We start from the raw sequence: 71005 nt of genomic DNA, 5'->3' as shown, positions 1-71005 counted from the left end.
TGCTGCATTGCATGGGTTTTCTTCATAACAGGTGATTGCCGAGAGCAAGGGTTGCCCAATAGCATGCTTGTCCACTCCAGTAAGGGTGTGCCAGCTATTTGTGCAGTGACTAGATAGGGACAATATTATAAGTTTTCGAGGATCTATGTCACTGGTACTAGCCTAGCTAATCTATTGTCTAATCTACTGTCAGCTTGGAGAGGGTAAGTAGATAGCCAGAGCATTGCAGATCATGCTAGGGTCATATAGTCATGGAAGCTGGTTTCCTTTGATTAGGCAGTAATGAACTGCCTTATTCACTGTCCTGACTGGATAGGTTGGGGCATTACGGTATGTCCCTTGGAATGAGTTGTACTAAAACGAGCGATTAAATGGGAACCTTATGTAATTTCTATAACCTTAGTTCCTGTTTTACAACCGTTACCAAAAATGTTGAGAAAAATTTAAATGAAAGCAGTAAATGTAAACCCTATATTCAGTAGAAAATAGTACAAAGACAGCATATCAAATGTTGAAACTGAGACATTTTATTGTTTCTTGAAAAATATATGCCCACTTTGAATTTGATGCCAGCAACACGTTTCAAAAAAGTTGGGACAGAGGCAACAAAAGACTGGAAAAGTTGTGTAATGCAAAAAAATATCTGAGTTGTAGTAATTATTGGAAACTCAAACTGCCATGACATACATGTTCTTTACAAGTGTATGTAAATTAATATGAACTGAGGCGAAGTGGAAAACTGTCCTGTGGTCTGACAAGTGAAAATGTGAAATCATTTTTGGGAATCATGGACGCTGTGTCTTCTGGACAAAAGAGGAGAGGGACCATCTGGCTTCTTATCAGCACACAGTTAAAAAGCCAGCATCCGTGATGGTACGGGGGTGCATTAGTGCACATGGAATGGGTGACTTGCACATCTGTGAAGGCACCATTAATGCTGAACAATATACACAGGTTTTGGAGCAACAAATGCTGCCATCCAGACATTTCAGGGAAGGCCTTGCTTATTTCAGCAAGAAACTGCCAAACCACATTCTGCATTACCCCAGCATGACTCTGTAGTAAAAGAGTCCAGGTGCTAAACTGGCCTGCCTGTAGTCCAGACCTGTAATTAAATGAAAAATGCAACATAGGAGACCCCAAACTGTTGAGCAGCTGAAATTCTATATCAAGCAAGAATGTGAAAACATTTCACTTTCAGAACTACAGCAGTTGGTCTTCTCAGTTCCCAAACAATAAAAAGAAGCGTAATGGTTATTGTTAAAAGAAGAGATGATGCAACACAGTTGTAAGCATGCATTTTTCCAAAAACAATGTTTCTCCGTTTCAACATTCGATACATTGTCTTTGTACTACTTTCAATTAAATATGGGGATGAATGATTTGCACATCATTGCATTCTGTTTTTATTTGCATTTCACCCAGTGTCCTTCTTTTGGAAACGGGGTTGTACATACATGTTAATGAATACCATAATAAACTTGCTAATTACTTCTGCATCAATTTTATATATTTTTCTATCTGTGCTATTATGTTGATTTTCCCACAGATATCCTGGGGCACATTTTGGCTCTGTTATGTTCTGGAGTGGAAATTAATGAGCTGACCACAGCTGCATTGGGCTTATTTTACACAAGTCCCTTCTCATAACTGCTTCCATCTCAATGTCAGCCCTGGGTAAAAAGAGACCAATATGGATATCTATTATTTAGCTCCTTTGCAGAAGCATTATTAGGGTTGCAAATACATTCTATCTTCAAACTCACCTAAAATGGTGGTTGAACAATAATAACCAGGTGTAGGATTCTGTTTTGTTCTGTGTTGTTTTTGGTGTTGTCCCTGGATGTAGCCTGTTCTGTTAGTTTTTTTCCTTTGTTTTTAAACATAGCATGTCCTTTTTGTTCTGATTGTTTTCACCTGTTTGTTGTTTAGCACTCATTAGCACCCTATTTAGTTTGCCCAGTTCTGTCAATGTAAGTTATTTAGTATTTCTGTGTGTGTGTTTGCTGTTTTCTTGTTGTTGTTTTTACCTGCCTCAGATTCCTTATTAAACCCTTTTGTTGTCCTTCAACTTTGTGCCTGGTGTCCTGCTTAAACCAAAACATGATATCAGTGTCTGATTCTTGACACCATTGCCCCAATAAAAAAAAACTTTGAATGCTCTGCACCATGGTTTTACATAGGATATACAGCCGATCAGTAATAACATTATGACCACTGACAGGTGAAGTGAATAACACTGATAATCTGGTTATCATGGCAACTGTCAGTGGGTGGGATATGTTAGGCAGCAAGTGAACATTCTGTCCTCAAAGTTGATGTGTTAGAAGAAGGAAAAATGGGCAAGCGTAAGGATCTGAGCGACTTTGACAAGGGCCAAATTGTGATGGCTAGATGACTGGGTCAGAGCATCTCCAAAACTGTGACCCTTGTTGGGTGTTCCCAATCTGCATTGGTCAGTACCTATCAATAGTGGAACAGCGGTGAACCAGTGACAGGCTCAGGGCTGTTTTGGTGGCAAAAGGGGGACCTACACAATATTAGGCAGGTGATCATAATGTTGTGGCTGATCGGTGTACGTTCTTTGAGTCTAACATCAAATTACTTAATCTCTAAACCCTCTATTGAGTAATGCAAAAGTTTTCTTGAATGTTTCCAATCTAAATCAGTTGCATTTTCTACTGCATTGTTCAGTTTACTCCTTGGTTAGGACCCTCATTCTTCTTCAAGTTTATCCTCCTAGAAACAGTTTCCCAAAATCTCAATGACTGCCCCAATATCTGTATCGAAAACTGTTTAAAAAAACATGAGGTCAGCTACCTTCCCATTGGACCCAAGCCCTTAAGCAATTACATCAATTTCCAACCATTTTTATCAAATTCTTTAAATCAAAGTTTGAAAATGTGTTGACTAAGTTTCACTATTAAACTACTTTTCAGCCAACAATCTCAGTGAACCTTTGCAGTCTGGTGGGAGTAACAAATGACTTGATGATGGCAGCTGATGTGAGACAGTAACATCATAAAAATTCTGGACAGAAATTCTTACTTTGACACAATTAATCATAAGATAACCATCAACAGACTCAATAGATTGGATTGCCTGGAACAGCACTCCGGTGATTTGGCTCCAATCTTACTTAGACAAGAAATGTCCACGTGGCAATTATACATCCAAATATGCCTCAGTCACCAAGGGGGTCCCACAGAGCCAGTCCTGTTTTAAATACTGTTTACTGTATGTGATGCCAGGTATTTAATTTGAACGTTTGCACTAAACTTCAGTTTTTATGAGGATGATATACGTATGGAAAAATTGTGACACTGACATTTTAACACATTGTCACGACGCAATCAAGAAATTGATCAGGCCATCAGGTTCTTATCCAATATGGATGCTGAAAACCTTGTGCATGCCCTGTTATCGTCTTCACTTGACAAATGTAATGCACTTCTTGCAGGAGTATCTGTAAGACCCCTGTCCAAACCTAATCCAGAATACAGCGGCCAGCATTTTCTCACAAATCTCACAAAAAAACCTTTATCAACGCCTGTTTTTAATCAACCTCCATTGGCTGCTTGTTCAATACATTATACAATTCCAGATTCTGTAACATTATTTTTAAAGGTCTCGATAATATTTAGATGCTTTTCAAACCATCTTTTCAACAACCAATGACGCTCTAACTATCAATCCATTTATCCTAACCTTAACCTCATCCCTTACATTAATGACATTATAATACTGGACTGGGTAGGAGGATTTAGATTTTTTTTCTTAATGTGTTTCTTTATACTAAATTTGATCACTCATTGCAGTACTGTAGGAGGCGTCACGCACCAATACTCTCCCAAACAATCAGAAAAGAAAAAGAAGCCCCTCCCCACTTCTTCCTGTTATCTCTAGCTAACGGAAGTCGTTGATTGAGCAAAATGGCAACCCCCTATGTTGAAGATGAATCTGGTAAGGCTGATTCAAGTCAGACCTCCAATTAAATATTGGTGGAGTTTAAAAGTAAAGTATACTCACCGTTTAGCGTGATTAACCCGTACCTAACTAAGAACAGTAATCTTGCAACCAGCAAGTTGCGAAGACAAACTTGTTCCAGCCTGCTGGCAAACCCAGTTAGCTTAGCTGGCAAAAAACACATTAGTTAGCTAGCATTAGTAGCTACCTCTTTTTAGGTTTCTACGTTAGTATACTGGCTAGCGTTTATATTTAGCTATGTCCTAACAAACAATCTGGGTGGGATAGTAGCTTATGTTGGATAGCTAGCCAACGAAAATCGTTAATTAACGCTAGGTAACTATCTAGCAGTACGTTAGCAATAATAGTACAGTACTAGCAGCAGCAAGTGGCTCATTTGAAATACTTAGACAGACGGTAACGTACCTAGCAAGCTAGCTATCTAGTAATTAACGCACGCTACCTAGTTATAAAAGGCAGAATAGTTAGTTGGCAAACGTTGACTACTTAATGTTATACGAAACATGAAATTATTGGATTTTTCGTCTGGGTCCTGTGCTATAAACTAAACCTACACGGATCAGAGCAAACCCCAGAACTTATTACTGCGGTGAAGTTCGTTTTAGGTTGGACATCATTGGAAAGTATTTCGACTCTTTAAGTCTCAGTAGCTCTTTAACGAAATGTTTAATTCAATATTAGTCTGACAAAAAGGATGCTACCTCAGACTGAGCTGGTTCTGGGCACAAGAAGGAAACGATCTCCGTAGAGCTGGTAAAATCCAGCCTTCTTAACTTCAAGCTTCAATAGCTTCTAAAATACCTGTGCCAAGAATATAACTAGCATATATTCTGAGTCAAGGGAGGGTGGAGAACAATGTACATCTATCTTTGTTTCAAAATGTTAAATGTCTAAAGTTGATAAACTTTGTCATTTTAATAGCTCCTACAATAAGTATATCATGACTATAAAAAATATATATTCTGACTCAAGACAGTGGAGATTAATGCACACATTTTATTTAAAAATGTCTGAATTTGCCAGAGCATTGTCATTTCAATAGCTCCTACATTAGGTATGCCATGACAATAAAAATTATATATTCTCTATTGGGGGTGTGTGGAGCACATTGCACAACTTCCAAAATATAAGGAGGACACACACTTGAGTTTGAAAGCGCTCAGTACCAGCTCCCCGAATGCTTCCTTCTGTTGTCAGCTCTGGATATATAAGGACTGTGTGACATTGTAAACACTTTTAATCACAATGTGACTAATATTGGATTCATTGGACACCGTTAATGAGCTGTTGAGATTTGAGGAGTGAAATATCTGGTCAATATTCCATCTAAAACTAACTTCTATGCTGTTAACTAATTATCTTACCTTTGAATATACACTTTCTCCAAACAAACTGCTTTACCAAGCTTTTTATTCAGACTCCGCATTTTTCAGGCATGCATGATAGCTTAGGGTCATAGTACTAGCTACTGCCAATGCAAATGTGGCACGTGTATTTTAGACTAATCACATGGAGCAGTGTTTTAACAACCAGACATGTAAGTGGGGGGGGGAAGCAGCTGACATACAGTTTCTGTTTGAAGGTGATATAATTGATTAAAATGCTAAGTTTCATTGTTCAAGATAATTTTTTGGTTTTCTGTGAATTTCATGTGTGCTTGTCATTCTGTAGGGAAATACATTGCTGCTACACAGCGACCTGATGGAACATGGAGGAAGCCACGGAGAGTGAAGGATGGTTATACCCCTCAGGAAGAGGTCCCTGTGTACGTAATACTCCCAATAGGCCACCACACAAACGCAATGATAGAGCTAAGTTTTCTCACATAATTCTCCATTCTTTAGTGTGGCTAAAATGTTGGACCGGACCGTATGAGGCTACATTTCTTATTTTTTTGATGAAGCACCTTGACAAAGTTGACCTCTGTCAAGTTAGTGACTTTTGTATTAACTTTGAATTTGGCAGCCTCTACTACTCTAGAACATATTGTTCCCATTTAATTGTCTCCTTGTTTTCTTTCAGCTACGAGAATAAATTTGTGAAGTTCTTCAAGAGCAAGCCGGACCTGCCGCCGGGCATGAGCCCTGAGGACGCATCTCAGCCCAGGCAGAATCAGGGGAAACACGGCAATGTGGAGTGTGAGACGTCTGGGCTCTCCAAGACAGCCAAGCGAAACATGAAACGCAAGGAGAAGCGGAAGCAGCACGGCTCGGATAGCAGTATGGGATTACTAACGAATGCAGTCGAGCACGTGGTGATTGCGGAGGGAGGTGACAGTGAGACGCCGGCATGTAACCCAGCTGGAGCTGCTGACAGCACTTCGGCGGCAGCAACAGAAAAGGCCAAGAAGATCAAGAACCTGAAGAAGAAGCTGAGGCAGGTAGAGGAGCTGCAGCTGAAACTGGACTCTGGGGAGATCAAACAAGCTACAAAAGAGCAGCTGGAGAAGCTTGGTAGGGCCAAGGCCTTACAGGACGAGTTGCTGCTGCTAGAAGAGGATTCGTGAGAAGACAGGTTGTCGGGAGGGCAGCATTCAGCAGGCTAGTTTTGGAAGTTAGAGACTTGGAATATACATCCGGTTCTGAAAGAAATGGACATTTACAACTGTGTTTACAGTGTTGATGAGCTTCCGTCAAACATTCTCCTGGAACTTGGTGTTATCAGACAGCCAGTCTACATGAACTTTGGCTCCGGAATATAATGTGTACATAAATCCAGCACCTGTAGTTATGTTGTTGACATCTGATCATGCATTTCTCACACTTTTTCCAAAACCAGCTACCAAATTAGTATGAGCCAGTCTTTGTCCTCATTTCAAATGTACTTACAAAAAATGTAACTGTTGGGGGGCATATGAACTGAACAGTGGGGCATGTGGAATGTCCATTGTCAATGCCAAATGGAGTGTCAACATTTTTTAATTTTGTTTAGGAGATAATGTTAATATACGTTGACTTGAGTGTTTTACTTGTGCATTTTAATTAGCAGGACACACAAATCCCTAAGTCAATCCTTCCAGTTCTTCTCTCTAAACTCCCTTTTGCCTTTATTTCACTGACTCCGAATTGTCTGGGTTCTACTGCTCAATTGCTGATTGCTCACATATGCTCATATTAGTCCTGCAGAAAAAAAGGTCTTTAAAACGTATCATACTAATAGGATACACAAACTGTGTAATTTGTCAAATGCCCAGAGTTTGAAGACAAATTAAAAATGAACTGGTTTATTAATGATGGTTAATGTGTTCCAACCACAAGCTGAATTCTCAGATTTGTTGCTTCCTGTCCATTGTCGTAAGTTACATTTATTTTGACATTGGCCGGTACGATATCTGCTGTTAACAGCAATATTAGCATGTGGTCTCACAGCATTTGGAAGCATAAAACAGGTTTGTGTAAGCAAGATATTGGTGTGTAGCTGGTTGGGCGTGTGTTGTCTGTGTCTTCATTTAACTTTTTATGGGCTGGGGGTGCAACAAATAACAGAAAATATTCAAATGTGTTGTAGAGATGAGATTTGTATTTCTTTCAGAATTATTAAACCTGTAGACCTACTCACCAAACAGCCATAATGCCATTCCCAAAAATGCATGACAAGGTCAATGTAGCTGATATGCTTAACTAATTATGAACCACCAGACTAATTAAGGAAGATGTTAATTTGGTATGTTATATACCTTTTAATGATCACACAGAGCCTAGTTTGACTGGAAATTTCCAGTTAGCTAACGAGTTGCATGGAGAAAAACAAGTTTTTATGAGCCCAGTCACACGACCCAATAATTGAAATTGTTTAACAGGCAAATTGTTTAACCGCTTTGATGGCCTCTGTTAATAATCTCTGGATCCAGGCGTTGATCAGGTTTTATTGTCACAAGTATCTGACATTGTTTTGTTATAGAATTGGCTGTGGGAAGTGCATTCATTTTGCAGCAAAGCTCACACCAAAAATAAAATGAATGAAATAAAATGAGAAGGTCTCGACGGAAAGCCTTTCCCCAAAATCTTATTAAATGTTAACATCCTAAATGTCTACCTGGCCTAAAGGTATAAGGATTATTAGAAATTCCATTCCATGATACCAAAACACAGGTACCCAAACAACACTGTTAAGTACATGTGCACCTGAATTAATGAGTTACTACACATAAAACATCACTTTGTATTCCTTTTCTTTGAAACAACTTTGATTTTGAGAGTGGAAACGAGGGGTGTCTTGTGTGGCTCGATAGAGCGTGGGACTACCATTACCAGGGCTGTGGGTTCAATTCCCACGGGAGACCAGTATGAAAAATGAATGCACACGCTACTTAACACCGCCATCCTCCACCTAAGGAATGCAACGCAGTCCTTTGACCGTGTGTTTTGTAAGAACATAGTTTTTTCTGTGCAAATCAATCTCATTGGCTATTTTAGGTTTATAATATTGTCAAATTATGCTGAAAATTGAAATAAATGTTAAAATGAAAGGCGCAATTTGAACAATGTGTGCATGTTACAGTCTTTTTTATTTGTGGGGCAAGTCGTTTTGACCTTTAGGCAACTATGTTACCTGTACTTCCCCTATGGGCAGGTGCCTTTCATAAATGATTGTCAGTCGCTGTAGTTGTGGTACTAACATTTCCTTGTGCTGTGTGTATTGTGCATTTATTTTTGTCCTTTTTTACCTTTATCTGTCAAAAGAAGATCATAGATTACAATATTATGTAGTAGTCTAAATGCATTAAAAATACAGAAGTCTCCTATTCAGTGGATGCCGTTTGTTGACCCTTTGTGTACTGAAATGATTGATATTTCTGTGTTCATAATGAAGTTTCTTTATTTATGACTTAATACAGTTATGAAACATTGTATTGCTACTGAGTTGAAATAGACAAATAGCTCCCCATGTGTATATATAAAAGTATGCACTAAAAGTAGGCACTTGCATGATTAACAGATATCAGAAATAGGGAGCCTGATATAATCTTCATATAGGATTGATTGCTTCAAGTACCGAATAACAGAGTTTTCATCTAGATGTTTTAACTGCAAGACTACCATCTGCACCTGAAAGATAATAGAAAATAATAATTTTGTTGCTGATTTAAAAATGACTATGAGGTCAATGGGAATACTGTCAGTTTTTTTGTGTGGGTATTTCCATCTGATATGGATGAAAATACCCACAAGTTAAAGCTGACAGTTTGAACTTTTAAGTTAACCTGCACTATTCCCAATCTAAAGTGATGCAATACTGAGCAATAAAAGAAAGAGGTCACTGTTTATGATCTTTTAGGTGCGGATTAAGTCATTTATGGCAAACCTTGATAGAGGTGCATTTGGCAGCTGATTCATCTTTCTTCGAACCATAAAATCTGTTGCAAGGAGATGGATTTGCATGCAGATCCAAAGAGACGTTGGTCGAGGAAGTGAGGATGGATTATGATTGGCTGTTTTAGCCCTTCGTGTGAACGGGGAAAGGTGGAGTGTGTTACTTAAGCCACCACCTCCATGGTTTTGACTGCACCAGCCAGTCTTTAATCATTCAAGCAGGACACCTGCTTTTTTAGAGGACTTGAAACAAGTGGAACTTAGACATTTGGCAGATTCAAATTTGATCTCCATATTGTTTTCTATATTTAAGTGAAAACATATTTTGTTATTAAAGGGAGTAGTTGTTTCATAACATGAGCACTAGAATGGGCTAGTATTGCCCCATGGTTCTTGCTATTAATGTTTGTCTGCCCACCTCCTGAATACTGCTTAGATGGCTTAACCAGCGTCCCTTTGGGAAAAACACTGGGTGGTGTACCTTGGTTTACTTCTAAAGATCTTTGCATACTATAACTGCTTATGCTCATGGGATATTTTTATGGTGACTTTGAAAGGCTTAAATTCAGCATTGTGTTAATTGGGGTATATATATAAATGTATATATAAAAAACTGTAATTAACGGTTGTGTTTGAATGGAAATGTGGTTAGCTGTTTTTCTCATTGTTAAACCCGTGATTTACATTACTGGAGGATGAGGTTTTTTTAACTCACAGACTACATGGTATTTATAGAGAGAAATGTAGTAATTCAGAAACAACAAGAATCTTGATTGAGCAACTTCGATTATACATTTTGTAAATCCATCACATTTTCTTTCCCTGGCAATGAATCACCATGTTGTTTTATTGTTTCATGTTCAATTAGTAGGGCACAATGGGGTGTGGTTTAAGCCCTTAGCTGCGGTATATTTGCCATGTACCACATCCTCCCCAGGTGCCTTATAGAGTATAGAGTACTAACAATTAAACATGCTTTCATATCTAGTGTATACAGTCTGATATACTATATTTACATTCAGGATTCAAACAAATGGGTTTATAATCCTTAGTAACAAAAAATAAGTTCCTTTATGAGGTAAACAATATGCAGAATCATTTGTCTCTGAACCAACAGCTTTATGGGAGTCAGTTTGATTGGCCATCATCCAACAATGCTCAAATAAAAGTATTTTTTTGAGGCTTTGTATTTGAAGGTATTCTGGCAGACCTTCTCATGATTTGGAACCATCCTTCAGGATTCTTATTTAGCATTTTTTTTGTATCTTATAGGATTGGTTCATATAAAAATACAATGACAAGAGCCATCGTATTCACTCTGTTCTGTGTTGATCTAAACTCTCCTCAACATCTGTTGCTCTAATTCTGCCTCTGGATCACATTCAGTTTCGTTTACTCATTTAAAGTCTTTCAGATAATGATCAGATTTGCATTAGTAAATGCCATTATTATCTCCTGTCTAGGGCATTCCAAAATGTAAATGCGTTAGTTTTGTGTGTGTTTTGGTTTTGTGAAGTTAAATTGCTACTTTCAAATATTGTTTTACACAACAAATGAAATGACTAATACGTTGATTGTCACAGATTGAAAATCTGTGGCTCGATTTGTCAGCTGCATCATTTAATTTGGAGTGGATGGTCAGGAATTGGAGCATAATTATAACAATTCTCTCCCCCCAAATATTTGAACACTGCAAATTGAACACAACTGTCTCAGGCACATTTTAATGTCAGCCGTTCCAGCACCGGTTGTCCCTGTTCTGATCAATTAGGATGACACACCAAACTGAACCAAAGTCAACTTCGAACAAACAAAAATGTATTTGAGAGAAAAATACAAAGTCTGTAAGATTGTTGTTTCAAATATTAAATCTATTGAATCCACCATCTGTCTTGTAACACTGTCTCAACTGTCATTGACACTGACCAGGAAAAGACCTTTAAAGGTGATATTAACATAATATAGATTTTTTGTTGCTTTGATAAATTGAAGGTATTGGGAGACAATTTCAACAGTTGAAAGTGGATATATTTTTGGATAGTTACTATGTAACAGGAATTGGGTTGTCTATTTTAAGAGCGTCTGTCGATGTCTGGGGGATTCCAGACTGTTTTTTAGACTGCATTCCTCTGATGTTTTATTGTTTGGTTGCAAACAGGTCCCACCAGGCATACAGTGGTATAAAATCTGTATGTGGAGCCATAAACCACAGAGATTCACAGAACATTATAAGAGAGGGACAGAACAAATTAAAATTTTTTAGGATTCTGTGGGGATAAACTTTCTCTCAATTTAATTTACATTTTTAATTGGACAGTTCTTAACTTGATGTTTTTCACAATGTGTATAACCGAGAAATAAGACAGAAAAACTACACTTTCATACTTAAATATCTTAAAATGGATTATAAGATGGAGTACATGCTGTTTCTTGTCTTTCTGACAACCGTGCCATCTGCTGCCATAATGAACAGGAAGGATCTCATGGAAGCCTTGGTGAGAATTTACCATGCAATAGATTAACAATGAGATATGATGTAAATCATTATTTACTAGTCTGGTTTGAGTTTTAGCCAACTCCTCTCTGTGTTAATTTGTTTTCATGCCAGACATGAACATGGGGATGTACCTATTAAACCTTTTAATGAAAAGAGCATAGCAGTTAAGGTGTTGGCCCTGTATCCGAAATGTTGCTGGTTTGAATTCTCGAATCTCGATCCAACAAAAATCTGTCATTATGCTTTAATCAAGGCACTACACCGTCATTGGTTTTGTAAGTTGCTCTAGATAATAGCATCTTCCAAATGACAAAGATGTCAAATGCAAGGTTAAATAATATGTCAGCCACATCTCCTCAGGTCTACTTAAGGACCTATGGCTACCTGCACCGACCACTGGACAGCGGCATGAATCACGTTCATCAAGCTGAAGAAATCACAGAGGCACTGAAGTATGTAACAGCAAAAACGGTCACACTTTGTAGTATGTTCTCTCCTTTCTTTTGATTTTAGGCTGTATGTCAGCTTGGCTTTCTTACTCAACACACAATTCTACACATTATTTCTCACTAGCGTTTCTTTTACCCATTCAAACTTTAGAATATTTCAGAAGGCAACTAACTTAACCGTGTCAGGAACGCTCAATGAGGCAACAATGTCAATGATGAAACAACCTCGATGTGGTATTCAGGACTCCTTCAGTGACAAATCCCTCAAATATCGAGTCTTAGGTTGGTTATATTATTAATTATCTTGCAGCTTAATTTTTTCATTTAGATTACTTAACAACAACAATGTACCCCAATCATCAAAAAAGGGTAAAGAAAAAGCACATTTAACCAGTGTCCACTCCACAGGTTCTATTTGGCGTAAGAAGAGACTGACCTATCGCATATATAGCTACACCACAGATTTGGGCCTGGCAAAAACACGTGCAGCACTTCAGTCTGCGTTTAGGTACTGGAGTGAGGTGTCACCCCTGACATTCCAGGAGGTTCTGTTTCCAGGAAGAGCAGACATCAAGATCTCATTTCATAAGAAGGACAGATCTTGTCCAGTGCCATTTGACGGGCCAGGTGAGAGTCAGAGCGCTCCCATGAATGAAATGCCTTTTACAGTCACAATGAACAGTTAAAATGTAACACCAAACCAAAATTCTGCTTCAGTTCATAAGTTCAGAAAAGGATCAGGAAATGTTTTAATGGAGGATACGTACCTTCCTATCCATTCCTCATTCTGAAAAGAAACTGTTGTTATCCTTACAAAAAAAGGGTAGACAAAGTATTGACAGTGGGCAAAAATATTCGTACCTTTTATTCAGTGAATTTATCTGAGAAATTCTGTTAGCATAAAACAACAACATTTTCCTATGTTTTTGAGCATGCAATATAGTTCAGTTGTAATTTTCTTTCATAGTCTTTCTTATGCTTATAATAAATGGTGAAAATTGTTTAGGATGTGACTCAATGCTTCTGAATATGATAATATATTTTCATCCGTGTGAATCTTTTAAAATCTTTCATAAGGTGGAGTGTTAGCCCATGCCGACAACCCAGAGTCAGGCATTGTACATTTTGACGAAGACGAGCTGTGGACTGAGGGGAAGTCCTCTGGCCCTAATCTGAGGATTGTAGCAGCCCATGAGATTGGCCATGCCCTTGGCCTGGGTCACTCCCAGTACAGCAATGCTCTGATGGGACCTGTGTACTCTGGTTATCGTGCCGATTTCAAACTACATCCAGATGACATCCGTGGAATCCAAGCTTTGTATGGTGGGGGCTGTATTGTATTTTTTTCTTTATTCCATTAAAACACAGCACGTAATCAGGATACAGAGAATCTATTTAAATGTACATTTAAGTGCGCTACGCTACCTTGTGTATACATGGGGTGAATGAGTATGAGCTGAGAGATTTATCCTATACATTAATTGGCAGTTCATGTTAACATTTAGAGGTTTACATTTGCCTCTACAAGTATACAGATGTTTTCTGAGGGCTACAGCACAGGGAAAGGAGCTGCTCAGGTGGCAAAGCCATACAATAATTCCATAACGAGACTTTGATTTCCTGGCAATATTGTAAATGATAAAGATTCAGGAATGTGCTATGTGTTTTGAACCCTTACCTTTTCCTTTTCTACTTCAGGAAAGCCAACCAATCGTCCCACAGTGTCCAGACATCCTAATGACCCCACCCTAGAGGCAGGTCCCCCAGATCCTTGCAAGGGCACCATGGATGCAATCATGTTAGGTAGTTAGCATAAATGTCTGACCTCAATTCAAACAATGTATCAAACTGCAAAATAGCAAATTGCTTTATTTTGGATAGCAAATCCCTCTTTTTGCGGGGATAAACAGCATTTACAAGGTTTTAAAAAATAAACTGTAATTACAACCCAGGTCCTTTAAGCAAGACATATGTCTTCAGCGGAAAGTATGTGTGGACATTGTCTGACAGCGATGGCTACGACACACCCATCCTGATATCTGTGCTATGGAAGGATCTTCCTGGGAGCCTCAACGCAGCTGTTCACTCTCAGAAAACCAACAAGTCCTACTTCCTGAAAGGTAAACTTAGCTTGGTCCAAAGCCAGGTTCTGCTGACTTGCCAACTCTACTGTCATCCCACGTTTTTTGGCCCACCCTAGGATTTGGGAAAACATCATAGAAACGGGAATTTCTTCCATTATTGTGATTTTCATGTGTCACTGCAATGATGTTTACCCAGGAGACAAAGTGTGGAGATATACAAGATTCAAACTCGACATTGGTTATCCTAGAAGATTGGCAGGCATTCCTTCTAATGTTGATTCAGCCTTGTACTTCCAAAGGAACAGCGGGGTGATATTCTTCAAGGTATTCAAACAAACACCAAACATGGTTATATATAAGCATGTAACTTTCCCTTTAGACCATTTCCAAATGAGTGGGATGATTTGAGAAGTTTAGAAATTACAGAGTGAAAGCACTTTTGCAGTGTTCACCTTTAATTGGCTGTGTTCAGCAGGTGAGAGAAGTTCCTAATTAAGACCTAAATTAACTCCCTTTACCTGGTTCTTTAGATCTTAATTAGCAATTGCACTCATTAGGTGAACACGGCAACATTTCTTTTACTTTGTACTTTTACACCTCTCGATAATAGTTCCCATTTATTGTATCCCTTAGGGTTCTCAATACTGGCAGTGGGATGAAGCTGGGCCAGTGGATGGCAGGACATACCCCAAACCAATCTCACATCTTTTCTCTGGGGTACCATACAACCTGGAGGCTGCCCTCAGTTGGACAAATGGACATATATATGTTTTCAAAGGTAACCAGTACTGGCGCATCAAGAATAACAAAGTTGTTGATAAGGGCTACCCTCTCAAAACTAGTGAAAAATGGATGCAATGTGATGAATAGGCCTTTAGAGGTTAGTGGTGTCTCGCTTGTGCAGGGATATCCAGCGTCCCAGAAGATCTCTGTAATGACAAATCAATTGAAAGATTTATTTTCAGCGCCGTTTACTTCTGTCTAATGATATCACTTAACTTTCTGAAGTGAAACAGCTTTAAGATGTGTAATTATTAAGACAACAGAAAATTTATAAATGTTACTTACAACATCAATTGTTACATACTTACAACATCTTTTGTGCAGGTCATGATAACAGTACGTAAGTCTCTCAACTTACATTTCCTCCCGTTTTACACTGTGCATTAAACTGTATAGATGTACTGTCTTCACAAAAATGGGTATTTGCAAACTGACCGAAGTAAAGCTACTGTTATTTATTTGTTGAATTATTAATGTGTTGTTTGACGATTTACTTTCTGACACCTCAGAAGGATTGTCAATAATTAACATAACAATGCAAGGTGATTTATTCGGTTGTCATTGTCAGACAACAGACTAAATCTTCTTTAAAAACTGTGTATGGTGTCACAGTCTAAGTTCCTGACTCTGAACCACGTGTTCCCCCTGGTGACAGGGGTTTGAACCCCAATTTAGTCTGGGCCCTTCCTCTCTGTCTCCCTCTGCTTATCTTTCTCTCTAGTCTAACTTTCTTACTGTCATGAAAATAGAAAGAAAATTATATCTTTGCAAAAATCATACTACATGGTTGAACACTGAATGTGATAAAAAGCAGGACGTCTTGGTTCATTTGAGAACACACATCTTGATCTTTGACTTTCACAAAGTGAGTTGTTTTGTTGAGAACCGGCCATTATCATGAACACGACAAAAAACAGAGGAAGTGGGACTGAATAAAATTATTTAACTTAAAAAAATCTAAAACTCAATAGGTAAAGCTAAATTGATGGGCTGGAACTACTACATTTGTATTAGACCAGCTTAATCCCCCCAAAAATGTAATACAACAATTTGTCAGACCTGTCTGGTGGATCATAAATAAGATATATTAATATATCTAAAATATATAAATTTCCATACCAACACATAATAAATACACATTCAATTAAAAACTTCTAAAACACAAAACATAAAATACGATCTTTATTTTTAAAAAAATCTTATAAATTTGCTCTCCCTTTACAATTTCTCTTATAATGTTTCTGCTTTTTATCACACAAATCCTTCAACGAGTGTGTTTTAACCAGTACCCATGCACCTGGAGGTGAATGCCAGGCCAGCAAACCATGACTGAACTCACAGATGCCTGACCTACTACAAAGAGTCGCTAGAGCACAACAAGATGAAGGCCTTATCGGCATTCCCCCATCCACCATGGGTGGAATTGAGTGCAGTTCGCCTCACCCTGTGCTGGACCCTAGCATCGTCGGCATGCTGTGAGCAGGATTCAAACAGCTGGCTAGAACAGCGCAGCCGTGTTGTCATGATGACGACTGCGCTGTTCCGGCCACACGCCTGGGGACCGAAACTTCAAAACAAACGAACCTTCCTCGTTCAGCGGTACTTTTCCTTGTCCAAGGACTGACAAACTAAAAGCAAAACGTACAATTCTGGGGGAATCCTCCCCATATCCCTGCCGGGAAGAGTCAATTCGGTTGCAATTGAGGTTTTTAAGAATCCTTTTTATAAACATCTGGGTGCCATCATCTACAAAATGCATAGATTAGGTAAACCCCACTGGAGTGAGGGTTGGATTATATGTCTTTGAAAGTGTTTAAAATACATGAGTAATTGTACACCTGAGAGATACACACCACAAACTATTGGAGGACGTAAACACGACTAAGTCCATTGCGGTTTTCATTGTTGGCAAGGAATGCAGGCCAAGGGAAGCGACCTCCCAGTCTTTAACTCGGTTGTCTGTATGGTTTCCAGCAGAATGTGAGGATTGTGATCTCCAATTCGTTGGTGCAGTAATATGAGAAGTCGGTTTATAATAAAAATCTCATTATACATAGAAAAATGCCCACTTGGAAACAAATTAGAGTATGCTTTGACATCAGACCATTGTTTCCTGAAAAAAGATGAACCCCTTCCAAGCTTAGATAATGCTTTTGATCACAGGAGAGATTTGAGAATGTGTTTGTCCATCGTTTGCTGATTATTTTAAGGCAAAATGGGAGTAGCTGGGGACTGACATTTCTGTTGCAGACAGGCAGAATGGCTCTGGGTACATTCACAACCCATCAGTCAACCTCAGACACTGACTCAGACAATTTAAGCTGATCAAAATACAACAGTATAGATCTTTGGTGACACCTCTCTCATATTACAATAATTATACTGTATTCACTTCCCGCCAATTAGGTTGTGTTCAAAGCAACGCCTGACTCTACATTCCATATAATATGACGGTCAGGGTGACAAGGAAATGAAAGGTCTCTTCTGCATTGTTCCAAACTAATCATTACATTTTCCAGTAAATGAGGAAGAGGAGTAGAGATGGATTGCAGTTGATGTCCAAAAGTCAAACTAGCATGACAGGCCTTCTTTTTCCACTTCCACTAAAAACATCTATTTGCAGGGGATAGTGTGCAGGGATGGTGCCTTCATCCAAGCATTTGAGGGTTGAAGGGTTTAGGAATGGTTGGGGTGGTGGGAGTGAATGGGGTTTCGAGTGGGGATGAGATGGACTTTTGGGATGGGGGGGGGGATAATGGATAAGGGACTACACATTATTTTTGTGTTGTTTTTCATAATACTGATGTCAGTGGAATGCATCTACTAATTGCCAAATTGTCCATGTCATTGTCACCAATCAACTGCAGCAAAAGAACACTGACTACCACTGCCGATTTCTGTATGCTAGCTGTGCCACCAGCATATACAGACAGACGGAAGCAGTCAGCAGTCACTCCTTCTAAAACTGAATAGACATCTTGTACATGTTGTGCAGCAAAAACAACCAAAAATATCCCAACTGGAATTTAGAACATTGTTGGCAGTTACAATAAATCCTGGCGTTTTTAACACACTGTGCACGCTGAATGGAAAAGTGTCCTTCTATTCCCCACAGAGGTTCGTTGACCCCTTTACCACATATATTATGTTTCTCTATGTGTATTTTTCCACTCTCTCTTTTCGTATTTTTTTTCTTCAATGTGCTCATCCTGAAAAGCCCACTATCCATTCTGACGAGTCATTAGACCGCTCCTCAATAAGTACAGTCAGCCTGGAGCCGGGAGGTTTCGGTGGTCTTCCCTCAGACCCGGTAGACCAGTAAGGAGGAGGTCAAGGGCACCATGGAGCCTGTCTCAAACTCTGTAATAGTGTGGTTGAGGGTGCTGTTGCTAACGATGCTGCTGGTGGAGGAGCCGGTACCCGTCTGGCGATCCCGAAGACTCTGGATATAACTCTGGACGGCAAAGTGGAAAGGAAAAGATGATTATGACAATGATCCACCAGGTCCGACGTGGGCAGTTACAGTCGACTGTAGACTTAGTTGTAGCAGATGGTCAGGGGACATAATTATAAATGCATATTTATACACTGCAAACTGACCAGAATTAAGCTCCATAATAGATAATCTTTCAAATAAAACCAACTTCTTAATACTAAGCAAATTGTTTGCTAAATTCAATTAATATATTTTTTGTCTCCAAAAAATCGACACAACAAAATATTTCATATAAAAAATCTATGACACAAAATTAAGTTGTTTTCTATTTGCCAATGCATAAACATAGTTGTATATATTGAATTCATGCCCATTAGGAGGAAAGCAACTCACTGGGGCCAGCACATCTCCAGCATAGCGCTTTAAGATTAGAGGCTTGCGGTTTCGATTGATGCCCTGCAGGGTTGGTTTCTGGGCATCTCTCTGTCTGATACGCATCAGGTTCACCTGCCTTTGTCGTCCACACAACGATACTGGCGGCCATTTCACATAAATTAGCATGGGATACAAAAGTATATAATTGCATTACAGCATATGTACATGTTAAGTTGGAACTAAGCATTAAGTTAGTTTAGCGTCAAAATAAAGTAGTGATGGCAAGGAAGCATTCCATTTATTTCCATGAAAACTCTGTCACTCACCTTCTGTGTGGAACACTCCCTTGGCAGTAAGCATCCATTGCACCAGCATCCCTATCAAGCCCAATAGGGGACACACGCCTGTAATAACCCAGCTGTACCAGCAGAGGGGGTGAGGGGGCACCTGAGACAGGACGCTGTACACGTTGCCAAACAGCAGCATCGTTTCCACATAGTAGTCCACACATGCCGTCACCACGGCGGCTCCTACTGCAGCCGTGGAAAGGACAGTGAACAGTTTCTGCCACAGCAGTGTGAGAGCGGCGCAGACGGTGCTTGTAACCAGGAGTGCGCTGAGCGGTGCCCACAGCGGAGTGAGGATGTGAAACTGCCCGGCGACCAGCATTGCGGCCAGGCAGAGCAGGACCCCAAGCTGTAGGCCAGTAATGACCAGTCCCACTGTCTGTATCAGCATTGTAGCCAGGCCACAGAGCACAGCCACCCCCAACAGGATGCCTGCCTTGGCCTCTGCAGTCAGCTGGGCTTCCAGCACTGGCTCCTTATGGTACACCAGGCAGACTAAAGCAGACCCAAACATGGAGCCAGACAGGAACATGGCCATCTTAATGAAGCGGTATCCTAAAGATAAGATAAAGACCAGAGGAGGGATGTTAAGAGTAACAAGGTGACAACATGAACTATGTGGCATATTGAGGAGGGATTGGACGTTTTCTTTTTTTGGCAAGTCATCAGATTTCTCCCTTCAGTGCATGATTCATGGCACACCAGTTATCTGCAGTAATGTTTACCTCACATGAAACAGCGTCTGCTTAAGACAAACCAAGCGGTTCTATTATGGGACAGCAGCATTCACACATCTGCTGCGTTTAATGGATTTGGACCAGGCCAGGAGACTGCCTGCATCATCCCGCCTGGCTGCCGTCCAACTCGGCCTCGGAGGAATGCACCAGGTGGCCTGTCTGTCTCTCGCTCCTAGCCTGGAGCTTATCTACTACTCCCAGCTGGCAGAGCCCCAACACCAGGTAGGCTTGTGTTTTCTGTCAGGCTTACGGTATAGGTAGGGAAAACCTGTCAACCAACTCAATGTCAGCTGGTGAAATTGAGTTAGTATGGTGAGGTTGAATGATCTACGGGGAGTTAAACAATTATGTGTCTACAGTGTAGGATGTTTTGTGGAAAGGCTGTAATTGAAAAAAGCTGTACATTCTGTAATTATTTATACATTGACATGCCTATCATGTCAATGTATAAGTAATGAACGCTACTACTGTTTTTTATTTACAAGCCAAGAACTTACCGAAAAAGCAGTAGATGAGGCCGAACAAAAGGCATACTGAGCAGATGGTGGACGGGAGGACTTCAAACTTCCTCGCAAACTCCGACTCACATGTATCTTCTTCAGACACGCCAGAAAGTATATATTGATCCACTTCATTCTGACTCACCGCTGCCCCATCCGTGACCAAGAGTGAGCTGGGGTGTGCCATCCTGGCGCAACAGGTTGGGATAAAGACTGGGATTTTATGGGGCAATCAAGTCCATCCGTGTAACCGTTATGTTTTCCTAGTTTAGTCTGCTTTGTCAAGCCAGGATATTCTCACTATTCCACTGAGACCGGTCTTTGCTTTAATTCAATGAAGGTATGTGACGAATGCTCCTTGTTGTTGGAATGCAGGGACTGAGGAAACCGGAAACTTCTGTTAAAAGTGTTTGAATCGAACCATTTCCTGTCTAATACCTGCAACAAGAAAGGGGCATTAAATACAACTAGAGAAAATGATATGATCATGCTGGACATTTCTCTACATACGTAGTATATACATACACTCCACCTCTAAGCAAGATAATAGAGTGTATCAATGCATTTATGTCAAGCAAAATCTGTTTGTACTACACCACCCTATCCCCATGAACCAGAAAAGGAAGCTGAGAACCTCTCTGGGTCATGCATCTATGTCTTCTTGACCCTTTGTTATAATACAGGATGCCGGTCAGGAAACGAGTTTCGGCTTGATACCGACTGAGTCATTGAGCCTCTTTGTTTTTTAACATGTGGTAAAAAGCTCCAATCACAGAACAATGCTAAGCACACAGACATCCTGTTTGAAATTCTTTTTCAAATCTTCAAAAAGTAATTATATTTTCAATTATTTTTTCGAAGTGGCTTTAAAGAATATAGAGGAAAAATAGAACAAAACATTTAAATGAAAATACTGAAAAGAGCTTGACTCACAGCATCTAAACCCCATTTTAAATGTGCACGTGCACCTTGTTGATCACATAGATACTTAATTCTGCACCCAAGGATAAATTAATTTAGCTTTAGTCTGGCTACAGAATGCTCTACATTGAAGGAACTTATCAGCTTTTCAGCCAGATCCCCAGGTAATTGAATTAGGGGCCTATTAGCAGTGTTTATTCAAGATCATGCCCTGTTGTCCTGCTACCTGCTTGTAAGTCACAGAGAAAATACTTTCACAAATCAGGTTACTTCTGCAATGTAAAATATAAAATTTCTGGTTGACAAAAAACGCTTTTGTTAAGAATTAAAACCAAAAGCCAAATTCCAAAAAGACTCTTCTGGTATAGCAAATTCAACTTTAAAGAACTTAAAGATATATAAAGAACTATAAAGAATTGTTTGAATAATAGATGTGATCAAAGACATTAAAGATATATGCCTACTAGAGATTGTGATCACAAGTTCCCAAATACAGATTACGTTAACTGTTTTGAAGGTCTGAAAATCATCTTACCTGAGACATTTCCTTGTCAAAATCTTAGTCCGTGGTAAGAAGGAAAAAGATTGTTACTCATTTGACAAACATGGTGTTTGAGGTTTCTGTTGTGTCTGCTCTGTTCAGGACCTCCTACCTTACATCTTGGGCCGCTAGACTGAGAGCTTTAGACAGTGCAAGAAGTGACCATCTGTCCCATGCTAATTGGGCAAGATCCTAGGTGAGGCAATACCGTTGTTGTCCACATGATGTCTCTACAGTCATATGGAATTAATAACCGAGGGAAAAAAGGATGGTTAAATCCACTGCCAAACATGTTCAGTCATGAGTCATGTCAGGGATGGAATATGGAAGTAAAAAGTGAGTGTTGCATGAAAGGCTTGACATTCTGGATGCTATGAGTCAACAGCAGACCCATACTACACAATGATAAACTTAAATCATGTTGTCCCATGGATATCTCTCAGTGAAAATGGAAATAGACTACCAAGGAATGGATTGTCAGAACTGAGAAAAAAATAACTAAACACATGATTTCTTTTTTTCTGGGGGTGGTCTTCATGCTAACACTATCAACTGCTGATGTTTATTTTTTGACTTCACTCACATCATTTTCATTATTTTGCCGCTGGTGTAATGCCCTTGGCTGTTTGTCAGGAGACAGACTGGTGTAAATTCTTTGTTGTCCTGTGTAGTCTACCTCCAGCACAATGGAAAATGTCCTACACACCTATTTCCAACAGCAATCTATGTAAATAAAGTTGTCTTACCAAACTAATGCAAAGTAAATGCTTAATAAATATGCTGCTCATGAGACTGTGAACATGTTATATGGCACAATTTAAAAAATATATTTTAATCTTTATTTTAAGATCTATTTTGCATAGATCTGTGTTGACATATCAAATACACACCATCTATATTTCTATAAACATGTAGCACAAAGTAAAAAGTATTAGGAACACTGAAAAACTATAAACACCAAAAAACTATGAGCACATACATTATAAGACACAACCACATCTTTCATGAAAATATTCCTCTAACATCCTTTTGAATTGCCCTGAAGGCACTAATTCATTCAAATTAAAAAGATCCAGGAAATAATTCCAAATGGTGCAGAAAAAAAGAAAAGCTCATTATCCTAACTTGGTGGAGATTGAAGCGTTCTCTAGAATTAGCCATTCCTTTTTCTGTATGTCAGCAGAGAAGTAATGTATGGTAGTAGTTTGTGCAGGACAGCCTTATAAACAAAAAGTGAAACACATTAATTTATGAGACTTCAAAGAGGGTCAACTCATTTTCTGATAGATATGGAGAGCAGTGGTGTGCTGAAATTATCGCCTGTGATAAAATGTAACAAACATTGATAAAGTATGTTAAAAGTTTTTATAACAGAGGTAGAAGCATTCAAATAAATAATATTGCCATCATCAACAAACTGTATGGAAGTCAACTGAACAATTTGCCTTCTGCTAGCTTATGTAAGGCATTGCCTATTTCTGCATAGAAAGTCAAATTTATATCCTTAATTATTTTCTGAAGTTCATCTACATGTTTTTTTTAAAGGAAAGTTAATCATCTACATGCCCAGAAATTTGTAAACAGGGACATATTCAATATGAGCACCATCCAGAGTGACCAAGCCCAAAATAACAGGCACCTTTCTAGATTTAAACTGCTCTCACTGTGCTACTCCTGAACATTGACCTTTTTATTAGTGTGGCTTTGGCAGTACTTTGTTTTATGAATTCAGAAAAATCTGAGGTATTTTCCATTGTTCACCTTTAGTTGCGCACAGGTAACTTCATTCAGCTAAATATGTGAGACAGTCGGTAGCACCACAGCTCGTTCAGGTGTCCCTTAGCAAATGGAGTGAATGCTTATACAACCAATTGTGTTATTTTTTTATATTTGGAATTAATTCGAAAGATTTGAAGATTTAATTTTTCACTTTGACACACAGAAGGTGATTTTTTTGTGTTGATAATTGGCAGAAACTCCAGATTAAATCCATTTAGGTTTTCTTAACACATTATTTCAAGTATATCTTTACTGACACACAAAGATTTAAAAATGTCTTTCCATCAAGGGACATAAATTGTTAGCAGCAGCATGTTATTGTTGGTTCATGGGCAAATTGTGTAGACAATACACCCAGCATGTCTGTAGTCTCATTCACATTCTCCTACCCGTGTCCAACCTGATCCAAGCAACGTTTCTGTACTAAATAGCCAATTAAAGGAGGAGGGCTAGAAATTGGCCAGAGAAGCATGAAAACCAAATGTCTGACTCACCCATGTAGACATTTTGGACAACCCAAATACTGTCAGAATTATTTACCTTAAAAAAATAGACATGATAGATGCCCAGGCCTCCCGAGTTGAGAGGGTTGTGGGGGTGTCCTCTACGCCAGTGAAGACTGACAGTTTATTTATAAATCGGTTATTTATGAACCTATCTCACAGAATGTTCTGAGATTTTCAGGGATACTATTTAGAGCAGCCATTGGATTCAAGTTGTAATATGGTGAATGAGTATGCCTTAGCCTGTACTGAGCTTGTCACACACAGAATTACACTTGTGGACTTCCTTATACAGCTGGAGAACCGAGCTACAATGATGCTGCTTGACAGTTTCTGGGGCAGACCAAAGCTGTGGATTGAATAACCTTGATAGGGCATGGATGAAATAAGCATTGCAGCGCGTATGTGAATTTATTTTATTATTTGGACTTCCAACCTACGCATATTTATGCATTTAACATCCATGTGAATACACAGCATACATTTTCAACATTATAATAAAGCATAGCATAATTTCAAAAAGCTAATATTTGTTTATACTGCATTGTTATATTCTGTGAGGGTCGCAGAGTAGGCTGATATCTAGTTAATTAAGGGTTTAGGTAGGGTTATGCAATCCGAGTTCTCAATACATATAATAGGCTGAATGGTTAAAGTTGCTAGATCTGCAAATTGAGCAAAGAAGCACACAATTGCTTGACATATACCTTGTTTACAATTCCTTTCAAAAGTATTTAAACCCCTGACCAATTCTCAGATTTTACATAATTACAGATGGTACACTGACTGATTTTGTTTTGTTTGTATTTCTTCTTTTAGAACACTGACACTCAAAATCCATTTTGTACGACAATGGTTTTATGTTGGGAACTGCAAAAAAAATATATATATATTGCTTGCATTAGTATTCAGCCCCACACATTAGCATTTGTTAGACCTTTGTTATCATTAACAGTTTTAAGTCTTGATAAGGATGTATCAGCTTTGCACATTGTCAGATTTAGTTTGGCCCTGTATGTTTTAGTAGATTTGCTCCCAGTTGTTAAATATTTGCTATAGGTTTATGACTTTGAGTAGAACGCATTAGACAGCAATTATGGTGTTTGCTCTTGTGCAAATTATGTTTTGGAGGATAACAAATGATTCTATCGCATCTCCACTTACAGACTGTTTTTCATTTTCTTAAGTGGGGTCTATGTAATGTTAATGCAGACCTGGGAAATCGTAGTCATCTACCTCTTAAAACAATCCTATAGAATTGCTAATCATTTAACAAATTATTAATCGTGTTTTTTGATTCTTGTGTATTTTCTACTGACAGATGTCTTATCTCTCTTATGTTAAGGTCTTTGAGGCAAAGTGCAGCTGAACACACTATCCCCTTTGTCACGTCGAAAATAAATAGAGCATCAGTTGACGAACCACTGGCCCTTTATATGTATATAATATGGCTAAGGCATCTGTTTAAAATGGTCAATGTGCAGATGAAGACTGGTATGTGTAGCTCACAAGGCAGTCATAGAGAAATAGCAACCCACAAAGGATGTTTATCTTTTACAGTAGGGTTCCACTCTTAGGATGCTGCTGTAGTTTATAAACTAGTTCATGCTGTCTATTTTTTGTATTTTTTCTACTTTCTAACACAGACTTTGCTACTAGCGATTTTATTGATTAAAATGTACTCACTATTACATGGATGTGTGGTTGTGCCAACTAGCTATCTTATGATGGATGCTCAAACTTTAGCTTGCCCTTGATAAGAGGGTCTGTTAAATTATAAACATTTTATGTATCCCAAAAGTTTTGGTTCTGTTAACTACTGTACTGACCATATCGTTGCCTTCTGCAACATCACCAAACAAACCATAGAATGGAACACATTTACCTGAAGTGCAGATTTTGACAATACTTTTGAGACCAGGTTTGGTGTAACAGATGTTCTATGGGACCTCTCCTCGGTCCATAACCTACCAAATAGTCCACAATGGTAAGAAGACTTCACAATAGAAACTGGAAATGTCTGAATCCTGGAATCAGCGGGTCCCTCACACATTTTGTTACAGTGTTTCACTTTGCGACAACCTTTGCCTCCTGGCTGACAAAAGTAAGACATGCAAGTAAAGATCCAAAGGCTGACAGATGATGCAAAAAAGTCTAAATTTAAACTAAGACAAGACAAATATATTGCACATTAACACAACTTAAAGCTGCCATTTTTAGGATTTTTACTTCTATCGACATGAAAAGCGAGCTGTGGGGCATACTGTATCTTCCCTCGACAGGTAAGCTAGCTGTACATTCATCTAGGTAGCAAGCTAGCTACTGTCACTCAGCCAAGGCACAAGTGGTGTGGTTCCAGATGCAGAGAAACAGGCACATTTATTCAAGGGTTCGGACAGGAAATTGTGGTCAGTCAGGCAAATGGTTGAAACACAGCAATCCAATACAGTTGGGCAACGGTAACGAAAACACAAGGCTGGCGGGTAGTCGAGAGAGCATGCATATAGTCAAAATGTCAGGCAAAATTCAAGGCAGGCAGTCAGTCAGTCAGTCGGGCAGAATAATAAAAAAGAAAATAACAAACAGAAACCAAAATACAAGAACATAGAAAAGAAGAAAAGGAAAACCACAGAAGAGGCAGACACACAGCCACCTACATCTTTTATGACACCACTAGCTTTGGAGACATATACAACCCACTTTCAAAAAAAGTTGTGCCACTGTGTAAAATGAAAATGTATTAATTTATTTAACAGAAAATAGTACAAGGACAACATATTAAATGTTGAAACCGAGAAATTCTATTGTATCTTGAAAAATAAATGACCACTTTGAATTTTACAGGGGTAACCAAAGACTGAAAAAGTTGTGTAATGCTAAAAAGAAAACCTGGTGGAACATCTCACAACCAACAAGGTTAATTGGCAACAAGTCAGTAAAATGACTGGGTATACAAAGAACTTCTCAGAGATGATGACAGGGTCTAACGTGAACTTGTTTTCTCACTGTCCATATCGGGTCAGTTGGTCTGAAATCTACTGGCCCGAACAACATTTCTACTGGCCTGAACTAAATAAATAAAAAACACAATAAAACTGTTTGTACGGAAGTATTGTATGTAAATACCAAATCATCAGAAAATTGATTTATACCATAGTTTTGCATGTGATGTGAGACAAGAGCTGTTACGAGCAAATGCTGTTTACGTAAAAATGAATCAAAGTATAGCATTACTTTTTAATAAATACTTATCAGAATATTACGGTAAATAAGCCTATCCTTTTCATCTTTTCATGAAGATACTTGCATTTGATGTTACATATAAAAGCTTAATATTAAAATAATCTAGGTAGTAATATATTTATGGTTACATAAATATGCCGCAATAAACGTTAAATTCAACAGGTGGGGTAGTCAGACTACTTGGTTCACGGGCTTCTTGTGTGTCACAGTTAGTAAGCCGTTAGGCAGGCTTTGTTAACATGTCTGAATGGTTTCTATATCTGTATTCACAGACTATGTCATGGACCTAGTTAATGAATGGTTTCTCCCTCTTACTGCATCATAGGTGGTTGCAATTATCTTTTCAAATTGGCTACACATCACCTCAGTCATTCGGGGCAGGCAGGCGTTCATTGGTGTAGCCGCAGGGTTATTAGCAGCCCATTTGGCGCAATACACACACCATGCTACAGGGACAGTTTTTCAGTAGTTGTTAGTTTCCTTGAAAAACACCCTGCCTTATCGGCTTTTGTCTGGAACGCACGACAAGTGTGGCTGTACATGTCCCTTGCCGTTATTGTTATAACCTGTTCTTTCCATGAAAGCAAAAATTATTGCATTTGTTTTGCCTCCTACGATGCCCGCTCTGGAATTCACTATGAACTATGATTTGTCAAAACAGATGAGCCATCAAATACTTTTGGTCAAGACGAAACCGGAACTGTCCCACTCCAACGGGGAGAAGAAGCAATACAGACACATGTTAATGTGAGAGCAAGCGAAAACTGAGGAACTGACAAAAATTACAAGCAAATGCTTTAATAGGATACTATGAATTTAAATGGGGAAATTGAGCACTGGCCCTTGCTGGCCAGTGACTGTCTTTATCTACTGGCCTGATGTTAGATCTTACTGGCCCAGAGCCAGCAGGCCATTGTTAATGTTGCACCCTGGATGAGTCTTTGGGAAGTAAAGATGTGGAGGGGTTCACCACTCTGTGAAAAACTGCACGGGCAAATAGTGCAACAATTTAAGAATAACATTTCTCAATGTAAAACTGCAAAGGGTTTGGGGATCTCATCATTTACGATACATCTTATCATTAAAAGATTCAGAGAATATGGAGAAATCTCTGTACGCAATGGACAAAGCCAAAAAAACAATATTGGATAGCTGTGATCTTCGGGCCCTCCAACAGCACTGCATTAAAAACAGACATGATTCTGTAGTGAAAATCACTGCATGGGCCCATTAAACTTGTATGTACCTATTGTAAACCATTGTCTATGAACACACTTTGTTGCTGCATCCACAAATGCAAGTTAATACTCTACCATGCAAAAAATAAATAATACAGAAACAAGACCCAGAAAGGCTGTCGCCTTCTCTGGGCCTGACCTCATTTAAGATGACTGAGGCGAAGTGGAAAACTGTCCTGTGGTCCGACGAATCGAAATGTTAAATTATTTTTGGGAATCAGGGACACCTTGTCCTCCAGGCTAAAGAGTAGAGGCACCATCCGGCTTCTGATCAGTGCACAGTTCAAAAACCAGCATCCATGATGGTATGGGGGTGCATTAGTATACAGGGCATGGGTGACTTGCACATCTGTGAAGGCACCATTAATGCTGAACAATATGAACAGGTTTTGGAGCATCCAGATGTAGCCATCCAGACGACATCTCTATGACAAATATGACAAGCAGCTGATGAGCAGCTGAAATCCTATATCAAGCAAGCAACATTTCACTTTCAAACCTACAGCAATTGGTCTGCTCAGTTCCCCAATGCATACTGGGTATTGTTAAAAGAAGAGGTGATGCAACACAGTGGTAAACATGCCCCTGACCCAACCTTTCAAACGTGTTGCTGGCTTTAAATTTAAAAAAATTCCAAAAACAATAACATTTCTCAGTTGTCTTTGTACTATTTTCCATTAAATATAGGCATGAATGATTTGCACATCATTGCATTCTGTTTTTATCTGCGTCCCAACATTTTTGGAAACGGGGTTGTACTGAACATAGGAAACTATCTCTATCCTGCTCCACTAGCCTAGAACATGTACACAAACAGCGTTTGTTAGTTTGGTTATGGTAAAGTTATACCACATGCTGGAGATTTTTTTTAAATGGGAGTTCAAATCACAGGTTGTCTAACATTAGCTACATTACAACTGCCCTTTTTATAAAATGATCATCATTCTAACCAAAATGCTGAAGGAAAAAGGAAAGGTAGCAATTAATCATGTCACCGGAGCCAACAGAAAAGTGTTTTTTGAGGAGACAATAGAGAATAGACAATAGAGAAATTAGTGTGAGTGAATTCCAGCAGCAGATCATATAGACTCAATCCAGAGAGAGCACACAACAGGCAACCAACTGTTAAAAAGCTCTAGCCTAGCACCAACCTTTTATAACATTTAGCTAAAGATGACGAGTATGACAGCAAATTTTCCTACAAAACTACTTCTATATCTCTAGCTGTTTTCCTAAACTGTTCCGATAAGTACTGTATTTTCTTTAGACTAGTGTACCAGTGAGCATTTCTTGAAGTCATAAATAAGGGAAAATATGTTAATTATAATGAGGGATACCTAAAGAAAATAGCAACTATTTTTTTTGTTTTTTGGGGGAAAACGTTTACCCCATAATTGAAAGAAAACAGCATGGAATATGAATTCCCTTTTTCGTAGGCTAATAATGCTGCCACTCTTTCACAAAAAAAAAAAATATATATTTTCCAACTATCTTTTCCATCCAGTAAAAAATTAAATATACATTGTATATACTGCATATCAAAAATACAGGCGACAAGTGTGGAGGGGTCGGTCTTTATCCTGTGTGATAGATACAAGCAGGGGGAGCTAAAACCCTGTCACTCTGCATCGGGGGAAAGTGACTCTGCTGGGCCCAACCTGCAGTTTGGGGGATTTCTACTGTCTGGCAGACATTCCGAACCAGGAGAATGTTGATTATGTATTTGTTTTGGAATCTGGCAGCCTCCCAGGTGTGAGCCGGGTGTCCCATTCAAGGCCAAGGAAGTCGGATCAAAACAAAAGTGATGTCATGAACACATTTATTTATTTGAATGTGTTAACACTTTGAAGGGACCCTTCTACCTTTCCTGTTTTTGCCCTGGCACTCAATCATCTGGTTAAGAGACATTCATTTTCATGGAACCCTGAATTTGGAGAGCCCTACTTCTGAAACACCTCTCCAGTGTCTAAAAGTGAATCTTCTGGAAAAAAGGGAGGGTGCCACTTCTCCGTTTGCCAACAGTGGTTGGTGCGCCTTCTGTTGACCAATAGAAATTCTGCATTTTAGGATGCACTTTGCAATGCACAAGTAAATGTTTTGAACCACAGTCATTCCACTATTACTGGAAATATGTTATGGACATGTTACAACACATTACAAAACAAATTCAACATAATGCTCCTTTAAGCTTTCTAGAAATGCATTGCCTTTGTTTAGGTATAAAACCTCACCAGATTGCACCATCAGACACAGCCACCCAAAAGCAAGGAAATGAACAGGCTTTAATGATTAATTATTGCAGCCCTTTCCATGTTCACTGTAATGCTGAAATTATGGATAAAGAACAATATATTATTCCTTAATAACATAATAGTCATTATAGGCTGATTTCATGATGAGGTGAGGAATGCTTCTTTCCCAAAGACCAAAGGGAAAAACAGGTACATGTCTATGATAGAGTTGCACTGTGACGCTTCAAGAGAATACTAGTTATCCAAAGGTTGGAGGAGTGAGAGTAACTCTCCATATTGCCCCTTGATTCTAAATGCAACAGGCATCTCCTCTCCAGTGATACGCAATTCTCCTGCAGGGCAGCGATTGTGTCTCTGTAGTCTGAGAGCCCTCATTTGACACTGACCCTGCTGGTCAGGCCTAGCATGGTAAATGGGAATTTCCATGGTCAGTGTGTCATCACATCAGAGGATTGGTTTTGTGGTTTGTTCAGTTGTTAATTGCATGCGGCTTGTAATTCCAGAGCTGTGGGTTTGATTTCCATAGAGGGTGAGAATGAAATATGTGCACTTATTATTACAAGTCGTTCTGGTTAAGAGCGTCTGCTTGTAGATGTATTTTGGCATTTTCTACCACTGTGTCGTGTGCTGTATGTTCACATGCCATCAAAACCACTACATTTTAAATTGGAATTTTATAGATAACAGTAGTGATTCTACTTATTGATCATGCACAGATATAAAAAAAAAAAACAAGTGGCAGATCCAGCCCAAAATGGGGGTTTTAAAAAAGAAATGCATCTTTAATGACTTGAATGTAAAACTAATTTAAATGGGAATGTGCTGTTGTCACATGAGGGCTAATTCCTGCCAATGCACATTGGGGAGCGAGAGGTTCACATTCTTCTCTTTTAAGTTGCCCTGTTCATCGTAGCCTACTACTTAATAGATGCATCTCTAATCCTTTCATCTTCAAAGATGCGGAGCACATCCTGAAACAACATCCTCCGGTACATATTGATATGGTCATTCCAGCAATGGCAGTGACAAAATGTGACTATTGCTCAATAAATCTGTGTGACAATGAAATATGAACTAGATGGATCAGTGTGACATTGGCTCTGTGATTAATAGAAGCAGGCAATCTCGTAGCCGCATGCTTTGGAGGTATTGCAAGGTTCACCAATGCCGCACACGGTTTTTCTTTACTGGGTGACAGTCACTGAAAGCAGAAGCCAGCACGGTCAACCTTCGACTGCCCCATATAGCATATGGGGCATAGCCACCACACCAAATATGCAGTGTACTGCTAATAAACTCTTGAGCTTCAATGTCCAGGTTACAGAGTTGTCATATCAATCTTGACTAACTACACAGCAAATTAGCCAATGCTGGTTACTCAGTGTAAAACTAAGTATAACAGTGTTAATTCAGATGTTTACTTAACTGTTAGTTCTCTGTTGAGCATGATGACATCACCTCTGACATCGGACCAAGTAATTAAATGCCCTACTTTAAGTTTGCAGTTTGCAGTTGTGTATCTGCAAAATCCTACCTCACTCTCCTTTTTAGAGGTGTGCCTGTGGGGAGTGGGTATTCTCTATTGGAGGGCCTGGGGGCGGGGGGGGGGGGGGTGTATTCTCTATTGTTGTGTGGCCTTGGGTGGTTATTCTCTATTGTTCTTCATGAAAATTAGCGGGTAAAAATAATTACTGGATGATATCTTTAATCTAAAAAAATATATTGTTTGAACCATCAAATTTAACTCCAGCTATTCCTGTTGCATGGCAATATGTTATTATTGTTGATTGCATATTGTTGATAGCCTCCTATTCACGATCCAATGAGTTTTCTTTCTGTATAAACTGCTATGGAATCGAAAACGTTAACTGTCCTTGTCTGTTGAGCCAGCCTTTGGCCAATTTGGTCTATATCTATAGACTTAGGGAACTAACAACTGTTTGTTTCTGCAGGAAATACACATTCATGCTTCAATTGTTTCTGATCCAATTATATTTGTGTCACTTTTTTTTAAGTCAGAGCTACATTTCATTTCTTTTTGACACTTCCAGTTCTGCAAAAGGCAAACAGTCCTGAATATTTTTCCAAACAGAGCAATATGAAATATTACAGACCCATATTACAGGCCGTTAATATTAGGATTTGACATATAATTCTATATGGCTCATTAGCACATAGTTTTTGTAAAATAAAAATAATAATCTTGAATTATACAATGTGTTCAGGCTATTCCAACTTCAAATTGCATACATTGGCAAAAAAACACGAACAGGATTATCTGTAACTAAGAATCTATCACTGAAAATCTCATGGCACATATTTGAAAGGTAGGGTAGAGGTGTTCCCCTGCTATGATTAATGGGTTGGAAAACAAAAAAAATGTAATACAAATAATACATATATACAGTCGATATAAAATGTCTACACACCCCGGTTAAAATGGCAGGTTTGTGTGAAGTAAAAGAATGAGACAAAGATAAATAATGTCAGAACTTTTTCAGATTTTAATGTGACCTATAATGTGAACAATTCAATTGAAAAACAAACTGAAATCTTCACGGGGGGAAAATGAAAAATAAAAACCTTACAATAAACTGGTTGCATAAGTGTGTGCACCCTCTTATAGCTGGGGATGTGGCTGTGTTCAGAATTAACCAATCACATTCAAAATCATGTAAAATATAAGTCATTACACACCTGCCATAATTTAAAGTGATTAATCACAAATAAAGTTCAGCTGTTCTAGTAGGATTTTCTTGACATTTTCCTGACATCACCAAAAACTGGACATCCCTCCTTAATTGATGAAAAGACGAGAAGAAAACTGGTCAGGGAGGCTTCCAAGAGGCCTACAGCAACATTAAAGGAACTGCAGGAATTTCTGGCAAGTCCTGGCTGTGTGCTGCATGTGACAACAATCTCCTGTATCCTTCATATGAATGGGCAATGGGGTTGGGTGGCAAGACGGAAGCCTCTTCTTATAAAAAAAAACATCCAAGCCCGGTGGAAGTTTGCAAAAACAAACATCAAGTCTCCCAAAAGCACGTGGAAAAATGTGTTATTGTCCGATGAAACCAAGGTTGAACTTTTTGGCCATAAATCCTATAGGTATGTTTGATGCAGAAACAACACTGCACATCACCCAAAGATCACCACACCCACAGTGAAGCATGGTGGTGACAGCATCATGCTTTGGTGCTGTTTTTCTTCAGCTGGAACCGGGGCCTTAGTCAGGGTGAAGGGAATTATGAACAGTTCCAAATACCAGGCAATTTTGGCACAAAACCTTCAGGTGTCCGTTAGAAAGCTGAAGATGAAGAGGAAGTTCACCTTTCAGCACGACAACGACCCAAAGCACACATTCAAATCCACAAAAGCATGGCTTCACCAGAAGAAGAAAAACGTTTTGGAATGGCCCAGCCAGAACCCAGACATGAATCCAATTGAACATCTGCGGGGTGATTTGAAGAGGGCTCTGTACAGTAGATGTCCTCGCAATCTGACAGATTTGGAGCACTTTGGCAAAGAAGAGTGGGCAAACATTGCCATGTCTCCTACCCAAAGCTCTAGAGCTGTATATAATGCATATGTAATTAAGCAAGTGAGCACACCACATACTGTATACTTATGGAAATATCCTTTTCTAGTTCATTTAATATTTTCTTTGCTGAAAATTTCATTTGATTTCCTTTAGAATTGATGTCGCCTTGAGAAAAATAATTAAGACTACACTTGGTACTCTTACGCTTTGAATCTGCACACAGACATGATTATGTCTGATCAACTGATTGCCCATATGTGAAGTAAATGCCGAGGTTTTTTCCTAATGTCTAATAAATGTCTGAAATACTTACCTCTAAAATCTGCTAATACTTTGCCATAATCCTATACATTCTGCTTATCTTCCTTCTCTTTTCTCTCCTAATTTTCCTTCTTATCATTACGCCTTATTCTCAGGCTTTTCTCAAAAACATGCATTCTATACGTTACAAACAAAAAAATTCAACCACAATTGTTGAGAAATCAGAAAAATATACTCTAGTAAAAATAGGGTAATGGAAGACATCCGGTGAACTCTAACTTTAGCTGTAACAAATGTAGACATCTAACTGTCAGCTTGTTTCTCATTGTAAACTCAGCACATTCTATTTCAGGCAATGAATACATTTTCAGACAGGGGAGAAGATTAATAAACATGAAGAAATTAAATAGAAAGGCTCTTTGAGTAGACTCTTCAGTGCTATATTATAGACCTCCTGAAATCAACACAGATATGAATCACCTCTCCATAGAGAATAACCATTGTATGAGCTAGATGAATTACCTCCATCCCTATGATAATGACTCACAGAGTCTTACTAGGCCAAATTAAAAGCATCATACACAGAAACACATTGCTGTTAGAGAGGCTCTCTATTACTATATTAGAAATCTTACAACACGTGCGCACACAAATGCGCAGTCTGGTCACATGGTCTTGACCTGAGGTTGTACATGGCTTGGATAAGGTCTGCCTGGCAATTGTATGATTCCTCTCCACTGTACATAAACTGGTAGAATCAATGGAGTGTCAACCAAATTTGTCATATTGTAATGTGAAATCTACATGTAAACACATTTGGATTTATAAAAAACATTACTGGTACTGTTTAACCACATTCACCTGGCAATTCTGTTTTTTAAAAGGATATATCTGTGTTTTCAGCCCTGTAGTGTCTACAAGGGGAATAGCTGAAAGAATGTTTAAAATAGCTTTAGATGACAGATCGAGATTATACAATGTGTGTTTTAATTACCATTTTTGTTGACCATCTTGTCCATAATATAACTTTGGCTAAACTAAAAAATGCTTTGCATAGACATATGCTAGTGTATTGCCACCAGACAGAGAGAAACATACGTACCTTGCAGTAGTAAGCCTTAGACGCTACCTAGATAATGGCTAATTAGCTTGGCTGGGAACACACTCAGACTCACAACTATTTTCTGTACCATTCTGGGGAAATTCTCAATGGTGCTGAACCTGGGGCCAGGGTGTGATGCTGATGCACCACAATATGTCTATAATATATATACCAATCAGCCATAAAATGTATGATCACCTGCCTAATATTGTGTAGGTCCCCCTTTTGCTGCCAAAACAGACCTGACCCATTGAGGCATGGACTCAACTAGACCTCTGAATGTGTGCTGTGGTTTCTGGCACCAAGACGTTAGCAGAACATCCTTTAAGTCCAGTAAGTTGTGAGGCGGGGCCTTCATGGATTGGTCTTGTTTGTCCAGCTCACCCCACAGATGCTCGATTGGATTGAGATCTGGGGAATTTGGAGGCCAAGTCAATACCGTGAACTTGTTGTTTTCCTCAAATAATTCCTGAACCATTTTTTGCTTTGTGGCAGGGTGCATTATCCTGCTGAAAAAGGCCTATACTATCAGGGAATACCGTTGCCATGAAAGGGTGCACATGGTCTGCAACAATGCTTAGGTAGGTGGTACGTGTCAAAGTAACATCCACATGGCAGGACCCAAGGTTTCTCAGCAGAACATTGCCCAAAGCATCACACTGCCTCTGCCGGCTTGCCTCCTTCAATAGTGCATCCTGGTGCGATGTGTTCACCAGGTAAGCGACACACGTTTCCTTTTACATGGGATGTAAAAGGAAACATGATTCACCAGACCAGGCCACCTTCTTCCATTGCTCCGTGGTCACGTGCCCATTGTAGGCGCTTTCTGCAGTGGACAGGGGTCAGCATGGACACCCTGACTGGTCTGCGGCTACACAGCCCCATATGCAACAAACTGCAATGTAGTATGTGTTCTGACACCTATCAGTACCAGCATGAACTTTTTCAGCAATTTGAGCTTCAGTAGCTTATCTGTTGGATCAGACCACACGGGCCAGCCTTCACACCCCACATGCATCAATTTGCCGGTTGTCACCGGTTCACCGCGTTTCCTTCCTTGGACCAGTTCTCATAGGTACTGACCACTGCAGATCAGGAACGCCCCACAAGGGCGATATTTCAGAGATATTCCACCTTGACTGTTTTGGGGATTCAGTTTAGCAACCTTTTGGTCAAGATGCTCTAACCACTGTTCTACCCTGGGCCATTCTTTCGAATCGATGCCATTTGCATGTTAAAATTAAACTTAATTCTTTAACTTTTTTTCAGCACTTTATCGAATAACACACGTTTAACTATACAAAATGTGTTATGGTCAATCTCAGGCAATTAAAAAATATATATATATTAATGGAAGTCTGGCATTTTTGCCAGACTGCGTTAGCGGAGCCAGCCAAGAAGAACGAATGTCTCTTAATGAGTAACTGACTGACTGATTGATTACCCCTTGTTAAATAGCGTTGTGGTTAGAGACATGGATAACAAACCCAGAGGTCCCACGTTCAAGCCTCATCAGAGTCAACATAAATTATGCTGTAAGATTTATTTAGGATAGACAAAAACTTTCCTGGCTACAACCTTCAGTGGCTATTTTATACAACGTCTAAAATAAAACTGTTTACGGTTATATTGTGACTTTTTCTGGTGCATTTTCAAAGTACGCATCCGTTTATGCTATGCGGGTCAGGATAGACAAAAACTTTGCCAGCTACAACCTTCAGTAGCTACGTTATAGTAGGCCTAAAATAAAACTGTTTACGGTTATATTGCGACTATTTCGGGTAGAGTTTCAAAATATGCATCCATGCATGCTTTTTGGGGTAATATAGTCTAGATCACAATCCTTTGGCCAGTAAAAGAGTAGGGGTTTCCACGATTGTATCAATGTCATTCATAAAAAAAAAAAGAAACGAACATTGTTGCGCCATGAAATGAAATAGCCTTTAGCAATTCTGATGACTATTCCGATGAGTAAGTTAATAGATACTAGTTAACCTATTACTGGCTAATAAGCTATTAAAATAGCCTGTGGCAAAAAGCCATACAGTTCATAGATGCTATTTGTGGTGGAGGTAAACATTATAAGAAATATTCAACCTTGGCCTGATGTTAATTTGTGAGAGAATGATCTAATGTCAAAGTGGTTAAAGACACAGCCTCTCATCTGGAAGACCCAGGTTCGAAACCAGCGAGGGCAACTGTGCAACATCAATTGCGGGTTGGTTGAACCAGCCTTGTCTGGTTCCTTCCCTGGTTCTCACGCCTGTTACCTAAGCTCTTACTGCTTAATGGACAATAAAAAAAAAAAAACTACATTTCTAAGAGACCCCAAACTTTTGAACGGTAGTGTATATATTAGACACATTTAAAATGGCAATTTAATTCAAACTTTTCAGTCCTGTTACTCTAATTCAGTCCTGTCACCCCTCATATGCGTAACAGAACTGAAAGTAACTGTTTTTAGCTTAGCATTCGTAAATACATGAAATGTAACCACATGGCATCAATAATGATATCATGAGAACACTTAGCACCTTCAAGTGGCTTACCAAAACTATCTTTAAACAAAAAAACATCTACGAAATAATAAAGGTAACAGGACGGAATGTTGAGATTGACATTCTCAGTCATGCTCCCAAGATGATAATAAAATACAGAAGAAAGAGTGTGAGAACTAACTTTTGGTCTTTCCATTGCCTTGGGGAGCGTCAAATGATGCTACTTCCTGTTGCTCATGTGACTTGTGAAATGTCCCACATTTTTATAACGGGGAATGTGTCAGGGTAAGAGGACTGAGGGAAAACCTGGGCACACGACAATCGTTTTATTTTAGCTAACATATTATGATTTCTAAAGGATTCTAATCATTATATTTCATGGTGAAGTGTAGCGTTAGAGAGTGGGGACGGGCTAAAATCCTATTTTTTCAGTGTTCTAGATAGTTTTTATTAATGTTTGACAGGATGTATCTTCAAATTGCAATAAGGACAAAGAGAAGGACACTTTGCTTGATAATATAATGTATTAAACCGATATTTTTCATGCATATTTATGCATGTAATGGCCTGGGGACGCAAAAGGCACAGATTCGGCAGAATGGCCCCCTAGAACATGAATACATCTATGAAACCAAATGTGCTCTCTAAAAGGAGAGGTCGATGACAACTGATCTGTTTTACATTCAGATGCAAACGAAGTCAACAGATTCTTCTCTTTATATTTATGGTGGATAGAGCATGAGTAAATGTATATGAACTAAGTGCAATCTGAATCCGGCTTGATCACTTCCAGACAATAGAAAAGGCACTTGCCAGAACTAAATCCTCTTAAATTGAGCTTAAGAAGGCTTATATAAATGTCCTTCTAAAATATAGTACTTGTGTCACCATTGCCAATCCACTATCTTAGGGACTGATTGAGCAGTTATCCAAACAAGATTGTAATGAATTATAATCATAATCAAAAAAAGATATGGCTCTGATAAAAACAACCTATAAGTGTATCTTTATGTCACTGACTGATGATTTTTCACTTCCTGTTTTCTTTTTGCAACCAAAAGTTGCAGGCATTCATGTCTGACGTCAATGTGTTGTTGTGTGGTGAACAGGGGGATGTAGACCCAACATGACCTGGGTTTCAGTAATTGCTGCCAAAGTGTTTAGCTGTGTGTTATTGTCGCTGTTCCCTGGGGTGGTTCTGAAATACATTGACTGTTTTCATTACCTACAGGATCTCAAACTGACTGACAGACTGACAGAGAGCTCAACTCTTGATGTACAGGAAAATGGAACATTTACATTTTTACTGGACTTTTTATGTACATTCAGATTGTGTAAACAGGTGCTTGTTGGTTTATGTTGCTATTCTATACAGACAAAATTGTATCTATATAGAACACAGTCATGGTAGTGGGTCCTTGGTTTAATTAAATTAACATATAGTCAGTCACACAAACCATGCCCCCTAAAAAAAATAAAGACCATTCCTAATTGAGAATTACAAAATGCAAAACAAAGGTATATTACAAAGCCTTGGCATAATAAACACTTTCACATTTTACTATGGGACTTATTAACCTGCTTCAAACATACACTTAGCAAAATGGAAACTGCCTAGAGCATGAAGAGAACAAAAGCATCAGTGGCTTCAAGAGGCCAAACCAACTACCAACAGACACAAAATCTTAATGAAGGTTTAGTGGTAATATGTTTAAAGTGACATACAACCTGAAATTCAGGTATTTTCTTCTTGTAAGTAATACACAAAACGTACTCTGTTGTGTTGTTTTTGTTTCTCACTGGTACATATATATTGGTTAACTAGTCTAATAATCTGCTACTCTTTGTATGAACGTTTCCAATTAAAATGCAAAGACGATACATAGGATAGTATATTTTAGATAGTTTGGATCAAAGAGACTTTTAAGCAGGTACTTCTATTTATATTTTAGATAATATAGGGTGAGCATTGTGAAAATGGGGCCGTTAGTACAATGGGACATTAAAACCAATAGAAATCTTTGCAGGTGTCCCATTTTCACAATACTCAGAAACTGTCCCCTTTATACACTAGTCAACCTACTATAGGTTTGTGCTGTGCTATAGGGATGTACACGATATAGTATTGGGTTGATAAATTCCTGCAATAAATACATAGTAAATAACAACAAGTATATACAATAAAGTATATCTACAAGAGAAAGTGTGCTTGTACTGACACGGCACAAATAGTGTACTGTACATCACCTTAAGTGAACAAACGCACATGTACTATATCAGGCATGGCCAACTGGCAGCCTGTGGGACAAATGTGGCCCCCACCCCCTGTTAGTGCGGCCCTCAGATGAATTTAGAAAACAGTAAAAGGATATACACACAAAATAAAATATAAAAAAAATATGTTTGACCTTAGATTTGTTGGAAAGTGTGTGTTGGAACCAAAATCTATGCTGGAAACAAAAAATGAAATAGACTTGAAATAATTTTTGGTATGTTCACACATAAATTTCAGGGTCTGAGAAATCTGTTGTGGTGTATTTCTTAGTGTAGCTGATGTTTGAGCCATAAAACACTTGATGATACTTATTACAGAAGTCTCTGTACAAGCCAAAATATCAATGTATTGAAAACAGCCAAAAAACCTATAACGTTCAAAGGCTTAACATGTTTAATAACATGGCAGCAAACGTGTTGAATCTCGGAAGAGATGAGCAGAGCGGGAAAACGGCACGTTGATCGATATTAAAAAATTGCCCAGATTTACGTTAACTAGCATCAGACCTAGTGTACTTTTTATGCATTTGTTAATAACTACATACAATACACGGACCTGTGTGTGTGTGTGTGTGTGTGTGTTCCAAGTTAATCTTGATGACCAGTACATAAATTCTGTGGCCCCCACCACCATCCACGTTGCACGTCCCTGCACTATATTAACAAATTTCCCACCAATATTTGCTCTCCATTTTCTTTCCTTTCACCTGTCAGGCAATGCTAAACATAGTGTCGGTGTCCACACACTCATCTTTAAAGTTGACCCTCTTGCCACCAGTGTTACAATAGCTGCTGACATCCTCCTGCTCTGTCTGGGTAGGGCTCTCATGTGAGGAGTCCTTTATGACACTATAACACACCGGCACATTGTACTTAGTGAGCTTCTCCGGGTCTTTGCACTTGCAAAGCCTTCTGAACGCGGCTCGGAACTTCTGAGACATTAGGTTGTAGATGATGGGGTTGATTGCGCTGTTGGTGTAGATGCTCATGCGGCAGAAGAGCAGGAACCACGTGTTGAGGTAAGGTGGGTCCATGAAAGAGTTGACTACCACCAATGTCCGGTATGGCATCCAGAGCAGAGCGAAAAGAATCACCACCACTGCTAGCATCTTCGTAACCTAAATTTACAGGGCAAACAAAAAGCATTCCAAAAAAAAGTACTCAAGTGCTTCAGGATGTTGCGAAGGTTAATACAGTGTCAAAGCTATTGGCTGAAGCGTATCTAGTTTTTATTTTTTTGTGTGTGATGAATGTAAAATGTAGGCGTACATAACAAACCACGAATAGAAAACCTATTTTTCTAGTGAGTCGTGGAACAGTCTAATGACAGTAAACAAAGGCCATAATAACAGGATGGCATGAACCTTGAAACTATCACTATGTGATGTGCTGTATAAACCCCTTTCTGTAATTAGTCTGTACTGAGTAGTCCGCCCACATGACCAGCTAGGATCATGGTAATACCAAGTGGGCCATTCAACTATTACTAGGAACATTTTTAGCACTATATTACATTTAGTAGTATCCTTTCTAATTAAAGCATTGGCTACAATCCTCCAAACATAGTCTGATGCCATCTGATTTGCTTAAAGCTACTAGTAGTGCAGGTTAGTGCAGGTTAATTTGCTTGTAAAAGAACAACAGCATTAGGATAACAAATGAACATTAATAGAATAACAATTAACAAGAATCAGAAGAACAGTACTTATAAGATTAACAGTACTTGAAAGGTCACTTCCTTGACGTAATGAAGAAAATCCAGTGGAGTCTTTGCTTAGCATCTGGCACCAAAGTGCTTACTTCAACTATGAGAAGAATTTTACAAGAAATAACAATCTCTGAACCAACCACATAATTGAAGCTGAGTGGGATAATTTGGACAGGCAAAAGAACATAAAGCAACCAAAATTCAAAAGAAAAGATGGCGAATCCTTCAACCAAATTCACCAAACTGTCTCGAAAACAGTCTATCAAAGCGAATTGTTTCATTTTTGCATTCAAATGGAGGCCACACAAAATATCGATAAGTCGTTTTCGTTACATTTCGTTGTATTATAGTTTTTTTGTGTTTAACGTTAGTTGTCTGTTAACTAATTAACAGTTAATGGTCAGATAAATTGCTTTCAACTATTTTGTTAGATGGCCAAAGACTTATGCGCAGTGCTGTACAGAGTGTGACCAGGTTGGATGATCAGGTAGTGAAGGGGAAATACAAAGAAAATCTATTGAGCCTACCTGTTTTCTTGACGTCACTGCGCCCTTGTCCGATTTGCCTGACACCTTGACCGTGTTGGAAGAGTGCCCCCGGTGTATTGAACCTTCCTTTCTGTCGTAGAGACTAGTAGGCAAGGGGCTCATAAATAAAATCCTCGCGATGAGACCGTACAGCACAGTAGCCACAATCAGAGGGATGACGTAAAACAAAGTAAAGTCTAGAAAGTAAATTGGCATGTAGAGGTTTCTCGAGACACGGTAGCCACAGCTGACCACCACTCCGTCTGCGTGGCGAGTTTTGTTCGTGTCCACTAAAAAGAACCACATTATGCAGTACAGCGAGGTGAAAATCCACACACATGCAATGATCCTCTTCGCCCTAGACACCGTGCAAATAAATTGCGCTTTGATGGAGTGACATATAGCGATGTAGCGCTCAATGGTGAAGGCAGTGATGGAGCAGGAGGAGACATTGATACCCAGGTATTGTAGATATGTGATACAAAGGCACCCAGCGTAACCGTAAATCCAGGAGTCGACTACTTCGGAAATATTGGGTAAACCTGCCGCTAAGAGAACGATAAGGTCCGCAACAGCCAGACTGACGAGATAACAGTTAGTAGGGGTCATCATGTGCTTGGTGCGCAGGACAACCAGCACCACCATTACATTTCCTGCTATACCAACTCCACATATTAGAAGTGCTAGAACAATTGTGATAACTTGAACTTCAATGGGGTTCTGAGGCATTTTGGTCAGAACTTCACTCTGTGTAAAATTGAAGGCTTCATGAAAGGTATCAGTGGTATTCTCCATGTTTTACCTGTTTCCTCTTTCATTTGTTTTTTTTCATTTGCATTGAGGTGGAACAGTAGATGAGGATCCTGGAAAATTAATATACAAATAATTCAAAGATTGCACAGAATTTATAAAAACCCTCTAGTGACCAAACTCATTATTTGCCCTGAACGCATTTTCAGTCAATGACATTATCTTTTATCATGTGACATAAAATTTAAAAAAAAGCAATATAGGCAGCTTACCAAGGTTAGGAATGCACAGACCTTCGTATCTCACCAAGTCCAGACGATATCCAGAAAGACAGCAAAATGACTAGTTTGTGCCCACTCACTGGTGCTGTACCTCGCCCCACTCTCTGAACACACTCTCTCTTTCCTATCTCTCGCTTTCTCTCTCTCCCACCCTGTGCATCCCCACTCCAGTACTGTACAGCCCATGCGGTACATGTCATTTGTTTTTACCATGTAAGGTAAATACATTTCCCATGTCTACCGTAGTGGATACAAATCACAGCACACTCAGCGTCCCTGTTTCCATGTCCGTCCTCCGTCAATATCCATATGGTACCCCAAACAGGACTGGTGTCCCCACTACTGCTTTGGTCCAGCTGATTAGGCTTGGAACATTATCAGCACCTATGATTGTGACCGGGTGACGTAATGATAAACCCTGCAACTAAAATATAGACTGCTACTCAGGTCTCATTATGAATTACACTGACAACGAGGAGTTGATTAACCAACCAGCCTAGGAGGTAGGTACTCAATGATTACAGAAATGCTGTAAATAGAGTATGTCACATGATTTCATCACGATAATAAGCAGCTGTTTTTTAGGTCTACTTTTTGGCAATTGGCTGAACCTATCCTGTGAGTTGTCCCCCCTCAGTGACTTCCTCTCTCTCTCTCGTTCTGTCTCTTGTACTCCTCCCCCTCATCTTCCACCACAATGCACACCTGAAACGGTGCCGGCTCTTTTCTACTGCTTTGGGCTGTCTGATTAGCTTTGGTCCTGTTGGAAGGCTGTTTTAACAGCTGCTTTGATACTGTTGGATGCAGTTGATTCTGAGAACTGTGTTAATGAAGCCCCTCAGCTTTCAGCCAACCCCATCATCTGTTAAATCTCATCTGCTGTTTTTCAAACCGAGACAGCACATCTAACGAGCCACTTGGAGCGCACTGGCTACCCAGGCTCTAGTCTGTCAAGGGGGTGGACATGGGCGCCCATGCTAATTCTGAGCCAAGTTGTTTTGCTTCAGTCAAAGACTATTGAATCCCTGTATTGATGCATTATATAATGCACATACAGTGCTCTGACAGCTCGCCTTTAGCCTTGTGTCTCTCATAATATGGGGGCAGGAAGTAAACTAGCAGTTAAACCATCTGCCCAGTAATACAAAGGTTGCAAAAGGGTTAGAAAGGTTTTTCTGTCCCTGAACGTATCAGTTACCATTACCATAACCAGGTTATTGCCAAGGGAATGTATTCTCATTGAGCTTACCTGGCAAAATATGTGGGAAATATATTTCACAAAGATGGTCCTACTTTTTCCATGATGATTCATTAGGGAAATTCTATTACACTAGCTTAGAATTTAATTGAGAGATAAAGTTAAAAGCAAGATATTACACAAGTTAGGAACTTCTTTATTTTGGCACAAACGAGGGAAACATGAAGAACCAAAAGGGACAAAAAAAAACAAAGCATAAAAACATTGCTGTACAGGTATTTTAATAATACACTTGTCTAAAATAGCTTTCTGATGCCTCATGCCTCTGGGGAGGTGAAAGCAGTGTACGTTTGAAAATGCTGAATCCTTTTCAGTGACACATTTAAATATAACTTGTATGGAATCCAGCATGTCATGAGGTAAAGTACCCAATGAGGTTTTATTGATGTTTCACATGAAAATGTGTTTTACACAAAATTATGTTTTGCACAATCTGATACTATTGACCGGAAAGAATAAACAGTTAAGCCAAAAAAATTTGTTATAACAATTATTTCTGAATGTGGTTATATTTTTGAATCTGTAATAGTAACATTTGGAAGGTGCACATGTGAAATTCCGCTAGACTTACTGGCCAAATCTTTTTTTTCTGAACATTAATCTGAGTCTAATTAATTAAAGTGTAAAAAAAAAATCTGCTAAAGATTAACAATTAGTTTGTTTTATACTTGTGTTTTTCCTAGCCGGTTCTGACCACTCAAACTTAGTGTTTTATACTTTTCTACAAGTAATTTGTCCTTGTTTGATATAGATGTCAAAATCAGGGGTAATGGACATTTCAGAGAAAAGAGAATCCATTCTCCCAAAATGGAAAACATTTATGTGGTTCACTCAATGTATGTGGTTCACTTCAAATCCGAAATCCCTCAATTCAACTTTCATTCTAAAACGGTTAGGGTAAGGGTTAGGGTTAGGGTAAGGGTTAGGGTTAGGGTTATAGTTTAGGGTAGGGACTAGCAATAACCTTGGTTAAATGTCAACTTAGAGCATTCAGGATGGTTAAATGCAAGATCCACCCTCTCCATTGCCTTCAGGGCAGATCTGCCCCAAAGACACATCTGGGTAAACTCGAATGTGCACTTAGTGACACCTGGTGGTAGAGCTATGTAGACCAATTGATGGTATAGTTCTATCCTGTGGTAAGAAATAAAACAAGAAACAATATTGTTCATCAAATGGTGTAATTTGTGTTTTACTTATAATCCTTTCTATCAGACATTGTACTAACACAATACAAAAGCTTCAGAGAAAGATCTGGTGATTGTTTGATAGAATTTGGTGCATGTCTTTATTTAGTGGTATGGTCCCATGACAGATTTGTTCTAGAGGAAGCGGGGTGGCCCACAAAGTGATGCTTCACCCACAGGAACACACTCATATGACTTTGACTCACGAACAGGATGCACTGTCCTCCCCTCAAATGGACATTAGATAAGAGAGGGGGGGATGTTGCCACTGAATTAATGAGCTGTATTTCACAGACAAACTGTTATGTTTAAAATAATCCATGCTGGTTTCACTTTGAATTTTGTGTTTTTATTTTCTATGCATTTGGTATATTATAGAATCAGAAGAATCTGGCAACACTGGCAAATCAAACTGAGGAATTCTGTCAAATGACAGCTGAAGGGATTTAGGAGCATTTTACAAATTATCAATCGAATAATCAATTTTAATGGCAACAGTCAGACAGAAGAGCAGTGAAAAAGCATTAAAACCATGAGCTATACAGTAAAACCTTACACTACAAAAGCCTTTTCTATCACTCAGTCTACTTTATAACTTCTTAGTTTCTCTGAATAGGGGCTTCATTAACCACTTTGATAAAAAATATGTCGTCTTGATTTCTATGCTGCTTGGCCTGTATCTTCTTCAATAAGAAGCAAGTTCTCTTCTCCTCCTGCTTTGGGAAGAATGACGCAGAAACCTTTCTGCGTATCCGTCTGGCATACACCTCAAAAACCACGGTGATGTAGCCGACCAGACAAAGTAATCCCAGTAAGACCCTCACTCCCAGGTCTGGTGCAGTGGGCTTTACAGCACAGCCCGATGACGCGGGGCTGAAAACCCAGTCATACTGCTTGTGGAAGTGTGCCTTTTCTGCGTCCCTACAGAGAGCTGGGATAACACACAGGGCCGGGAAGTGCAGGTGGGCCTTTCGGAGAAAAGAGAATCCAGTCTCTCATTTGTTCATTCTGTTATCTTTTCTTGGTAATTGATTGCAAGTCAATCACATTGTGTTCTGTGTTGTGATTTTGACATACCTTATATTTCACCGCTATGTAGACAGATGTAACTGGAATATCCAACAGCCAAGGCCCGCTTACCATTACTAGATGGTACACAATGTGATCCAAAGCAATTATGAAGACAACAACTATGAAGTAGAGAGTAACCACTGCTATTGGAGCAAGACAATTGGTAAATTCTTGTTTTGTTATTTTGAAACTTGTGGAATTAACCATATCTTTCAGGTTGGTTGGGATAATTTGGAATCCATCAATAGAGGCCTTCTGTATCAACTGTCTTGATATGTAAACATTGTCAAACTTAACTGAAATTACATATGATTTCAGGTAGCAGGCTGATTCAACTATCACACAGATTACAAAGATGGCCGCCAGAATCCTTTTTGACAGAAGTTGGTACTCTTCCAGATGTTTTTTGGCATGTGAAAAATCGCTCTCCATCTCTTTGCTTAGGGTAACAAACTTCCTTTCCACCTCTGATACATCAATGCGTGTAAAATGATCAAATCTCTTTAAATTGGTAACAATATTCAATTCACCCTGTTTTACTTTAATAGCCTCTCTTACAAGATCTGTCTTTGCTTTCTGAAAAAGCTCAGAGGAGTTTAAAAAGGAATGAGCAAAACCTTCAGAGGTACACTTCAAAACGTTCATCAACACTCCAATGTTAATGGTTATGTTAGGGATGACGTTCAACGCTAACACCATCATGGAGGTGGAGATGATTAGCTTACGTCCCTGTTTGGTGCCAAGTGTGGGTAGGATCATAGTTATTACACAACGGACAGGATGGCAGAGGAACGAGAGGAAGAGGATGGCGACACCATAGATGCAGGCAGCGGTAATGGAAGTACCAGCGTCATATCTTAGGATCCCTGACATCCAGTGGTAGAGGAGACCGCCTGTCACCATGGCAATGATGAAACACATGTAAAGCAACATTAGGACCTCTTTGGCTGGCATGGTTGGCTTTGTGTAAATACCCCAAAGACACCGTAGAGAGGTCTTCGCGGCATGCATAGATTTTAGTCTGAAAACCAATGATTTTGTTAATTGTCGTGTACTGTTTAACATCAACGTTATGTCGGCAACATTGGCAATATTAGCTCTATGGGTTTTTGAACAGCATGGTACATATAGAGTGTATTATTATCATTACTATACAAGAGTGAAATAGCTCTAATATTATGTAACTGTTATTATGTGATTAACACTAATGAGCCAGCTTTTCCTATTTTGATGAGAAGGAATGCATTGTAGAATTCACAATAATAAAACAATATAAATTTGTATTAATAACCTGTTTATGGAAAACACAGCTGGCTGTAATCCAATAACCTATTGTGTCTTTCACTTAGAACAATGAGAAATTCACACATACCTGAATGAATAGGCATATCCCATAACCTCACCAATGAATTTCATTCTCCTTGGTAACCGTGCAAGGCAAGTTAATGTACTAAGTTGTATAATGGGGATAAGTCAGAAGTCCTTCTTAGTCACTGTCACGTGTTACTGTATAAGAGGACTTATGTGCACTTAATGCTCACAACCACATGCTGACTCGCTCACACACAAGCACACACAAAAGCATGACAAATCAACACTTGAACCAAGTTATCCAGGAAAGCATGTGCTGAAAACTAAGAAAGTACCTAAAAATGCAATACTTTGTCACTAATAATTTTGGGAGGCATTGGTGATTTGAAAGGTTTTCCTTCCATTTTCAACACGTTGTAGTATTTATTCATGTATTCTGTTTTCTAACGTTTGGTTCGGTTGTAGTTAGTCTCGTTTTTTGGGGCCTCTCCCATTGACCCTCTCACTTAGAGTAACTATCTAATCTTAGGGTTCTGTTGTAGTCTAGTTTACTGGGGCCTCTCCCATTGACCCTCTATCTACCCCTGGGTTCAGTTAACCACATGCCAGACTTTGAGACTTTACAACACAAAGACAGGCACTATTTTTTACAGCCCTTTGACCTCTCTTGTTTTCAGACATATTCACACGCTATGGTCCAAAAAAACATAAAGGCAAACTTAAGATATGTGGATAATTTGTTTGCTTTTCTCATTTAGCCTATTTATTATCTATCTTAGTGCTGTCATGCGACTGTTGAATGAGACTTGTGAAGGACAGTCTAATTTCAACATATTATGCTGTGTCACCTTGGTCAATGATTGAAACTTAAACGAACTACACAGATATAGGATCTTAATTTGACCCAGTTTCCAATAAGAGGAAAATTATTCTGCAGCAAAAGGAAATATGAAACCTCAAATACAAAGTAAGTTTTAAATGCCTGCATTGAAAGAAAGCTCTACTGCAACAGGATAACCAAAAATGGTTGGTGTCTGCTTACTGAGGTTGTCTAAATCCAAGAATTTACAAAGAAAAAGAAAAATGTGTGTGTAAATAACAGTTTTATTTAGTAACAGTAGTATTAAGAAAATATTGCATTGATAAAGTTAATCTAGAATATTGCATTGATAAAGTTAAACATATCACACTAAATACTCTCTATGGTAGAAAATCATGATTTAGATGTCCATGCACCACAATCTTACAACATAGGTCAGTAAACAGCAGTTGTGCAACAAGACGGTCACAGTTTACACAACTAAAAATCAATGGAAGATCGAGTTCAAGTGTAATTTAACAGTAGGTGGCAGACTTGGGGAATAAGTGTTGATTGTGACGAAATCTACTCTAATCTACAGAATGAAAACACCCTAATCAATAAGCCATTACGTCATAAACTCTCTCCTTAAAGACACTGTGCATCATTTGTTACTTCATTTTTATATCGTCAATGCATTGTTTAATAAATCATTGAGTGCATCATTGAGTGCACATTTTAAGAAACAACCTCAACATGTACTTTTTACATAATTTATTTCCCTGAGCCTCATTTGGCTCTAAAAATGCTTAGTCTGATCTTGTGGGTGTCAGGAAAGAAAGGTCAAGATATTTTCAAACACAGCCTTGATTGGCTGATAGGATGGTTAATAGCCTTCATATGCTAATAACACCAGACTGTGATGACAAGGAGGCAAACATTCCATCCCAAAAAGAGTATTTCAACCTCATAGTGTGACATTGTCATCTGACAAACAGGAACACAAATGTTTTTCACTGCAAATCCTCTTTAACCGAGGCGTTAGACACAGACTAGCAAAGTTGCACAATGACCAGTAGAGGCCAGTAAAATGCAGTAACCTTCAACCAGCACTGTTCAAGATGAGACAGACATCTCCCGTGTCTGGACAAACAATGTCCGACATGACTTGCATAACGGCAGAAGAGAATGTAACAACAGACCGACCAACCACTGACTTTTCTGTCACCCCCTGCCCTGCCTAAACAAACAAACTTCCAATGGAAATTTCGCAAAGAGATGTAAAACATATCAGGACACAACAATGGACACATCTGGGTAGACGAGGTTCGTGATATGGGACGAACAAGGACATGAGCTGATGAAACTGGGTATGAACTACATGAGAGAGCAAATCAAAAAATCTAGAAGTATACTTGGCAACATTGTATAGCCATCACACCATAGACTAAATTACTTGGTTATTTCTTCTCAGCTCCTCAAGTCTATACATAATGTATGTACATACAGATGTAGGATCTCAATGTGAGCCACTTCCCTAAAACACCTTTTCTTGCAGCCACAGGAAAAGTGAGTTACATATACCAAAATGACACTTCATTAGTGAAAGGATTCATTTTCTGTAGGGGTAAAGTCAACTCTAAAACTGCGGGAAAATCAAGTGAAATCCCGATTAAAATGAAGATCCCACACCTGTACGTACTCTAATGCAGTCATAGTTTCACTGCATATTCACATTCATGGCATGCAGTGTATCACAAACCAGTGAGGTTAAAAGGTGAGACAGAGGGGAACTGTACATGGGGAACTGTACTGGACATGTTTTCTTGACGTGCCCAATCTGGATAGGTCTCCAAACTGAACATGGCACGGCCCCAAGTGTTTATGGCTAGAGAAACTGATAAAATGCCCAGAATGTTCATTACAAAGCCGGTTTTCACCTGTCAATAGAGAAACAAAACATATTTAAACAATCCGCCTCCACAAATAGAATAAGTGAAGTTAAAGAGCAGTCCGACAAAATGGTCATTCGGTCTGTTCACATAAGGATCTTACCATGTCCTTCACCAGGAGATGACCAGATGCAAAGGCAATGGAGTTAGGAGGGGTCGAGACTGGCAACATGAAGGCGAATGAACATCCTATTGTTGCCGGTATCATAAAGTAAAGAGGATTTACATTCACAAACATAGCCTGTCGACAAAAGACAGACAAGTACAGTTATTGCTTTGACAGAAAAACCTTTGTGCAGGCAAACACATGAGTAACAGAAAATACTAAAGAATGACTAAATCCACCACTCAGTCAGTCAGTGACTGAGCGACTGGCAATGATATGACAAATCCATAGCACATATGCTGTACTTAAATGTGATTAACCTGTTGTGGTAGGAGTGCAAAAGCCTTCTGCAATTGTAATTTCCACTTTGAAAAGTCTGAATGTTTGTCATAACAAATAAATGATCAATAACATTTCTCTCTCCATTAACTATAATCCACATAAGAATCCACACAATGCTGAGGCATTATTTGTAGTCTGTGTTAAACTGTCTCAACTGACAATATGGCATTTTCCGGAAGATCAGTAACTAGGTGCACATGTCATGGTGATACTACTGCGCAGATTGAACAATACCACAGGTCATTGAGACAGCCAGCCAAAGACAACTGGTTACTGATAACTTTAGTTAATGTCCAGCAGACATACAAATAAACCCAACAGCCACTACAACACACAGATCTGCTAACCCCATGACAAACACTCAGTAAGTCAATTGCTCTGGAAGATTAGTGTGAAAGGATCTATTTCCACATCGTAGATTCCACTGGTGATATCGTAGTCCACGAATTAGTAAACCAGTGTTGTCCAAGGCTTTGTTTTATCCTTCAAAATCATTGTCAGCCAGGCCGGTCTTTGCCAAACACACAGGGTGCTCAATCCTAAATAATGGAATCCCCTGCAATAAACCCAGAACGTTCGGTGCATGTCTTGGACAGCAGCTCACCAGTTCAGCGATGACAGGCAGGAATATGATAATGGTGGCGGTGTTGCTGGCGAACTCCGTGAAACACGCCACGAAAGCTGTGATGAACATGACGGCTACAGCAGGGGGCACCTGGGCAATAGGCTGAAGGTAGGATCCCAGCCAAGCCGCCAGTCCAGACTCCTATAGTACACCACCGAGGCAGAGCATCAACACGCAGCTGCTGCCTCAGAACTGACACAAGTAGGTCAAAACGTATAGAAATTGCCACACAACAGACACTGAAATGTAGTTTTAAACAAGTTCAAGTTCAGTACAGATGAATGGTTTTGCCCCATGGAAATCACACCAGGCATCATTGTCCTCTAGGTGTATTTGATGTTCAGTACAGATGAATGGTTTTGCCCCATGGAAATCACATCAGGCATCATTGTCCTCTAGGTGTATTTGATGCGTGTGTTTACCTCACACCCCTTGGCCATGGCAAAGCCTCCACCGAGTAACAGGATGATGTTCCACGGGACACATTCTTGTGCTTTCCTCCATGACAGGAGAGGAACATATGAAGTGTTTGATGCTGTGGAAAACATGCCAAGATATTAAATCAACCTTGCTCACTAGAGAAATCCAGGTCAACCACCAATGCATCTAAATAACATGCAAGTGTTGTTTTTATTAGAGATAATAAAGCCAGGTCTGGAGGCAGCGTTTGGAAAGAAGAGTTAACCTGGAAATACCAGTATGTATACCAGCAAAAGGGGCTGGTAACTTAAATGTATTGTTTGTAATATAGAACATTAAAGAGCTCAATGCTAAACATATAGAACCTATCATCTGGGAGAAAATATATGAGGATAGAAAAAAAAAGCTAGTTATACAAAAAAAGCTATTTTTGTAGAATAAAATGTTGTGACCTGAACATGGAGCGCACGGAATGCACACAGAGCCCAAAGAGGGGTGACGCATTTTTCAGAGATTAATAATAATCACACAAACAGAGGGGTTACAGTCTCACCTCACGACAGGACACTGCTCAGACTCAGTAATCTATGTCATTAACATTCCTCCGGTTACTTACCGGCTATTACAAAACAGCCAATATGGCTTCTGCACCTCAGAGTTTGACTGACGAAAACACTCTGAAACAACTCTGCCTCAGTAGTTGTCAGTGTTACTCTAACATGTCTGGTAAGCCGTGACTGAATAATGGTGAGATTGAGAAACTGTTTGAATTTTTTTTGTCACTCACTTATGTAAGTTGTCTTAGATAAGAGGACATACAGATATACAGTACTAAATTTAAACATAAATGCCAAAGTCCTTTTGTGTTTGTTATAAAAAGTATTTGTGACAAAAATATTTTTGTCACTTAACGTTTACAGGTGTTCAACCGAAAATCAAATATTAAATGAAAACAACCTGGGTGAAATAATATTGCAAAATGTGTATACTTATTTCATTTATTACGCAATGAAGCATCCCCCCCAAAAAATGACACTACCACCACATTTCAGATTTTCAACCAAAATCTGATGCTTAACATTTGATATGGGTTAAATACTGTGGAATGCATAGTTGGGTTTTTGCCAGACATAACAGGACTCATGTTGTCAAAAAGGTCAACTGAATTTGAAAAAAAACTTACCTGAAAGCAGACCTTTCAAAACTCTAGGAAGAATGTTTTGTGGAAAAATAAGTTAAAAGTGGAGCATTTTGGACAAGATGGGTCCTGTTATGTGTTGCGAAAACCCAACACTGTATTCCACAGTAATGACCACATATCAAAGGAAATATGAAAAAAATTGAGATAACTAAGAAGGGGAAATACACTTTTAAACAGCACTTTACTATATACAGCTGCTTCACTCTAAGCTTTTAATTTGAAAACATGAGGTGCTTCCTATATATCAAAGGAAATATGAAAAAAATAGAGATATCTAAGAAGGGGAAATACACTTTTAAACAGCACTTTACTATATACAGCTGCTTCACTCTAAGCTTTTGATTTAAAAACATGAGGTGCTTCCTACATATAAGTACATATGTATATATGTATAATGCAATATCTTTTAAAAAACTGACCTCTAGAATCAAACCACCAGCTAAGGGAGGGTTTTTGTGAGGGGAAGATGAAGAGGATTGACACAATGATCACTCCCGTGGTGGCGTCCGATACATACCTACAGGAAATGGAGTCATAGAACAGGAAGTAATGAGGCTGCAGATCTCCTCATGCCTCCAGCAGATTTAACAGACATCTCCTAGGTAACAGGCAGTGGATCATTTGGTTGTAGCAAGCTTAGTGTTCTTACCCTTTGTTGAAAAATTTGGACCATCCAGTTACAAATTTGGGATCTCTTGTGAACAAGAGAACTGCAAACAAAATGAAAAAGAATCCAATGGCTCCTTCAGCAAAACTACAATGAAAAATTGAAAATTGTTGTCATTACAGAGTTTGACATAAAAAAAGATCACCCTATTTTTCACTCGCCAATTTTGTGATATCGATATTCTGATTAAAGAATTTAGTAACTCCCAGCAGATTTGGGAAAGTTTATATTGAGATATGTGTCTTACAAAGTACATCTAATGAACTAGGAAGTGTGGACTGGAATCCTAACACCCTGAAGTAACACACTCTCTGCATTCTACCTCGACTGAGGCGTTGCTAGAGAGTGACAAGCCAAGGCATTCATATTCAATTACTAACCCTCCAAACGTGGAAAGTGCTGGCCAATTGCACTGCCTCACACAGGGCCCCTGGGCCAATCTGTGAGCATTATTTAAACCCCTGTCAGCTAACTGTGAAGAACTGACTTCATTCAGGGGCCCCCAGAATTCGATATTTTAACGGATACACGGTAGCGGCCTTGGACAGAGCCTCTAGAAGACTAACGTACAGTCCAGACATTTCACACTGATGGTAAATTAACATTCTAAAGCATGTTAACAATGCAGCCTTCCTGATCCGGAACTATCTACCCCAGGTGAGGTTGATGGTTTAAGATTAGAGCATGTTGTCTGTGACTTTAGGATGGGATTAATTCAAATCTGCCATAGCAATATTTCAACAGTGTCTTTAATTACCATATAAATTAATTGAACATGCGCTTTAAATTCTGAAAATAAAAAGCATCCTGTGGTTGTTTTTAAACAGTAACAAAGACCAGAATGTGAGTTAGTTGGGTCATTAAGAAAAGAAAACTTCATCAATACAGCAATGCAGATATGAGTGATTTAAGCTCTTAGTCTACAGATATGTTAGAGTCCTTACTTTATGGGGCCTAGTTTTCTGTAGTCATCCTCAATAACAGCCTGAGCTTTTCTCTCTGCTTGTGCTCTTTCGTCCTGTTTCCTCACACACAACCTGAACACAGCAAACTTTGTGAAAATCCGACTGGAAACGTGGTCATTTGTGCTCCCATGTAATTACTTAAACAACGTGTTGTACTTAAACATTATTTCAACACCATACCGTGTATTCAGGCCGCCATAGAGGAAAGAAATCCACAGCCATGACAAAATGAGGAACAGCACCATTAGAGGAAATGAGAATGCAAACCAAGAGCCAAAATTTATCAGGTCGCACTCTGGAAAGTAACTGAAACAAAAAGAAGCAACTGTCAAAAAAGGTACAATTAATATGAAGAAATTACTGTGTTATGGCCTAAAACATTGCATGTGTTTGAAACAAAGCAATGCCCATTGGCCAGTTAGATCTTCTAAGTTTGGCAGGTTGGAGTCACGTGACCAATGAATTAATGAAATATCTATTGATTATTTAGGATTAAAACTTGTGAATTCCTCATAAAATTTGTTAAACTATCATTCCCCATCAGAACCCAAGATATACTTTGACAGACCAAGATTAAGCCAATTCTAAAGGAACTGACCCCTGTTCAAAAGTCTGCATACCCTTAGTTCTTAATACTGTGTATTGCCCCCTTTAGCATCAATGACAGTGAGCAGTCTTTAGTAATAGTTGTCTATGAGGCTCCGAATTCTTGCAGGTGGTATGGTTGCCCATTCGTCTTGGCAAAATGCCTACAGGTCATGCAAGGTCTTTGGTCGTCTTGCATAAACCGCATGTTTGAGATCTCCACAGAGTGGCTCGATGATATAAGGTCAGGAGACTGATGGTCACTCCAGAACCTTCAACTTTTTCTGCTGTAACAACTGGATGGTCAATTTGGACTTGTGCTTAGGGTCATTGTCGTGCTAGAAAGTCCAAGAGCATCCCATGCGCAGCTTTTGTGCAGAAGAATGCAAATTGTCTGCCAGTATTTTCTGATAACATGCTGCATTCACCTTTAGAGCTCACACACCCCCAAAACATCAGTGAGCCACCAACATGCTTCACAGTGGAGATGGTATTATGTTCACTATAGGCCTTGTTGACCCCTCATAAAATTTTGGTCTCGTCACTCCAAGTTACAGTGACCCAGAAGCTTTGAGGCGTGTCAAGGTGTTGTCTGGGCATATTATAACCTGACTTTTTTGTGGAATTGCTGCAGTAAAGGCTTCTTTCTGGGAACTCGACCATGCAGCTAATTATTGCAGCTATAAGTATTGTCGTATTGTGCTCCTTGAAACAACACCGTCTTTTTCCAGAGCAGCCTGTATTTCTCCTGAGGTTACCTGTGGGTTTTTCTTTGTATCCCAAACAATTCTTCTATCAGTTTTGGCTGAAATCTTTCTTGGTCTACCTGACCTTGGCTGGGTTTTAAGAGACACAGAATTTTCCACTTCTTAATAAGTGATTGAATTGTACTGACTGGCATTTACAAGGCTTTGGGTATCTTTTTTTAATCCTTTTCCATCTTTATAAAGTTCCATTACCCTGTTACGCAGGTCTTTTGACAGTTCTTTTCTGCTCTCCATGGCTCTGTCTCTAACCTGCTCAGTGCATCCACGTGAGAGCTATCAAACTCATTGACTTTTTACACACAGACACTAATTGCAATTTAAAAAGCCACAGGTGTGGGAAATTCACCTTTACTTGCCATTTTCACCTGTGTGTGTCATCCTGTGTGTTTGTTTTTGTTTGTCAACCTGCCTCTTGAGGATTAACCACAAGTTCTCAATGGGATTTAGGTCTGGGGAGTTTCCAGGCCGTGGACCTAAAATGTCCATGTTTTGTTCCCTGAGCCACTTACAGTAGTTATCACTTTTGCCTTATGGCAAGGTGCTCCATTATGAAAAGGCATTGTTCATCACCAAACTGTTCTTGTATGATTGTGAGAAGTTGCTCTCGGAGGATGATTCTTTATTCACGGCTGTGTTCTTAGGCAAAATTGTGAGTGAGCCCACTCCCTTGGCCGAGAAGCAACCCCACACATGAATGGTCTCAGGATGCTTTACTGTTGGCATGACACAGGACTGATGGTAGCGCTCCCCTTGTCTTCTCCGGACAAGCTATTTTCCGGATGCCCCAAACAATCGGAAAAGGGGATTCATCACAGAAAATGACTTTACCCCGGTCCTCAGCAGTCCAATCCCTGTACCTTTTGCAGAATATCAGTCTGTCCCTGATGTTTTTCCCGGGAGAGAAGTGGCTTCTTTGCTGCCCTTCTTGACACCAGGCCATCCGCCAAAAGTCTTCGCCCCCCTGTGTGTGCAGATGCACTCACACCTGCCTGGTGCCATTCCTGAGCTCTGCACTGGTGGTGCCCCGATCCCACAGCTGAATCAACTTTAGGAGACGGTCCTGGCACTTGCTGGACTTTCTTGGGCGTCCTGAAACCTTCTTCTTGGGCGTCCTGAAGCCTTCTTTTTTGGGATTAAGTTCATTTTCATGGCAAAGTGGGACTTTGCAATTAATTGCAATTCATCTGATCACTCTTCAGAACATTCTGGAGTATATACAAATTGCCATCATAAAAACTGAGGCAGCAGACTTTGTGAAAATTAATATTTGTGTCATTCTCAAAAGTTTTGGCCACGACTGTATGTGTTTTCTTACCTAGAGTCCTCTCTTATGTGATCATTACAATGAACTCATGTCAATGTGTTACATACAGTGGGGTCCAACATTAATGATAAAATTGATAAATTGGCTGTATAAAATATACTTTTTTAAAATTGTATATATATATATATTTATATTTATATTCAATGCAAATTTTGGGGGGAAATAGATATGTTTACAATACTACGATTGCTGGGATAAAGATAGTTTATTCAACAAGTTTAACAAAAAAGCCCTTTTGAAAACAGTTATAAATACCTTTATAAATATATCTTTCTGAGTTAATATACTGCCCTCTTTAATTAAAACCAAAGAAAGGTTTCAAGTCTGGAGACTGCGATGGCCATAGAAAAAATATGTCTTATTATGTGTGCTTGGGGTTCATTTCTGCCTTGTGGACAAGTGGCCATCTGGCAAGAGCTTCCTGTCAGATGCCCATCTCAGTCTTTGGTCTTGAAACCCAACCAATGATTGTGCTAAAATGTCTTGGTACTTGTTAAAAGTCAATTATACGATTGATCTTAACAACAGCCAAGACCTGTCTATGCAAAACAGACCCTGTAACTTCAAAGATCCACCACAATATTTTACAGTGGGTCTTTCCTTTCCTGAGAATCAAGTATTTTTCTTGCTCTCCTAAGAATCCTCAAAAAAAGTATTAAAAAAACAACATATTTAAATTAAAAGGCATCTACTTAGAAATGTTGTCTTGGAAAAATGGGGGTTTGATGAAAATCATTTTTGGTAGAACCTTATCCCTCCTCCTTTTTGAAAGTGCAGTAGGAGATACAGTAGAGAAAGTATTAGGAGAAGCAGTAGGAGAAGGAGAAATCTGTCAAGTCTTCAACTTGGGCACCTTTTAAGCTGGCCGATGAGAATGAGGTTTGGTGCTGTGCCTGTCAGGGTGGCAGTCCCTCCGATACTAGCAGCGTATGGGATACAGATCATGAAGCCCTTCCACACCTTCATCTGGTACTCTGACTCTGTCCGGATCTCCTCTGTAGTCCTCCTATTAGACCACTCCATCCCATCAGGTCTGTAGGTATTGAGAAATGTAAACAAACAGAAATGTAAAATGGTAATCTGTTATAATCTATATAGAGGTATAAATTATAACTGATTATATTCTGTAAATAGCTACACACTATAACCATGAATCAATCCTATTTTAAGATCAATTGCCAAGTCTGTTAGTGCTTGCATTCTTACCCGTCTATAGACAACATCTGTTTTTCGGAAGAGAGTGCATGCAGCTTAATTTGTGGTAGACCTGATGTAGAAGATAACATGTTATGTTTTTACAACAGCAGTTGTCACAAAGTGCTTTTACAGAGACACCCGGCCTTAAACAATTCTCTACATTGTTTATTTTGAAGAGAGAAATATACACTTTTCTAAAAGTTTAACTGCACACAGAGAATAAACATGTTTCCGATGTAACGCTACAATATCTACTGCATGTATTAATGAGACAAGTTACAGCAGAGATATTTAACAATTAACTTGAAGTCAGAGTTCCAGTTTGGTTGTTTGCAGACACTCTGACTTGAAGGGGCTACTTCAATCAATCAATTACCATTTGAATTTTGAATGACCTGACATATTATCTACCCAAGCCAATGTGAAGTAAGAGGTTGTTGTACAAAGTTCACACCCTGAGTTATATATTACATTTTTAATGCGGAAACATCACTCTTAGCTAGACTGCTCAAAACTATTAAGGGAACATGTAATCATCACAGTGTAACACCAAGTCCATTATGCTTCAGGGATATCAATCCGTCCACTGAGGAAGCATAAGCGATTGTGAATCAATGTCACCTGTTTTGATGCAAATGAAAGTGACAACAAGTGCACTGAAGAGGCCACAGCAAGAGAACCCCCAAAAATGGTTTTGCGGGTGGTGGCCGCAGACAATTGCTCTCTCCTTTTCCATCCTGACTGATTCTTCTCTAGTTTTGTGTTTTGCTAGTGTCCTTGTCACTACTGGTAGCATGAGGCAGTACCTGCAGCCCATTCAGGTTGCACAGGTAGTTCAGCTCCTCCAGGATGGCACATCCATACGTGCCGTCGCAAGGTTTGCTGTGTCTCCCAGTACAGTCTCAAGAGCATGGAGGAGATACCAGGAGACACGCCGTTACACGAGGAGAGCAGGACAGTGCTTTAGATGGGCATCAACCCAGCAGCAGGACTGGTAACTGCTCCTTTGTGCAAGGAGGAACCGGAGGAGCATCGCCAGAGCCCTACAACATGACCTCCAGCGGGCTGCTGGTGTGCATTTATCTGACCAAACTGTCAGAAACAGACTCCATGAGGGTGGCACGAGGGCCCCATGTCCTTTAGTGGGACCTGTGCTCACAGCACAGCACCGTGCAGCTCGACTAGCATTCGCCAGAGAACACCAGAATTGGCAGGTCCACCACTGGCGCCCCGTTCTCTTCACAGATGACAGCTGGTTCACACTGAGCACGTGTGACAGACGTGAACTAGTCTGGAGATGCTGAGGTGAACGGTATGCTGCCTGCAACATCATCCAGGTTTGGCAGTGGTTTGGCGGTGGGTCTGTGATGGTTGGGGGAGGCATGTCCTTGGAGGGATGAAGTCCACGTTCTAGCCAACGGTACAATGACAGCTGTTTGGTACCGGGGTGAAATCCTCAGACCCATCGTCAGACCTTATAGACCTTGCAGTGGGCCCTGGGTTCCTCCTGGTGCAGGACAATGCCTGGCCTCATGTGGCCAGAGTGTGTAGGCAGCTCCTGGATGAGGAAGGCATTGATGCCATTGACTGGCCCTCACCTGAATCCCCAGACCTGAATCCAATTGAGAACCACTGGTACATTATGTATTGGTGCATCTGCTGCCGCAATGTGGTGCCACAGACCATTCAGGAGCTCAATGATGCCCTGATCCAGTTTTGGGAGTTCCCCCAGGACACCATCTGCTGTCTCATCAGGAGCATGCCCAGACGTTGTCAGGAGTGCATACAGGCATGTGGGGGCCATACACACTACTGAGTCACATTATGAGTTGCCGTGATGAAATTCACAAGTTGGAACAGCCTGTGATTTCAATTGTTTACTTTGATTATCGGTGTGAGTTTGAATCCAGCCCTCAATCGGTTGGTGATTTTGGTTTCCACTGACCGTGGTTATGTCATTTTGTTCTCAACGAATTACACAATGTACAGTAAAGATTTTGAACTTTAATATATTTTGATCATCGAGACCCGATGAGTGATTTCAGTGCTCTCTTAATTTTTGAGCAGTCTATAATAAAAAATATACAGTACTGTCCAAAAGTCAAACTAAAACCATTTATTTGCATAGTGAGTGTTAATTTGTAAAATAATAACTATATATATATACATACATATATATATATATATATATATATATATATATATATATATATATATATATATATATATATATATATATATATATATATATATATATTTATACATACAGCAAAAAAAAAATGTATATACATATCTTCCTTTAGTTCAACTTCCAGGTGCCTAAGAATTTTGCACAGTAGTGTACATACAGTTTGGAGTCTAAAAAACGTCACAAATATAACTGTTGAGTAACTTTAATATTATACTCTGGGCTACATTTATCACAATCCATCACAAGCACTGTATATGTAAATAAATGAATCTACCATTACCACTATCAGCCTGCATCCTCTTTTGCCCCTAAAACTGCTACAATGCCTTAAACCCATAGACTATTAATCATAATAACATGCCATAGCAAAAGTCTCCGATCAGTCCTGCTAATGAGCAAAATAGATTACAATTATGAAGACTTATGAAGCTCAACTTAGCTAACATTCCCAGGCCTACTGTAACTAAAGTCCCATGCTTGTCATAAAAGCAATCCGATCATGCTGTCCCCCCAAAAAAAGTGCTGAAATGGTCATCTATCACACAAGGAAATTGCTGTTGAGTTGGCTGCCTCTGAAAAAAGCCTGTCACAAGGACTTGCTAGAGCAAGATGACTGCAAGGCAATCATATTCGATTACTAAACCCCCCCAAACTAGGACTGTTCAGATTTAAAAAAAAATAATGATCAGTAACTTTAAGTTTTGAACCATTTCTCTGTCAGTCTGGTTGCTTGCCTGTCTGTCTTTCCTCCCATCTACAAGTACCTACCTTTGAACTACAACCACTTACTACCATCAATACCTACAGTCACTACCACTACTATACTGTAACTTATACCATATATGTAACTTATAAACCATAAAAATATCAGTTCTGTAAATGTTTTTTCTAGTTAAACATTATAGTTTTGTATTTTTTCACCAGATGGGACCGTTGGGGAAACCCTACACCACTCCTCACCTTCTGTCTCATCTTTCAGCTTACAATTCTCCTTCAGAGTGGCCAGGTCTCCAAAGAGGCTCTCCAGGATGGCGTTAGCTATAGGAAGCATCATGGCTGTTGTTGCTGTGTTGCTGAGCCACATGGACAGAAATGCAGAGGTGATCATCATTCCCAAAATTAACCTACAGTGGGCAGGGATACATGGGATTTGGCAAATGAATACAATGCTAATCAATAACTGTTTTGGAAAGTTGTATTTTTGATGTATATTTTTCTACATGAACAGAACCCATTTAATAGTTGAAAATGTTGCATCATGATTTCTTTCTTATTGGTGTTTACTGTAGACTTTTACCAGGCTGGTTTGACTCCAACAATTTTAAGAACTTTCAGAGCTATTCTGCGGTGTAGACCCCATTCTTCGATAGCTGATGCCATCACAAGACCACTGAGAAAAAGAAAATTGGTATCGAGGAAATACTGGGGGCAGACGATTTTTGATTGAAGGATTCCCATTGTTGGAAAGAGGCAAACAGGTAGCATGGCGGTGACAGCTAAGGGAAGGGCCTCCGTGCACCAGAACACAGCCATCAGTAGCACCACATACAGACATTTCCCCTCCTGAAAATCACGACAGAAATGCATTGGAAAAGATTCAGAATGCACAAAGCAATAGATTATGTGTGTAATTGTAAATAAATAAGCTTCTGAAGACTTAGGCACAGCAAAGCAAAGATACCTAGCCAGATCTCATAGACGTGCTACCAGCCCATTTCCAAAAAAGTTTGGACGCTGTGTAAAATGCAAATGTTGAAAATGAGAAATGTTATTGTTTTTTGGGAAAAATACATGCCCATTTTGAATTTGATGCTGGCAACATTTGATATGTTGTCTTTGTACCATTTTCTATTGAATATTGGGTTTAAATGATTTGCACATCATTGCATTCTGTTTTTATTTACATTTTAAGCAGCGTCCCAACGTTTTTGACCATATACCTCAAAACCATATGGTTCCTTGCAGTTGTAAGCTGGTTCAGTGTACTAGAAGTCTATCATGCTTGTGGTATACAGTCTGATACCAAAGCTTTCAGCCAATCGGCATTCAGGACCCAACTACTCTGTTTATAATGTAGTATTTACTACAACATGTGTTTTTAAAGATAGTACTGCAGTTTTCTACAGTAGTTACAGTTTACTGTATTTTTACAACTACAAGTTTACACTATTACATTATATATACTAGACACTAGACATAGTGTTCTAACTCATGGGTGTCACATCTTGGAATATGTGGGATAATAATGGGTGGAAGATGTATACATTTAAAATGTGCATATCAATACCTTGTGTAGTATAACATTCTGCTGTATAGTAGAATGTTCTACTAAACGAGCTAAGTCTTATTTGAAAAGATTTTGGGTTAAAGGTAAATGTCTTCGGGTATGAAGGTAGGTGTCGATATTATTCTGCTCCTTTCTCAATACTGCATCATGGCTTTCATTAGGCCAATAGGTAACGACAATGTAATGTGACTAAGCATTTTGTATCAGGTACAAAATAAACCTTGAGTTAGCTTGATGGGTGATCTTCCAATACTTACCTTTTCCGGTAAACCAAAAAGTAAAGGAAGAAAAATAAGTGGAGTGAGGAAAATAATAAGTTGTTTCTTGACGCACCAAAGTTTCTTCGCAAATGTTGATATTGTTTCCATGTCCATGTCGTATAGGCCTATTCCTCGGTAAAACAGCACAAAAGCTGTGCGATGCTTGAATGTAAGACGGACCCTATGTGTTTTATCACTTTGACTGTTGTGTTTGCACTCTTGGAGAAGATTAACTATTGGTTTACAAGTTAACTCCTGACGCGTTTTTCAAGTGATTTGAATGGGCGCACGTTGAGCCATTTGAAAGGTGCAAATGTTTTATTAAAGAAAAAACGTATGCCTATAATTTCAATAGTTTGGTCTTTCTGGTGCTTGACTGCAGCGAAACAGATCCCAGGTCAACATTCATCAAAAACGGAGCGTCATCATGGGAACATTAGGTTGTGTGTTACGTGTTTACACACGTTAGTGATGTAAACATGGTTATACAGGTTATACAGGCAACGAGAAAATTATTATGTAGCACCCTCTATAACTGTATTAAACAAGGGTACCTACTCTTCAGCCGCATTTGCATGAGAGCATAACCTTCTTAATAAAAGGTGAATAGTTTAGCAAGGGGGCCCATTTAAACCACTTGCCTATGGTAATGTACTACAGTATATACTGTACATATATACTTACTCATAATATAATAATCTGCCAGGTGGGGAGAGTTCGTAGTGTTTCTGTCAACCCGCAAGACAGATTTTAATTGGCTACACACTAATAATATACAAACCTTACACCACACAGACAAGGGTAAAATGGCTGGATATTTACTATTTACTGTCAGCTGTTATGTGGGCAGATGTAAATTATCAGAATGTTGCATTGTTCAGATAGTTGCTTGGAGTTTGTGGTGGGTGTCTGAAACGTCTGACATTTCTTTTTGCCATTTTACTCTCAAAATTGTTCAGTGATCTACTCATACCCCTATAGTTATAAAACTATAAAAAACTTCCCAGGCCAGAAAAGGTCTGTGCAGTGCTCGCCCAGGTGAGAGCCAACCCATTACTGCTCTTGATCACAGGAATATGTGATGAAGATGTGCCCTCTAGTGTTAGAACATGCATAGTGCAAATTATACTGTGACATTTAGGGGGTCTTTTATATAAACTGTAAGATGGAACTAACAGTAAACACATTTGCACAGTAAATGTCTATTGACCGTCAAAACAGTAGAAATATTTGAATGTGGCATAAAAACAACCAGTCAATGTTTTCATCTGATTGATAAAAGAATATACAAAAGGTAGTATATACACAAATCCAAAAGTAAGTACAGTAAATATTTAATACAGTATGTAATTCCAGCATTTTGGAAAGAACCAACTTCTTGCTGGAAGAGAACAAAATGCTTATTGCCAAACTTTCAAACTGTGATCGTGTTCATGAACAGTTGGTTCTTTTAAAATGGTGACTCCCTCTCAATTCGTCTGGCGAACATCTGAATGGGAATGGCTTATACTGGTGACAATGCATTCTGAGGTGAGCTCAATTGCCTGTTGCATATTAATGAAAAGACTGGTCCAGTATTACAAACAGGTTAAGCCAAAATTCACAATATCTGTGGATATTATAAAACTCCTCCACATCGAGAGGGGTCAGCTGAGGTGGCTTGGGCATCTTTTTCGGATGCCTCCGGAACGCCTTCCTGGGAAGGTGTTCTGGTCCCGTCCCACCGGGAGGAGACCCCGGGGAAGACCTAGGACACGCTGGAGGGACTATGTCTCCCGGCTGGCCTGGGAACGCCTCGGTGTCCCCCCGGAAGAGCTAGAGGAAGTGTCTGGGGAGAGGGAAGTCTGGGCATCCCTGCTTAGACTGCTGCCCCCACGACCCGGCCCCGGATAAGCGGAAGAAGATGGTATGGTATGGTATTATAAAACTCCCCATCCCTTCTTGTCCACACAGTTTCTCCTCAGTGTGAACTGTACCCAGTATAAGCTACACCCACTAAGACGTTAGCCCGGGCGAAATGCTGTGTTTTTAGGGAGTCCTCTGGCTGCAAGTGCTGCTGTTCTTGTTACCTGAGGTGTTTCCCCCCGATCCTCCTTTAACCCACTTCAGGTGAATAAGGTGCAGACACGTGCAGAAAATGTAGACCTTTACAAATCAGCTGGGCTCGATGATTTGGACTAAATTTTCTGAAGCTGTCTGCCTCTATTGTCATTGTCGCTATATTTCCTTCCAGAAATTCTGCAGGATTAGAAAGCCGTCATTCCACTTCTCAAAGGGGGCGGCAAGCGAGGCCTGAACTGTTGTACTGTAGGACTGTGTTCATCTTGCCCTGCCTGTCTAACGTTATGAATGCCTGGTAAACAGCCCTGCCGTTCCAGTCCCATGCTTTTCTCTCTGGGATGCCAATGGACTACTGGTGCTACAGTGAGTAAAATGACCTCATCTCCATCTGCCCAGACAACTGTTGGTAATGTGCAGCAGTTTTACTGTTTTGACTAAAGCTTGTGTTTCTGTGAAGCTTCTCATCCTGATTGAAAGACTCTGCAAACTAGGCTTTTCAGTAGCCTGATTACCCCAGTCTGAAAAAATTATATTTGACCGTGGATAGTGTCTCATATCCCAGTGTCTGGATTTTAAATGTCTGCTTGTGTGCAAGCTACTGATGGTTTGATTCTTGGGTGACTTGCTGGTAACTCCCTCATCCTCCTTTACCACCCCACAGCACAGTTCCGCAACTAGGCACCATGCACCCACGCTGCCAGGTATACCCTTGTAAAAATTACTATCCTTGGAATCCTGGACTATGGCAATGTAATTTACAAGCTTGCCACAAAAGAGCTCCTTGATAAATGGGTTGTAATCTACCACACTGCCATCTGCTCTGTCACCAGCATCACCTTCAACCCCATCACTGTTAACTGTTATATTCTGGCCAACAGACCATTGCTAAATTAGTGACTGTAGGCTCAGTGATAAAAAAAAAGAAATTCAAGTCTCTCTCAGACTTGCTTAATTATGTTTTAACATCTGATATTCCAATACTAAACTGCACTCTGATAGATGTCTCACAGTGGTCCCTTCAAAATCCTACATATCCTTTGGCCTATATTCACTTCAGTTTCCTATCTCAAATGAATGGAAAAAATTGCAAAAGACATCTCTTCCAGTCGAAAAACAAAATAACCAAGCTACTATCTGATCAATTCACCTGAAGAGCAGCAAATCTATCAGAATGTGTCTCGCTGTAAATAATGTTATTTGATGATTTTTCAATTCTCATGTATGTAGTACTTATTTGTACTGGTATTTTTGCTTTATTTGTTTGATACTGTGTATTGTTATGACTTCTTGCAATTGTATGCCTTTTGCCAAGTCGTCAATTATTAAATAATGGTTTAACAAAATGAATGAATATTAATTGACATTTGATAATCTTTAATTTGTCCTCCTTGTTTAACAGTCTTATAACCAGCAGTTAGAAGCTACACGGCCCTGACTGTTACAGAGGCACTGGCACTGCAAACCAGACAGGAGTATAGAGAATTGTTGTGACTTGGGTGGCAGGCCTCATTGATGATGTAAGGGTCAGATGACATCCAATGTTATTCAAATGCTGGAATTAAATGGCTAGATGTATAATTCAGCTTGGTATTGTCAAAATCAGACTAGTGGTGTCTGAGATATTGTGTGTGACTTACCTAAGTACTAACAAACAAACAGAAAGATCCGATGTGCCTCCTTCAGATTTCATGTTTGGGGACAATGACAAGATGCAAAAGGAAACAGTTTGACAGTCATGCCGCTGAATATTGGCATCTCCAGCTTGGCTGCGCATCAGCTGTCTTCTCATGTCATTTTTAAAAAGATCACTCCAACCAAAACAAAACATCCACGCCAGTGGTGTAATGCTACCTTGGATGAAATGCTAACAGACAGTACCTGAGGTAAGAAAAGGTTAGACCCATTGTTACGATTATATGTTCTGACAACTTCCATAGAGAAAATAAGGACATAGGTCCCAGGTTATAGCTACTAGCTACTGTAAGAACTAAATTCTAAATGCTTTTTTTGTGTGTAACCCAACCTCTGTTCATTTGAAATAATGTTGTGCTAGTGCTGCTTTTGAAAAAAATTATTCTGCTCTTTATTTTACATGCACCATAGGTCTTGTCAGTTGAATTAACTGTAAGTTTCTCAATTGGTCGGGTTATGTTTACTTTCAAGGAGGCAGTCACATAGAATTAATATAATCGATTATGTATTATCAGGTGAAGTGAAAATTGTGTAACGTCAAACAGTTTCAAACCCATGAATGTGTATGTGTGTATTTGTGTGCGTGTGTGTGCTTACATAAATGTGTGTGTGTGTGTGTGTGTGTACGTACATGTGCAAATTCTCATGTTCAAGGCTATGTATGTGTATGTATGCTTATTGAATTGGACCTGGGGGTTGACAGTGTGTTCAGGACTCGGGAGGAAACAGACCACCACAGTTCTCTCTAGCTGTGATCTGAGAGTAGTGTGTAATCCAAATCCCCACCTGATGAACAACACTAGATATCTGCTGCTGCCAGACCTCTGGCTCAATGAGACCTCTGTGGAGTCTCCAGCCAGGGAGGATCAGCGTGGCAATCGGACTGGTATCAAGCCTGTTCTGTGTAAGCCGGTTCATATCCGGGCGGAGGTGTTTCTGACCCTGGGGATTGTCAGCCTTCTGGAGAACATCCTGGTGATCTCGGCGGTGGTGAAGAACAAGAACCTCCATTCACCCATGTACTTCTTCCTGTGCAGCCTCGCTGCCGCGGACATGCTGGTGAGCGTCTCCAACTCGCTGGAGACGGCGGTTATCGCTGCCCTGAGCAGCCGGCTGATAGTGGCGGACGACCACTTCGTTTGGCTCATGGACAACTTCTTCGACTCGATGATCTGCATCTCCCTCGTGGCCTCCATCTGTAACCTTCTAGCCATCTCCGTTGACCGCTACGTGACCATCTTCTACGCCCTGAGATACCACAGCATCGTCACGATGAGGCGGGCTCTCCTGGCTATAGCGGGCATCTGGTTGGCGTGCGTGGTCTGCGGCGTAGTCTTCATCGTCTACTCGGAGAGCAAGACGGTCGTCGTGTGTCTGGTCGTCATGTTCTTCACCATGCTGGTGCTCATGGCCACCCTGTACGTGCACATGTTCCTGCTGGCGAGGCTACACGTCAAGCGCATCGCTGCCCTGCCGGCGGAGGGTGCTGTGCCCCGGAGGACCTGCATGAAGGGCGCGGTCACCGTCACCATCCTCCTGGGGGTGTTTGTCTGCTGCTGGGCGCCGTTCTTCCTCCACCTCATCCTCCTCATCGCCTGTCCCAGGAACCCGCTCTGCGTCTGCTACATGTCCCACTTCACCACCTATCTGGTGCTGATCATGTGTAACTCGGTCATAGACCCCGTCATCTATGCCTTCCGCAGTCTTGAGATGCGCAAAACCTTCAAGGAAATCCTCTGTGGCTTTAATTCCACGTGGAGTGTTTTCCACTGTAAATAGTGAAGTGTTGTAGTTGTCGGTCATAAAAAAAATGAAAACACTGAAAATGCTTTAAGCTTTAGTTTAATATTTAATTAAATCTGAATATGGATTTTTTTTATGTGGCCACTGTGTCTATTGACTTTGTTGTAACATGCAGGTTTGGCTTAGTAGCTTTGTTTTTGGGCTGATGTTTACCCTCTATCAAGTGTATGGGAAAATGTGAATAGCGAACAGTAAAAAGTGAACGATTAAACTCTGTGCGACTTGATTTATGAATTATAAACATTATTGCTTTCACTTTGACTGCAAGTAAGACATGTTGGCAGTACGTTAATTAATTAGGATTGATATATTATGTTCAAAAAAAGTAATAGGTTGACTTAAATCAATTAGCCTTCTACCAGGCTGTGTCAAATCAGAGATCCTGAATCACATTGGCTGTGAATGAGTTAGAAGAAAGGGATACATGAAATGACAACATACGTGTGGGCGTGTGTGGGTGTGTGTGTGGGTGGGTGGAAAACTTGACATTATTTGGTTCTGATGGAAAGAGATTTCAAATGGATTATTATGTGACTGTTGTTCACTTTTCACATACAAAAATCAAGGAGCAACAAAGAATAGACATAAAAAAAAGGGTACATACACCACAAAACAACCAACAACATGTTTCCCAAAAGAATCCTGTGGTTGGTGGGGTTGTTTTCTACATTGAAGTTAATTGCGCTTCATGTATCTTACCGGCACTTTTTCCACAAAAGAAACCCCTGCTAACTTAGTTGATGTATTAAGTAGAAGTGAGAAACGGAAATTTTCATATGACCTCTCACATTCTCAGCTTGTGGTGGGCCATGATTCACCATGTCTGAACACTCTAAAACACCTACATTTTGTGTCACATATCACATCATTTAATAACAATGAAGAGATAAGTAAAAAATTATTTTTCGTAAATATAATATAAATAATAAATATATACATATACTTAAATATACACATATAAAACTCTCTCTCTCTCTCTCTCTCTCTCTCTCTCTCTCTCTCTCTCTC

General features: G+C 39.5%; 7 protein-coding genes across 8 annotated transcripts; 3 read left to right on the top strand and 4 right to left on the bottom strand.

Annotated features, from left to right (window-relative positions):
- The first annotated feature begins 3882 nt into the window (after positions 1-3882).
- pym1 (PYM homolog 1, exon junction complex associated factor) lies at positions 3883-8735 on the top strand. The gene is made up of 3 exons (XM_010890588.3): positions 3883-3963; positions 5659-5752; positions 6010-8735. The coding sequence occupies exons 1-3, from the start codon at positions 3933-3935 to the stop codon at positions 6491-6493; spliced, it is 609 nt and encodes a 202-aa protein (XP_010888890.1). The 5' UTR covers positions 3883-3932; the 3' UTR covers positions 6494-8735.
- Positions 8736-11470: 2735 nt separating this feature from the next.
- LOC105022319 (matrix metalloproteinase-19) lies at positions 11471-15294 on the top strand. Its single transcript, XM_010890589.3, has 9 exons — positions 11471-11794; positions 12157-12248; positions 12397-12527; positions 12654-12872; positions 13323-13568; positions 13944-14048; positions 14198-14365; positions 14526-14653; positions 14963-15294. The coding sequence occupies exons 1-9, from the start codon at positions 11699-11701 to the stop codon at positions 15197-15199; spliced, it is 1422 nt and encodes a 473-aa protein (XP_010888891.3). The 5' UTR covers positions 11471-11698; the 3' UTR covers positions 15200-15294.
- Positions 15295-16278: 984 nt separating this feature from the next.
- On the bottom strand, positions 16279-22126 carry LOC105022320 (transmembrane protein 198-like). The gene is made up of 5 exons (XM_010890590.3): positions 21964-22126; positions 20505-20945; positions 19250-19825; positions 18942-19081; positions 16279-18566 (listed from the first exon to the last, which is right to left on the bottom strand). Exons 2-5 carry the CDS (start codon positions 20692-20694, stop codon positions 18414-18416), a joined length of 1059 nt encoding a protein of 352 aa, XP_010888892.1. The 5' UTR covers positions 20695-20945; positions 21964-22126; the 3' UTR covers positions 16279-18413.
- A 17668-nt stretch (positions 22127-39794) lies between these two features.
- On the bottom strand, positions 39795-43996 carry LOC105022322 (thyrotropin-releasing hormone receptor-like). Its single transcript, XM_010890591.3, has 3 exons — positions 43918-43996; positions 42896-43758; positions 39795-41778 (listed from the first exon to the last, which is right to left on the bottom strand). Exons 2-3 carry the CDS (start codon positions 43688-43690, stop codon positions 41371-41373), a joined length of 1203 nt encoding a protein of 400 aa, XP_010888893.1. The 5' UTR covers positions 43691-43758; positions 43918-43996; the 3' UTR covers positions 39795-41370.
- Positions 43997-46360: 2364 nt separating this feature from the next.
- On the bottom strand, positions 46361-48867 carry ocstamp (osteoclast stimulatory transmembrane protein). The gene is made up of 3 exons (XM_010890743.3): positions 48815-48867; positions 47449-48463; positions 46361-47339 (listed from the first exon to the last, which is right to left on the bottom strand). Exons 1-3 carry the CDS (start codon positions 48856-48858, stop codon positions 46971-46973), a joined length of 1428 nt encoding a protein of 475 aa, XP_010889045.3. The 5' UTR covers positions 48859-48867; the 3' UTR covers positions 46361-46970.
- A 972-nt stretch (positions 48868-49839) lies between these two features.
- Positions 49840-64632, bottom strand: slc13a3 (solute carrier family 13 member 3). Of its 2 annotated transcripts, none has more exons than XM_010890593.4 (13): positions 64439-64632; positions 63192-63457; positions 62855-62967; positions 59713-59773; positions 59360-59539; positions 56011-56136; positions 55810-55902; positions 54848-54952; positions 54618-54715; positions 53000-53112; positions 52557-52718; positions 51608-51745; positions 49840-51492 (listed from the first exon to the last, which is right to left on the bottom strand). In XM_010890593.4, the coding sequence occupies exons 1-13, from the start codon at positions 64553-64555 to the stop codon at positions 51307-51309; spliced, it is 1758 nt and encodes a 585-aa protein (XP_010888895.1). In that variant the 5' UTR covers positions 64556-64632; the 3' UTR covers positions 49840-51306. The 2 variants fall into 2 exon arrangements, with proteins under 2 accessions (XP_010888895.1, XP_010888894.1); XM_010890592.4 differs by having other exon boundaries at positions 62855-63018; positions 64439-64631.
- A 4351-nt stretch (positions 64633-68983) lies between these two features.
- Positions 68984-69986, top strand: mc3r (melanocortin 3 receptor). Its single transcript, XM_010890744.3, has one exon. It carries the CDS (start codon positions 68984-68986, stop codon positions 69971-69973), a length of 990 nt encoding a protein of 329 aa, XP_010889046.3. The 3' UTR covers positions 69974-69986.
- The last annotated feature ends 1019 nt before the right edge of the window (positions 69987-71005 follow it).

The sequence above is a fragment of the Esox lucius genome, chromosome 12 (genome assembly GCF_011004845.1).
Source record: "Esox lucius isolate fEsoLuc1 chromosome 12, fEsoLuc1.pri, whole genome shotgun sequence".
NCBI lineage: Eukaryota > Metazoa > Chordata > Actinopteri > Esociformes > Esocidae > Esox > Esox lucius.
This window is presented reverse-complemented; position numbering and strand designations above follow the sequence as displayed.

What these genes read in the sequence shown, in the direction of transcription:
- pym1 (XM_010890588.3), top strand. Translation starts at nt 3,933, where the DNA reads ATGGCAACCCCCTATGTTGAAGATGAATCTG. An exon ending in CTATGTTGAAGATGAATCTG is followed by an intron (nt 3,964 to 5,658) that starts GTAAGGCTGATT and finishes GTCATTCTGTAG; the next exon opens with GGAAATACATTGCTGCTACA. An exon ending in CCTCAGGAAGAGGTCCCTGT is followed by an intron (nt 5,753 to 6,009) that starts GTACGTAATACT and finishes GTTTTCTTTCAG; the next exon opens with CTACGAGAATAAATTTGTGA.
- LOC105022319 (XM_010890589.3), top strand. Translation starts at nt 11,699, where the DNA reads ATGGATTATAAGATGGAGTACATGCTGTTTCTTGTCTTTCTGACAACC. An exon ending in CCTCAAATATCGAGTCTTAG is followed by an intron (nt 12,528 to 12,653) that starts GTTGGTTATATT and finishes TCCACTCCACAG; the next exon opens with GTTCTATTTGGCGTAAGAAG. An exon ending in TGGAATCCAAGCTTTGTATG is followed by an intron (nt 13,569 to 13,943) that starts GTGGGGGCTGTA and finishes TTTCTACTTCAG; the next exon opens with GAAAGCCAACCAATCGTCCC.
- LOC105022320 (XM_010890590.3), bottom strand. Translation starts at nt 20,694, where the DNA reads ATGGCACACCCCAGCTCACTCTTGGTCACGGATGGGGCAGCGGTGAGT. An exon ending in CCTCATCTACTGCTTTTTCG is followed by an intron (nt 19,826 to 20,504) that starts GTAAGTTCTTGG and finishes TCTTATCTTTAG; the next exon opens with GATACCGCTTCATTAAGATG. An exon ending in CTGGAGATGTGCTGGCCCCA is followed by an intron (nt 18,567 to 18,941) that starts GTGAGTTGCTTT and finishes TTTGCCGTCCAG; the next exon opens with AGTTATATCCAGAGTCTTCG.
- LOC105022322 (XM_010890591.3), bottom strand. Translation starts at nt 43,690, where the DNA reads ATGGAGAATACCACTGATACCTTTCATGAAGCCTTCAATTTTACACAG. An exon ending in CAGTGACGTCAAGAAAACAG is followed by an intron (nt 41,779 to 42,895) that starts GTAGGCTCAATA and finishes CTGTAAATTTAG; the next exon opens with GTTACGAAGATGCTAGCAGT.
- ocstamp (XM_010890743.3), bottom strand. Translation starts at nt 48,858, where the DNA reads ATGAAATTCATTGGTGAGGTTATGGGATATGCCTATTCATTCAG. An exon ending in GGATATGCCTATTCATTCAG is followed by an intron (nt 48,464 to 48,814) that starts GTATGTGTGAAT and finishes ATTGGTTTTCAG; the next exon opens with ACTAAAATCTATGCATGCCG. An exon ending in ACATAGCGGTGAAATATAAG is followed by an intron (nt 47,340 to 47,448) that starts GTATGTCAAAAT and finishes TTTCTCCGAAAG; the next exon opens with GCCCACCTGCACTTCCCGGC.
- slc13a3 (XM_010890592.4), bottom strand. Translation starts at nt 64,555, where the DNA reads ATGGACATGGAAACAATATCAACATTTGCGAAGAAACTTTGGTGCGTC. An exon ending in GCTGAAAGATGAGACAGAAG is followed by an intron (nt 59,774 to 62,854) that starts GTGAGGAGTGGT and finishes CTTCTACATCAG; the next exon opens with GTCTACCACAAATTAAGCTG. An exon ending in CCATGGCCAAGGGGTGTGAG is followed by an intron (nt 52,719 to 52,999) that starts GTAAACACACGC and finishes GGTGTACTATAG; the next exon opens with GAGTCTGGACTGGCGGCTTG.
- mc3r (XM_010890744.3), top strand. Translation starts at nt 68,984, where the DNA reads ATGAACAACACTAGATATCTGCTGCTGCCAGACCTCTGGCTCAATGAG.